Source organism: Oncorhynchus nerka, linkage group LG28 (genome assembly GCF_034236695.1).
Source record: "Oncorhynchus nerka isolate Pitt River linkage group LG28, Oner_Uvic_2.0, whole genome shotgun sequence".
In the NCBI taxonomy this organism is placed as follows: Eukaryota; Metazoa; Chordata; class Actinopteri; order Salmoniformes; family Salmonidae; genus Oncorhynchus; species Oncorhynchus nerka.
In genome coordinates, this window is record NC_088423.1 from 4,142,827 (window position 1) to 4,208,409 (window position 65,583).

General features: G+C 47.0%; 1 protein-coding gene across 3 annotated transcripts; it reads left to right on the forward strand.

Annotated features, from left to right (window-relative positions):
• Positions 1–21,338: 21,338 nt before the first annotated feature.
• On the forward strand, positions 21,339–60,442 carry LOC115121774 (fibulin-7-like). Of its 3 annotated transcripts, XM_065012600.1 has the most exons (9): positions 21,341–21,872; positions 23,812–23,970; positions 26,838–27,000; positions 41,016–41,192; positions 47,562–47,687; positions 53,255–53,392; positions 55,070–55,207; positions 57,644–57,782; positions 59,014–60,442. In XM_065012600.1, exons 1-9 carry the CDS (start codon positions 21,795–21,797, stop codon positions 59,384–59,386), a joined length of 1,491 nt encoding a protein of 496 aa, XP_064868672.1. In that variant the 5' UTR covers positions 21,341–21,794; the 3' UTR covers positions 59,387–60,442. The 3 variants fall into 3 exon arrangements, with proteins under 3 accessions (XP_064868673.1, XP_064868672.1, XP_064868674.1); XM_065012601.1 differs by lacking the exon at positions 55,070–55,207 and having other exon boundaries at positions 21,339–21,872; XM_065012602.1 differs by lacking the exon at positions 23,812–23,970 and having other exon boundaries at positions 21,342–21,872.
• The last annotated feature ends 5,141 nt before the right edge of the window (positions 60,443–65,583 follow it).

Consider the following 65,583-nt stretch of genomic DNA (forward strand, 5'->3'; position numbering starts at 1 on the left):
GATCTTCACTGGCACTAGGTCTTTACTTCCTAACATAGACACAAAACCTTCTGTAATGAAAGGTAAATAGTCTGGATCAATATGGACTTTCACATTCTCCTGGGCCTGAGGAAATGAGTTATGAATGAACTGATGTGGAACAGGTGCAGCTAATGCAGTAGGCTTAGATTTAGCGTAAGCACCCTTTGACCTGAGAAGTGGACATTCGTTTTTCCAATGCCCTGAACCGTGACAGTAGTGACACTCCTGCCCAAAGTCAGCTTTACCATGGGAGTCAGGTTCAACCTAGTTGAATAGAACTCTGCCCGAGAACCAAAGTATCTCGGTGAGCGAAGCCCAAATCTATCCGAACGCCCCCACTCTTTCCGAATACGGGGTTCTGCAAAGACACTTTTGTGAGTCAACACATACTCGTCTGCCAAAACTGCAGCTTCAGCAACATTCTTTACTTTCTGTTCATTAATATACGTGGCAATACGATCAGGAATTGTGTCCTTAAATTGCTCTAACATAATCAGATCACACAGCCCTTGGAAAGTCACAACTGCAGAGGCGGAACACCAGCGATTAAACTGTAAAGACAACTGTCGCGCAAACTCAACATGAGTCTGGTTATCATCCCTTTTTAAAGTTCTAAATCGTTGGCGGTAAGCCTCAGGGACCAATTCATAAATCTGTAACACAGCTGTTTTAACTTTATCATAACTGGCACTATCGTGTACACTAAGAGCTGAATATGCTTCCTGCGCTTTACCAGTCAGCACACACTGCAACATTAAAGTGCGGTCAGAATCAGGCCAACTCTAGCGTCAGCAACCCGCTCAAACAACGAAAAGAATGTCTCGGGGTCCCTTTCATTAAACCGAGGCAATAACCGTAAGTTCCCAACAATATCAAATGTCTCTGGGGCACGACCAAAAGCGGAACTACCCCTAGGTAAATCTGGGTCACCTTCCCAAAACAACCTCTCCCCTGAGATCTTTCCTTCCCTAACCAAATCTATACGTTCTTGTTGCAACTTGATTTTAGCACGCTCCATATCTTGTTTAAATGCCAATTCCTTTTCATATTTTACACGATCATGCTCTAGCTTCTCACGATCATGCTCCAGCTGTAACAAAAGCAGTTCTTTCTGCTGTTCAAAAAGAAGGCTACTAGGACTAACCGATGGAATGGCCATTGTAACGTTATGGGGAGACGACAAATCCTCAGCAGAGGCTGGCCCAGTGGTAACTTCTAGAATACCACTCTCCATCAGATTGGCCTTCAATATCAACCTAATAGAATTCTTTAGACGTTTATCACTAATCTCAACCTTAGTCTTCGTGCAGATTTGCGGTGGGAATTTACGCACTGTAGCCCGCTGGCAAGGAAATAGAACTCCCCAGCAAGCTGGAAAAATTCCACCAAGCCACGGATGTGCCCCCGAGACAACTGCTCAGTCCACAGACACCACACAAAAATAACAAACATTAACCATGCCCAACATATTCCAAAAAATGAAACACGTCGCTAAACCTATCAGGGGAAAAAGGCTATAGCTCCGGGTAGCAAGTTTCACTACCCTACCCAAATCTCCCACCGAGGTACACAGCAGACTACTCACCTCAGACTGATGTCCCAACAGAAAGTAGAACAAGAGTTCAGGCTAGGCAGGGCCTGGAAACTAACCATTATAGTCTCTCCAACACAGCACACAAACCAAACAACAAAAGGCAACCAATACTGGGCCTATCAAACTCAAACAAAATATGCAAACCAAACACGTACCTCCACGGTCTCCCAAACCAATAGTTCAAATATCCCGGATGAGCCCCCACTTGTCACGAACCGGCTCAAAGCCCGTAACAAAGGGAGACAACGTGGAGATAATGAGTAGAAAGAATAATATTTATTAACTAAAGCAAATAAATATAATATACAATGGTGTGTGTAATCAGTAATCAGTAGTGTAAGTGAGTGTTTTGCATGCGTGAATGTGATAATGCAGGGTGATGAAAGGTGCCAAAGCAAACAAACAAACAAACGGCCATCAAGAACCACAACACAATCTACAGAGGGTGTCTGCATGGAGAGAGTCTCCTCCATGAATGGGGAAGTGGTGTATTTATCCTGGGAGACACCGGGCCCAGGTGTTTCCCATGTAGCTGACGACCCTCCCAACTCCGCCCACCAGCATCCTAATAAGGAAATAACAGAGAGAATACGGCAGACAGAGTGGGAGGGTCGTCACAAGTGTAATAGTAATAGGGACCAGAACAGTTCACTCAGCTAGAGGCTGCCGGAGGGACCAGAACAGTTCAGTCAGCTAGAGGCGGCCGGAGGGACCAGAACAGTTCACTCAGCTAGAGGGAGCCAGAGACCCCAGAACAGTTCACTCAGCTAGAGGGGGCCGGAGGGACCAGAACCGTTCACTCAGCTAGAGGGGGCCGGAGGGCCCGGAACAATTCACTCAGCTAGAGGGAGCCAGAGACCCCAGAACAGTTCACTCAGCTAGAGGGGGCCGGAGGGACCAGAACAGTTCACTCAGCTAGAGGGGGCCGGAGGGCCCAGAGCAGTTCACTCAGCTAGAGGGGGCCGGAGAGACCAGAACAGTTCACTCAGCTAGAGGCGGCCGGAGGGACCAGAACAGTTCACTCAGCTAGAGGGGGCCGGAGGGACCAGAACAGTTCACTCAGCTAGAGGGGGCCGGAGACTCCAGAGCAATTCACTCAGCTAGAGGGGGCCGGAGGGACCGGAACAGTTCACTCAGCTAGAGGGGAACGGAGGGACCAGAACAGTTCACTCAGCTAGAGGGGGCCGGAGGGACCAGAACCGTTCACTCAGCTAGAGGGGGCCGGAGGGACCAGAACAGTTCACTCAGCTAGAGGGAGCCAGAGACCCCAGAACAGTTCACTCAGCTAGAGGGGGTCGGAGGGACCAGAACAGTTCACTCAGCTAGAGGGGGCCGGAGGGCCCAGAGCAGTTCACTCAGCTAGAGGGGGCCGGAGAGACCAGAACAGTTCACTCAGCTAGAGGGGGCCGGAGGGACCAGAGCAGTTCACTCAGCTAGAGGGGGCCGGAGGGACCAGAACAGTTCACTCAGCTAGAGGGGGCCGGAGACTCCAGAGCAATTCACTCAGCTAGAGGGGGCCGGAGGGACCGGAACAGTTCACTCAGCTAGAGGGGGCCGGAGGGACTGGAGCAGTTCACTCAGCTAGAGGGGGCCGGAGAGACCATTACAGTTCACTCAGCTAGAGGCGGCCGGAGGGACCATAACAGTTCACTCAGCTAGAGGTGGCCGGAGGGACCAGAACAGTTCACTCAGCTAGAGGGGGCCAGAGACCCCAGAACAGTTCACTTAGCTAGAGGGGGCCAGAGGGACCAGAACAGTTCACTCAGCTAGAGGGGGCCGGAGGGACCGGAACAATTCACTCAGCTAGAGGGGGCCGGAGGGACCAGAGCAGTTCACTCAGGTAGAGGGGGCCGGAGGGAACAGAACAGTTCCTTCAGCTAGAGGGGGCCGGAGACTCCAGAGAAATTCACTCAGCTAGAGGGGGCCGGAGGGACCAGAACAGTTCAATCAGCTAGAGGGACCAGAACAGTTCACTCAGTTAGAGGGGGCCGGAGACCCCAGAACAGTTCACTCAGCTAGAGGGGGCCAGAGGGACCGGAACAGTTCACTCAGCTAGAGGGGGCCAGAGGGACCGGAACAGTTCACTCAGCTAGAGGGGGCCGGAGGGACTGGAGCAGTTCACTCAGCTAGAGGGGGCCGGAGGGACTGGAGCAGTTCACTCAGCTAGAGGGGGCCGGAGGGACCATAACAGTTCACTCAGCTAGAGGCGGCCGGAGGGACCATAACAGTTCACTCAGCTAGAGGGGGCGAGAGGGACCGGAACAGTTCACTCAGCTAGAGGGGGCCGGAGGGACCAGAACAGTTCATTCAGCTAGAGGGGGCCGGAGGGACCAGAGCAGTTCACTCAGCTAGAGGGGGCCGGAAGGACCAGAACAGTTCACTCAGCTAGAGGGGGCCAGAGGGACCGGAACAATTCACTCAGGTAGAGGGGGCCGGAGGGAACAGAACAGTTCCTTCAGCTAGAGGGGGCCGGAGACTCCAAAGAAATTCACTCAGCTAGAGGGGGCCGGAGGGACCAGAACAGTTCAATCAGCTAGAGGGACCAGAACAGTTCACTCAGTTAGAGGGGGCCGGAGACCCCAGAACAGTTCACTCAGCTAGCAGTGTCTCCTACGTTAAGGACGACAAATAGCTGGCTAGCTAACCTCGGTAAATTAAGATAATCACTCTAAGACTACACACTCTAAACTACACAATTATCTTGGATACGAAGACAGCAAAGACAACTATGTAGCTAGCTAACACTACACTAATCAAGTCGTTCAGTTGAGTGTAATAGTAATAGGGACCAGAACAGTTCACTCAGCTAGAGGCTGCCGGAGGGACCAGAACAGTTCAGTCAGCTAGAGGCGGCCGGAGGGACCAGAACAGTTCACTCAGCTAGAGGGAGCCAGAGACCCCAGAACAGTTCACTCAGCTAGAGGGGGCCGGAGGGACCAGAACCGTTCACTCAGCTAGAGGGGGCCGGAGGGCCCGGAACAATTCACTCAGCTAGAGGGAGCCAGAGACCCCAGAACAGTTCACTCAGCTAGAGGGGGCCGGAGGGACCAGAACAGTTCACTCAGCTAGAGGGGGCCGGAGGGCCCAGAGCAGTTCACTCAGCTAGAGGGGGCCGGAGAGACCAGAACAGTTCACTCAGCTAGAGGCGGCCGGAGGGACCAGAACAGTTCACTCAGCTAGAGGGGGCCGGAGGGACCAGAACAGTTCACTCAGCTAGAGGGGGGGACCGGAGACTCCAGAGCAATTCACTCAGCTAGAGGGGGCCGGAGGGACCGGAACAGTTCACTCAGCTAGAGGGGGCCGGAGGGACCAGAACAGTTCACTCAGCTAGAGGGGCCGGAGGGACCAGAACCGTTCACTCAGCTAGAGGGGGCCGGAGGGACCAGAACAGTTCACTCAGCTAGAGGGGCCAGAGACCCCAGAACAGTTCACTCAGCTAGAGGGGGCCGGAGGGACCAGAACAGTTCACTCAGCTAGAGGGGCCGGAGGGCCCAGAGCAGTTCACTCAGCTAGAGGGGCCGGAGAGACCAGAACAGTTCACTCAGCTAGAGGGGGCCGGAGGGACCAGAGCAGTTCACTCAGCTAGAGGGGGCCGGAGGGACCAGAACAGTTCACTCAGCTAGAGGGGCCGGAGACTCCAGAGCAATTCACTCAGCTAGAGGGGGCCGGAGGGACCGGAACAGTTCACTCAGCTAGAGGGGGCCGGAGGGACTGGAGCAGTTCACTCAGCTAGAGGGGGCCGGAGGGACCATTACAGTTCACTCAGCTAGAGGCGGCCGGAGGGACCATAACAGTTCACTCAGCTAGAGGTGGCCGGAGGGACCAGAACAGTTCACTCAGCTAGAGGGGGCCAGAGACCCCAGAACAGTTCACTTAGCTAGAGGGGGCCAGAGGGACCAGAACAGTTCACTCAGCTAGAGGGGGCCGGAGGGACTGGAGCAGTTCACTCAGCTAGAGGTGGCCGGAGGGACCAGAACAGTTCACTCAGCTAGAGGGGGCCGGAGGGACTGGAGCAATTCACTCAGCTAGAGGGGGCAGGAGACCCCAGAACAGTTCACTCAGCTAGAGGAGGCCAGAGGGACCAGAACAGTTCACTCAGCTAGAGGGGGCCAGAGGGACCAGAACAGTTCACTCAGCTAGAGGGGGCCGGAGGGACTGGAGCAGTTCACTCAGCTAGAGGGGGCCGGAAGGACCATAACAGTTCACTCAGCTAGAGGCGGCCGGAGGGACCATAACAGTTCACTCAGCTAGAGGTGGCCGGAGGGACCAGAACAGTTCACTCAGCTAGAGGGGGCCGGAGGGACTGGAGCAGTTCACTCAGCTAGAGGGGGCCAGAGGGACCAGAACAGTTCACTCAGCTAGAGGGGGCCAGAGGGACCAGAACAGTTCACTCAGCTAGAGGGGGCCAGAGGGACCAGAACAGTTCACTCAGCTAGAGGGGGCCGGAGGGACTGGAGCAGTTCACTCAGCTAGAGGGGGCCAGAGGGACCAGAACAGTTCACTCAGCTAGAGGGGGCCGGAGGGACCAGAATAGTTCACTCAGCTAGAGGGGGCCGGAGGGACCAGAGCAGTTCACTCAGCTAGAGGGGGCCGGAGGGACCAGAAGAGTTCATTCAGCTAGAGGGCGCCGGAGACTCCAGAGCAATTCACTCAGCTAGAGGGGGCCGGAGGGACTGGAGCAATTCACTCAGCTAGAGGGGGCAGGAGACCCCAGAACAGTTCACTCAGCTAGAGGAGGCCAGAGGGACCAGAACAGTTCACTCAGCTAGAGGGGGCCAGAGGGACCAGAACAGTTCACTCAGCTAGAGGGGGCCGGAGGGACTGGAGCAGTTCACTCAGCTAGAGGGGGCCGGAAGGACCATAACAGTTCACTCAGCTAGAGGCGGCCGGAGGGACCATAACAGTTCACTCAGCTAGAGGTGGCCGGAGGGACCAGAACAGTTCACTCAGCTAGAGGGGGCCGGAGGGACTGGAGCAGTTCACTCAGCTAGAGGGGGCCAGAGGGACCAGAACAGTTCACTCAGCTAGAGGGGGCCAGAGGGACCAGAACAGTTCACTCAGCTAGAGGGGGCCAGAGGGACCAGAACAGTTCACTCAGCTAGAGGGGGCCGGAGGGACTGGAGCAGTTCACTCAGCTAGAGGGGGCCAGAGGGACCAGAACAGTTCACTCAGCTAGAGGGGGCCGGAGGGACTGGAGCAGTTCACTCAGCTAGAGGGGGCCGGAGGGACCATTACAGTTCACTCAGCTAGAGGCGGCCGGAGGGACCATAACAGTTCACTCAGCTAGAGGTGGCCGGAGGGACCAGAACAGTTCACTCAGCTAGAGGGGGCCAGAGACCCCAGAACAGTTCACTTAGCTAGAGGGGGCCAGAGGGACCAGAACAGTTCACTCAGCTAGAGGGGGCCGGAGGGACTGGAGCAGTTCACTCAGCTAGAGGGGGCCGGAGGGACCAGAACAGTTCACTCAGCTAGAGGGGGCCGGAGGGACTGGAGCAATTCACTCAGCTAGAGGGGGCAGGAGACCCCAGAACAGTTCACTCAGCTAGAGGGGGCCAGAGGGACCAGAACAATTCACTCAGCTAGAGGGGGCCGGAGGGACTGGAGCAGTTCACTCAGCTAGAGGGGGCCGGAAGGACCATAACAGTTCACTCAGCTAGAGGCGGCCGGAGGGACCATAACAGTTCACTCAGCTAGAGGGGGCCGGAGGGACCCGAACAGTTCACTCAGCTAGAGGGGGCCGGAGGGCCCAGAGCAGTTCACTCAGCTAGAGGGGGCCGGAGGGCCCAGAGCAGTTCACTCAGCTAGAGGGGGCCGGAGAGACCAGAACAGTTCCCTCAGCTAGAGGGGGCCGGAGGGACCAGAACAGTTCACTCAGCTAGAGGGGGCCGGAGGGACCGGAACAGTTCACTCAGCTAGAGGGGGCCGGAGACTCCAGAGCAATTCACTCAGCTAGAGGGGGCCGGAGGGACCGGAACAGTTCACTCAGCTAGAGGGGGCCAGAGGGACCAGAACAGTTCACTCAGCTAGAGGCGGCCGGAGGGACCAGAACAGTTCACTCAGCTAGAGGCGGCCGGAGGGACCTGAACTGTTCACTCAGCTAGAGGGGGCCGGAGACCCCAGAACAGTTCACTCAGCTAGAGGGGGCCAGAGGGACCAGAACAGTTCACTCAGCTAGAGGGGGCCAGAGGGACCGGAACAGTTCACTCAGCTAGAGGGGGCCGGAGGGACTGGAGCAGTTCACTCAGCTAGAGGGGGCCGGAGGGACTGGAGCAGTTCACTCAGCTAGAGGGGGCCGGAAGGACCATAACAGTTCACTCAGCTAGAGGCGGCCGGAGGGCCCATAACAGTTCACTCAGCTAGAGGTGGCCGGAGGGACCAGAACAGTTCACTCAGCTAGAGGGGGCCAGAGACCCCAGAACAGTTCACTCAGCTAGAGGGGGCCGGAGGGACTGGAGCAGTTCACTCAGCTAGAGGGGGCCAGAGGGACCAGAACAGTTCACTCAGCTAGAGGGGGCCAGAGGGACCAGAACAGTTCACTCAGCTAGAGGGGGCCAGAGGGACCAGAACAGTTCACTCAGCTAGAGGGGGCCAGAGGGACCAGAACAGTTCACTCAGCTAGAGGGGGCCGGAGGGACTGGAGCAGTTCACTCAGCTAGAGGGGGCCAGAGGGACTAGAACAGTTCACTCAGCTAGAGGGGGCCGGAGGGACCAGAATAGTTCACTCAGCTAGAGGGGGCCGGAGGGACCAGAGCAGTTCACTCAGCTAGAGGGGGCCGGAGGGACCAGAAGAGTTCATTCAGCTAGAGGGCGCCGGAGACTCCAGAGCAATTCACTCAGCTAGAGGGGGCCAGAGGGACCGGAACAGTTCACTCAGCTAGAGGGGGCCGGAAGTACTGGAGCAGTTCACTCAGCTAGAGGGGACCGGAGGGACTGGAGCAGTTCACTAAGCTATAGGGGGCCGGAAGGACTGGAGCAGTTCACTCAGCTAGAGGGGGCCAGAGGGACCAGAACAGTTCACTCAGCTAGAGGGGGCCGGAGGGACCAGAACAGTTCACTCAGCTGGAGGGGGCCGGAGGGACCAGAACAGTTCACTCAGCTGGAGGGGGCCGGAGACTCCAGAGCTATTCACTCAGCTAGAGGGGGCCGGAGGGACCGGAACAGTTCACTCAGCTAGAGGGGGCCAGAGGGACCAGAACAGTTCACTCAGCTAGAGGGGGCCAGAGGGACCAGAACAGTTCACTCAGCTAGAGGGGGCCAGAGGGACAAGAACAGTTCACTCAGCTAGAGGGGGCCGGAGGGACTGGAGCAGTTCACTCAGCTAGAGGGGGCCAGAGGGACTAGAACAGTTCACTCAGCTAGAGGGGGCCGGAGGGACCAGAATAGTTCACTCAGCTAGAGGGGGCCGGAGGGACCAGAGCAGTTCCCTCAGCTAGAGGGGGCCGGAGGGACCAGAAGAGTTCATTCAGCTAGAGGGCGCCGGAGACTCCAGAGCAATTCACTCAGCTAGAGGGGGCCGGAGGGACCGGAACAGTTCACTCAGCTAGAGGGGGCCGGAAGTACTGGAGCAGTTCACTCAGCTAGAGGGGACCGGAGGGACTGGAGCAGTTCACTAAGCTATAGGGGGCCGGAAGGACCATAACAGTTCACTCAGCTAGAGGGGGCCGGAGGGACCCGAACAGTTCACTCAGCTAGAGGGGGCCAGAGGGACCAGAACAGTTCACTCAGCTAGAGGGGGCCAGAGGGACCAGAACAGTTCACTCAGCTAGAGGCGGCCGGAGGGACCAGAACAGTTCACTCAGCTAGAGGCGGCCGGAGGGACCTGAACAGTTCACTCAGCTAGAGGGGGCCAGAGGGACCAGAACAGTTCACTCAGCTAGAGGGGGCCAGAGGGACCAGAACAGTTCACTCAGCTAGAGGGGGCCAGAGGGACCAGAACAGTTCACTCAGCTAGAGGGGGCCAGAGGGACAAGAACAGTTCACTCAGCTAGAGGGGGCCGGAGGGACTGGAGCAGTTCACTCAGCTAGAGGGGGCCAGAGGGACTAGAACAGTTCACTCAGCTAGAGGGGGCCGGAGGGACCAGAATAGTTCACTCAGCTAGAGGGGGCCGGAGGGACCAGAGCAGTTCACTCAGCTAGAGGGGGCCGGAGGGACCAGAAGAGTTCATTCAGCTAGAGGGCGCCGGAGACTCCAGAGCAATTCACTCAGCTAGAGGGGGCCGGAGGGACCGGAACAGTTCACTCAGCTAGAGGGGGCCGGAAGTACTGGAGCAGTTCACTCAGCTAGAGGGGACCGGAGGGACTGGAGCAGTTCACTAAGCTATAGGGGGCCGGAAGGACCATAACAGTTCACTCAGCTAGAGGGGGCCGGAGGGACCCGAACAGTTCACTCAGCTAGAGGGGGCCAGAGGGACCAGAACAGTTCACTCAGCTAGAGGGGGCCAGAGGGACCAGAACAGTTCACTCAGCTAGAGGCGGCCGGAGGGCCCATAACAGTTCACTCAGCTAGAGGTGGCCGGAGGGACCAGAACAGTTCACTCAGCTAGAGGGGGCCAGAGGGACCAGAACAGTTCACTCAGCTAGAGGGGGCCAGAGGGACCAGAACAGTTCACTCAGCTAGAGGGGGCCGGAGGGACTGGAGCAGTTCACTCAGCTAGAGGGGGCCAGAGGGACCAGAACAGTTCACTCAGCTAGAGGGGGCCGGAGGGACTGGAGCAGTTCACTCAGCTAGAGGGGGCCGGAGGGACTGGAGCAGTTCACTCAGCTAGAGGGGGCCGGAGGGACTGGAGCAGTTCACTCAGCTAGAGGGGGCCAGAGGGACCAGAACAGTTCACTCAGCTAGAGGGGGCCAGAGGGACCAGAACAGTTCACTCAGCTAGAGGGGGCCAGAGGGACCAGAACAGTTCACTCAGCTAGAGGGGGCCAGAGGGACCAGAACAGTTCACTCAGCTAGAGGGGGCCGGAGGGACTGGAGCAGTTCACTCAGCTAGAGGGGGCCAGAGGGACTAGAACAGTTCACTCAGCTAGAGGGGGCCGGAGGGACCAGAATAGTTCACTCAGCTAGAGGGGGCCGGAGGGACCAGAGCAGTTCACTCAGCTAGAGGGGGCCGGAGGGACCAGAAGAGTTCATTCAGCTAGAGGGCGCCGGAGACTCCAGAGCAATTCACTCAGCTAGAGGGGGCCAGAGGGACCGGAACAGTTCACTCAGCTAGAGGGGGCCGGAAGTACTGGAGCAGTTCACTCAGCTAGAGGGGACCGGAGGGACTGGAGCAGTTCACTAAGCTATAGGGGGCCGGAAGGACTGGAGCAGTTCACTCAGCTAGAGGGGGCCAGAGGGACCAGAACAGTTCACTCAGCTAGAGGGGGCCGGAGGGACCAGAACAGTTCACTCAGCTAGAGGGGGCCGGAGACTCCAGAGCAATTCACTCAGCTAGAGGGGGCCGGAGGGACCGGAACAGTTCACTCAGCTAGAGGGGGCCAGAGGGACCAGAACAGTTCACTCAGCTAGAGGGGGCCAGAGGGACCAGAACAGTTCACTCAGCTAGAGGGGGCCGGAAGTACTGGAGCAGTTCACTCAGCTAGAGGGGACCGGAGGGACTGGAGCAGTTCACTAAGCTACAGGGGGCCGGAAGGACCATAACAGTTCACTCAGCTAGAGGCGGCCGGAGGGACCATAACAGTTCACTCAGCTAGAGGGGGCCGGAGGGACCCGAACAGTTCACTCAGCTAGAGGGGGCCAGAGGGACCAGAACAGTTCACTCAGCTAGAGGGGGCCAGAGGGACCAGAACAGTTCACTCAGCTAGAGGCGGCCGGAGGGACCAGAACAGTTCACTCAGCTAGAGGCGGCCGGAGGGACCTGAACAGTTCACTCAGCTAGAGGGGGCCAGACCGACCAGAACAGTTCACTCAGCTAGAGGGGGCCAGAGGGACCAGAACAGTTCACTCAGCTAGAGGGGGCCGGAGGGACTGGAGCAGTTCACTCAGCTAGAGGGGGCCAGAGGGACCAGAACAGTTCACTCAGCTAGAGGGGGCCGGAGGGACTGGAGCAGTTCACTCAGCTAGAGGGGGCCGGAGACCCCAGAACAGTTCACTCAGCTAGAGGGGGCCAGAGGGACCAGAACAGTTCACTCAGCTAGAGGGGGCCAGAGGGACCGGAACAGTTCACTCAGCTAGAGGGGGCCGGAGGGACTGGAGCAGTTCACTCAGCTAGAGGGGGCCGGAGGGACTGGAGCAGTTCACTCAGCTAGAGGGGGCCGGAGGGACCATAACAGTTCACTCAGCTAGAGGCGGCCGGAGGGACTGGAGCAGTTCACTCAGCTAGAGGTGGCCGGAGGGACCAGAACAGTTCACTCAGCTAGAGGGAGCCAGAGACCCCAGAACAGTTCACTCAGCTAGAGGGGGCCGGAGGGACCATAACAGTTCACTCAGCTAGAGGCGGCCGGAGGGACCAGAACAGTTCACTCAGCTAGAGGCGTCCGGAGGGACCAGAACAGTTCACTCAGCTAGAGGCGGCCAGAGACCCCAGAACAGTTCACTCAGCTAGAGGGGGCCAGAGAGACCAGAGCAGTTAACTCAGCTAGAGGGGGCCAGAAGGACGTTACCTGGAGATGGTGGCATGGGGAACAAGCTAGTACTTACCTGGAGATGGTGGCATGGGGAACAAGGTAGTAGATACCTGGAGGTGGTGACATGGGGAACAAGGTAGTAGATACCTGGAGGTGGTGACATGGGGAACAAGCTAGTACTTTCCTGGAGATGGTGGCATGGGGAACAAGGTAGTAGATACCTGGAGGTGGTGACATGGGGAACAAGCTAGTACTTACCTGGAGATGGTGGCATGGGGAACAAGCTAGTAGATACCTGGAGGTGGTGACATGGGGAACAAGCTAGTATTTACCTGGAGATGGTGGCATGGGGAACAAGCTAGTACTTACCTGGAGATGGTGGCATGGGGAACAAGGTAGTAGATACCTGGAGGTGGTGACATGGGGAACAAGGTAGTAGATACCTGGAGGTGGTGACATGGGGAACAAGCTAGTACTTACCTGGAGATGGTGGCATGGGGAACAAGGTAGTAGATACCTGGAGGTGGTGACATGGGGAACAAGCTAGTACTTACCTGGAGATGGTGGCATGGGGAACAAGGTAGTATCAAATCAAATCAAATCAAATTTTATTTGTCACATACACATGGTTAGCAGATGTTAATGCGAGTGTAGCGAAATGCTTGTGCTTCTAGTTCCGACAATGCAGTGATAACCAACAAGTAATCTAACTAACCATTCCAAAACTACTGTCTTATACACAGTGTAAGGGGATAAGGAATATGTACATAAGGATATATGAATGAGTGATGGTACAGAGCAGCATACAGTAGATGGTATCGAGTACAGTATATACATATGAGATGAGTATGTAGACAAAGTAAACAAAGTGGCATAGTTAAAGTGGCTAGTGACATAAGAATGCAGTCGATGATCTAGAGTACAGTATATACATATGCATATGGGATGAATAATGTAGGGTAAGTAACATTATATAAGGTAGCATTGTTTAAAGTGGCTAGTGATATATTTACATCATTTCCCATCAATTCCCATGATTAAAGTGGCTGGAGTTGGGTCAGTGTCAATGACAGTGTGTTGGCAGCAGCCACTCAATGTTAGTGGTGGCTGTTTAACAGTCTGATGGCCTTGAGATAGAAGCTGTTTTTCAGTCTCTCGGTCCCAGCTTTGATGCACCTGTACTGACCTCGCCTTCTGGATGATAGCGGGGTGAACAGGCAGTGGTTCGGGTGGTTGATGTCCTTGATGATCTTTATGGCCTTCCTGTAACATCGGGTGGTGTAGGTGTCCTGGAGGGCAGGTAGTTTGCCCCCGGTGATGCGTTGTGCAGACCTCACTACCCTCTGGAGAGCCTTACGGTTGAGGGCGGAGCAGTTGCCGTACCAGGCGGTGATACAGCCCGCCAGGATGCTCTCGATTGTGCATCTGTAGAAGTTTGTGAGTGCTTTTGGTGACAAGCCGAATTTCTTCAGCCTCCTGAGGTTGAAGAGGCGCTGCTGCGCCTTCTTCACGACGCTGTCAGTGTGAGTGGACCAATTAAGTTTGTCTGTGATGTGTATGCCGAGGAACTTAAAACTTGCTACCCTCTCCACTACTGATCCATCGATGTGGATAGGGGGTGTTCCTCTGCTGTTTCCTGAAGTCCACAATCATCTCCTTAGTTTTGTTGACGTTGAGTGTGAGGTTATTTTCCTGACACCACACTCCGAGGGCCCTCACCTCCTCCCTGTAGGCCGTCTCGTCGTTGTTGGTAATCAAGCCTACCACTGTTGTGTCGTCCGCAAACTTGATGATTGAGTTGGAGCGTGCATGGCCACGCAGTCGTGGGTGAACAGGGAGTACAGGAGAGGGCTCAGAACGCACCCTTGTGGGGCCCCCCGTGTTGAGGATCAGCGGGGAGGAGATGTTGTTGCCTACCCTCACCACCTGGGGGCGGCCCGTCAGGAAGTCCAGTACCCAGTTGCACAGGGCGGGGTCGAGACCCAGGGTCTCGAGCTTGATGACGAGCTTGGAGGGTACTATGGTGTTGAATGCCGAGCTGTAGTCGATGAACAGCATTCTCACATAGGTATTCCTCTTGTCCAGGTGGGTTAGGGCAGTGTGCAGTGTGGTTGAGATTGCATCGTCTGTGGACCTATTTGGGCGGTAAGCAAATTGGAGTGGGTCTAGGGTGTCAGGTAGGGTGGAGGTGATATGGTCCTTGACTAGTCTCTCAAAGCACTTCATGATGACGGAAGTGAGTGCTACGGGTTAGTCGTTTAGCTCAGTTACCTTAGCTTTCTTGGGAACAGGAACAATGGTGGCCCTCTTGAAGCATGTGGGAACAGCAGACTGGTATAGGGATTGATTGAATATGTCCGTAAACACACCGGCCAGCTGGTCTGCGCATGCTCTGAGGGCGCGGCTGGGGATGCCGTCTGGGCCTGCAGCCTTGCGAGGGTTAACACGTTTAAATGTCTTACTCACCTCGGCTGCAGTGAAGGAGAGACCGCATGTTTTCGTTGCAGGCCAGTGTCAGTGGCACTGTATTGTCCTCAAAGCGGGCAAAAAAGTTATTTAGTCTGCCTGGGAGCAAGACATCCTGGTCCGTGACTGGGCTGGGTTTCTTCTTGTAGTCCGTGATTGACTGTAGACCCTGCCACATGCCTCTTGTGTCTGAGCCATTGAATTGAGATTCCACTTTGTCTCTGTACTGACGCTTAGCTTGTTTAATAGCCTTGCGGAGGGAATAGCTGCATTGTTTATATTCGGACATATTACCAGACACCTTGCCCTGATTAAAAGCAGTGGTTCGCGCTTTCAGTTTCACGCGAATGCTGCCATCAATCCACGGTTTCTGGTTTGGGAATGTTTTTATCGTTGCTATGGGAACGACATCTTCGACGCACGTTATAATGAACTCGCATACTGAATCAGCGTATTCGTCAATATTTCCATCTGACGCAATACGAAACATGTCCCAGTCCACGTGATGGAAGCAGTCTTGGAGTGTGGAGTCAGCTTGGTCTGACCAGCGTTGGACAGACCTCAGCGTGGGAGCCTCTTGTTTTAGTTTCTGCCTGTAGGCAGGGATCAGCAAAATGGAGTCGTGGTCAGCTTTTCCGAAAGGGGGGCGGGGCAGGGCCTTATATGCGTCGCGGAAGTTAGAGTAACAATGATCCAAGGTTTTACCACCCCTGGTTGCGCAATCGATATGCTGGTAAAATTTAGGGAGTCTTGTTTTCAGATTAGCTTTGTTAAAATCCCCAGCTACAATGAATGCAGCCTCCGGATAAATGGTTTCCAGTTTGCAAAGAGTTAAATAAAGTTTGTTCAGAGCCATCGATGTGTCTGCTTGGGGGGGGATATATACGGCTGTGATTATAATCGAGGAGAATTCTCTTGGAAGATAATGCGGTCTACATTTGATTGTGAGGAATTCTAAATCAGGTGAACAGAAGGATTTGAGTTCCTGTATGTTTCCTTCATCACACCATGTCTCGTTAGTCATGAGGCATACGCCCCGCCACTCTTCTTACCAGAAAGATGTTTGTTTCTGTCGGCGCGATGCGTGGAGAAACCCGTTGGCTGCACCGCATCGGATAGCGTCTTCCCAGTAAGCCATGTTTCTGTGAAGCAGAGAACGTTGCAGTCTCTGATGTCCCTCTGGAATGCTACCCTTGCTCGGATTTCGTCAACCTTGTTGTCAAGAGACTGGACATTGGCAAGAAGAATGCTGGGGAGTGGTGCGCGATGTGCCCTTTTTCGGAGTCTGACCAGAACACCGCCTCGTTTCCCTCTTTTTCGGAGTCGTTTCCTTGGGTCGCTGCATGCGATCCATTCCGTTGTCCTGTTTGTAAGGCAGAACACCGGATCCGCGTCGCGGAAAACATATTCTTGGTCGTACTGATGGTGAGTTAGCGCTGATCTTATATTCAGTAGTTCTTCTCGACTGTATGTAATGAAACCTAATATGACCTGGGGTACTAATGTAAGAAATAACACGTAAAAAAACAAAAAACTGCATAGTTTCCTAGGAACGCGAAGCGAGGCGGCCATCTCAGTCGGCGCCGGAAGTTGGAACCTGGAGGTGGTGACATGGGGAACAAGCTAGTACTTACCTGGAGATGGTGGCATGGGGAACAAGGTAGTAGATACCTGGAGGTGGTGACATGGGGAACAAGCTAGTACTTACCTGGAGATGGTGGCATGGGGAACAAGGTAGTACTTACCTGGAGATGGTGGCATGGGGAACAAGGTAGTAGATACCTGGAGGTGGTGACATGGGGAACAAGCTAGTACTTACCTGGAGGTGGAGGCATGGGGAGCAAGCTTGTACTTACCTGGAGGTGGTGACATGGGGAACAAGCTAGTACTTACCTGGATATGGTGACATGGGGAACAAGCTACCTGGAGGTGGTGACATGGGGAACAAGCTAGTACTTACCTGGAGATGGTGGCATGGGGAACAAGGTAGTAGATACCTGGAGGTGGTGACATGGGGAACAAGCTAGTACTTACCTGGAGGTGGAGGCATGGGGAGCAAGCTAGTACTTACCTGGAGATGGTGGCATTGGGAACAAGCTAGTACTTACCTGGAGATGGTGGCATGGGGAACAAGGTAGTAGATACCTGGAGGTGGAGGCATGGGGAACAAGCTAGTACTTACCTGGAGGTGGAGGCATGGGGAGCAAGCTAGTACTTACCTGGAGATGGTGGCATTGGGAACAAGCTAGTACTTACCTGGAGATGGTGGCATGGGGAACAAGGTAGTAGATACCTGGAGGTGGAGGCATGAGGAACAAGCTAGTACTTACCTGGAGATGGTGACATGGGGAACAAGCTAGTAGATACCTGGAGGTGGAGGCATGGGGAACAAGCTAGACTTACCTGGAGGTGGTGGCATGAGGAACAAGCTAGTACTTACCTGGAGGTGGTGGCATGGGGAACAAGCTAGTACTTACCTGGAGGTGGAGGCATGGGGAACAAGCTAGTACTTACCTGGAGGTGGTGGCATGGGGAACAAGCTAATACTTACCTGGAGGTGGAGGCATGAGGAACAAGCTAGTTGATACCTGGAGATGGTGACATGGGGAACAAGCTAGTAGATACCTGGAGGTGGAGGCATGGGGAACAAGCTAGTACTTACCTGGAGGTGGAGGCATGAGGAACAAGCTAGTACTTGCCTGGAGATGGTGGCATTGGGCACAAGCTAGTTGATAACTGGAGGTGGAGGCATTGGGAACAAGCTAGTTGATACCTGGAGATGGTGTCATGGGGAACAAGTTAATTGATACCTGGAGGTGGTGGCATTGGGAACAAGCTAGTTGATACCTGGAGGTGGTGGCATGGGAACCCATGGGGTGGTTGGTGTTACTGTCCAGGGGGGCTCTGCTGTTCCTGCATTGGTGGCTCAGTGTAGAATGGATAGGGAGGAGAGAGACCCCCCATGGAGCCAGTGGGAGACCCCGTAAGGAGGACAGGTGGTGTGCCGTTGGGTCCACTCTGCTGCATGTTGTCATTGGGACCCCCTCCACTGAACTCCTCACCTTGAAACTGTCCCCTGGACTGAGAATTGAAGTTGGACCCACTGCAATGCAAAAAATATGCATTATTAATTCCGGTGATTTAAAAAAAAATACATTTAAATGGGATAATGTAGAATGTAGCCAAAAATACAGTATACAGTGAGAGAAAAAGGTATTTGATCCCCTGCTGATTTTGTACGTTTGCCCACTGACAAAGAAATGATCAGTCCGAATAACAGAATAACAACAAAACAATCCAGAAAAACGTATGTCAAAAATGTTATAAATTGATTTGCATTTTAATGAGGGAAATAAGTATTTGACCCCCTCTCAATCAGAAAGATTTCTGGCTCCCAGGTGTCTTTTATGCAGGTAACGAGCTGAGATTAGGAGCACACTCTTAAAGGGAGTGCTCCTAATCTCAGTTTGTTACCTGTATAAAAGACACCTGTCCACAGAAGCAATCAATCAATCAGATTCCAAACTCTCCACCATGACCAAGACCAAAGAGCTCTCCAAGAATTTTCATCATAGCAACACTTAACAACACTATCAGCAAGGCAGGTCCTACAGGACCTACAGGACCTAGTCTTGTCGCACCTTTACTACTTTTCTGTCTTGTGGTTAGGTGTAACAAAAAAGGAAAATTGCAATTGGCTCAGAACAGGGCAGCATGGCTGTCCCTTGGATGTACACAGAGAGATAATATTAATTTTAGCATGTCAATCTCTCTTGGCTGAAAGTGGAGGAGGGATTGACTTCATCACTAATTTTATTTATGAGAGGTACATGTTGAGGGACTGTGAAGAGACCTCTTTGTGGCATGTCTTGTGGGGTATGCATGGATGTCCGAGCTGTGTTTCTAAACTATTGTCACACAGCTCGGACACCGATGCATACCCCACAAGACATGCCACAAAGAGGTCTCTTCACAGTCCCCAAGTCCAGAACAGACTATGGGAGCCACACAGTACTACATAGAGCCATGACTACATGGAACTCTATTCCACATCAAGTAACTGATGCAAGCAGTAAAATTAGATTTAAAAACAAATAAAAAAAACACCTCATGGAACAGCGGGGACTGTGAAGCAGCACAAACATTGGCACAGACACACACACAGTAACATACACACTCTACATACACATAGATTTAGTACTGTAGATATGTGGTAGTGGTGGAGTAGGGGCCTGAGGGCACACAGCGTGTTGTGAAATCTGTCAATCTATTGTGATGTTTTAAAAATTGTATAAACTGCATTCATTTTGATGGACCCCAGGAAGAGTAGCTGCTGCTTTTGAATTTATGTTGAATTAAGTATGTAACACCAAAAAATGTGGAATAAGTCAAGGGGTATGAATACTTTCTGAAGGTACTGCACATGCCTATAAATAGTTGTAATATAATATATGTAAATGATTATGAACTTTTAATCTCTGCCTGGGCGGTCCCTGCCTGGCCGGTTCCCCTCTCTCCACTGGGATTCTCTGCCTCTAACCCTATTACAGGGTCTGAGTCACTGGCTTACTGGTGCTCTTTCATGCCGTCCCTAGGAGGGGTGCGTCACTTGAGTGGGTTGAGTCACTGATGTGATCTTCCTGTCTGGGTTGGCACCCCCCCTTGGGTTGTGCCGTGGCGGAGATCTTTGTGGGCTGTACTCTGCCTTCTCTCAGGATGGTAAGTTGGTGGTTGAAGATATCCCTCTAGTGGTGTGGGGGCTGTGCTTTGGCAAAGTGGATGGAGTTATATCCTTCCTGTTTGGCCCTGTCCGGGGGTATCATCGGATGGGGCCACAGTGTTCCCTGACCCCTTCTGTCTCAGCCTCCAGTATTTATGCTGCAGTAGTTTATGTGTCGGGGTTAGTTTGTTATATCTGGAGTACTTCTCCTGTCTTATCTGGTGTCCTGTGTGAATTTAAGTATTCTCTCTCTAATTCTCTCTTTCTCTCTTTCTTTCTCTCTCTCGGAGGACCTGAGCCCTAGGACCATGCCTCAGGACTACCTGGCATGATGACTCCTTCCTGTCCACCTGGCCGTGCTACTGCACCAGTTTCAACTGTTCTGCCTGCGGCTGTGGAACCCTGACATGTTCATCGGACGTGCTACCTGTCCCAGACCTGCTGTTTTCAACTCTCTAGAGACAGCAGGAGTGGTAGAGATACTCTTAATGATCGGCTATGAAAAGCCAACTGACATTTACTCCTGAGGTGCTGACTTGCTGCACTCTCGACAACTACTGTGATTATTATTATTTGACCATGCTGGATATTTATGAACATTTGAACCTCTTGGCCATGTTCTGTTATAATCTCCCCCCGGCACAGCCAGAAGAGGACTGGCCACCCCTCATAGCCTGGTTCTTCTCTAGGTTTCTTCCTAGGTTTTGGCCTTTCTAGGGAGTTTTTCCTAGCCACCGTGCTTCTACACCTGCATTGCTTGCTGTTTGGGGTTTTAGGCTGGGTTTCTGTACAGCACTTTGAGATATCAGCTGATGTACGAAGGGCTATATAAATACATTTGATTTGATTTTGATTTGATTTGAATGCTCATACATGTTTTGTATTATAAATGTTCTAAATGCTTATGAATTGTAATGTGTATAAATGTTAGAAGATAATATTTACCTGAGAAATATTTACCTGAGCTGACTGGCCATTGTAGTCATCACGGTGTGGCCTATTTTGGTTCTTCTTGTCCTTGGGCCTGTCTCTCTCTGGTCTCTTCGGTCTCTCCAGGGAGGAGTCATAGCTGTCAGAACTGGAGCTACTGGAAGGGGAGTGGTGCTGGGAAAGAGAGAGGATATTTAATATGGTATTCTGGCTTGGGACTGCACGATTCATGCACATTTTGAGTCTCCCATTAGTAAACAACAATTGGAGTTGTAAGTGCATAGTCTCAACTGAAACAGGTGCATATCTCAACTGAAACATGTGCATATCTCAACTGAAACAGGTGCATATCTCAACTGAAACAGGTCTGTAGAGAATAACCAATGAAGAAGAAAATATAACGTCTAAGATAAATCGATATGTAGACTTAAAGGTCAATGAAATCAAATTCAATTCAATTCAATTTAATTTAATTGAGAGAGGTGAGAGGGGCTGGTGGGAGAAGGCGGTGCGTCAATGTAGGTATATTCGCGCACTAGAATGGTTGTTCTAGGTACCACCAGCGGGTGTCGCTTCAACCAAACTCAAAAGTGAACTTGACCATAAACAGATTCGAGTAGTTTCATGCAGCTTCTAGACTAAATATTATACTGTTCAACCAAACCAATTTGCTAGGTGTCTGGGGTATAACAAAACAATAATTTAGCTGAATGCATTATTAGGCTATGAATGCGTTATTGCGCAGTAATATGTTTGTTTGGCGTATACCTGCTCCACTCCCTTGATGTTTTCCTAGGAATTAATGTAACGAGACAAAGGCATTACAGCATATATTAATAATGGGGAGTTGGCCTAATGAAAATAATTCCATTCTAAGGCTAAATGGCAAAGCACCGCCTTTACGGCAAATAAAGTTTACAAACTCACTAATCAACTTCTGCAATGACTTGCTGTAAATTGATCGCTGTCACTGTATAATAATAGCTCCCCAGTCATAAGAACTCCCATAGCAATAGTTTTGTTCCACCCCATGAACTCAAAGATAGTTGCCTGCTCTATTCTGCCGTCTGAGTCTGGGGATCGCGTCACAGCCTATGAGAAGGACAGAACATTGGAGAGAGAGAGAGTGACGCAAATGTGTTGTCGAGCGGTGTGAGGGATTATTCCTACATTATCCATTTAATCGCTTTTCAAAGTCTAGGAGTCGTCAATTAGGGTTAGGTAGTAGATTTAGGTTCACTATCATCATAGCCCATCTAAAAGCGCACGGCACCACATCCCAACGGTCGCTCTGCACCACAACGCGCTTCTGATGAGCAGGGTCTTCCATTCCATCCTGAGTCCACCAACTGCCAGTTCAGTTGAGCAAACTCTGCAGAGGAGCGTCGGAAATCGGAGTGGATTTCGTTGGTTTTCTATTATTTAAACACCTGACTAAATTCCACTATTTGGAGAAAAACTCGGACATCATCCAACATCAATTCAGTTGGATTTAAAGTTATGGCACTATCAGTGCTGCGCAGCAGTTTGCTTTTGCTATGTGTGACAACTATCCATACTTGCCATGGTGGCGGACAGGTTAGTAGCCTACTTAACACATTATCATCTGTGGACAAGTGCATGGGAACATTAGGCTACATGCTTATAACATGTTTAGGGATTAATAATGTTGAAGAATATTTTGGTGGAAAAGTGTTGCACAAATTATACTGAACTAAATTAAAACGCAAAATGCAACAATTTCAAAGAGTTTACTGAGTTACAGTTCATAGAAGGAAATCAGTCAATTTAAATAAATACATGAAACCCTAATCTATGGATTTCACATGACTGGGCAGGGGTGCAGCCATGGGTGTGCTTGGGGGGGCATAGGCCCACCCCTTGGGAGCCAGGTCCAGACAATCAGAATACATTTTTCCCCACAAAAAATAAAAACACATTTTATTTGTCACATGCTCTGAATACAACAAGTGTAGACCTTACAGTGAAATGCTTACGTACAAGCCCTTAACCAACAATGCAGTTCAAGAAATAGAGTTAAGGAACTATTTACGTAATAAACTAAAGTAAAAAATCAAATACAAAGTAACACAATAAAATAACAATAACGAGGCTATATACAAGGGGTACTGGTGCTGAGTCAATGTACGGAGGTACAGTGACTATGCATAGATAAAAAGGCTTTATTACAGACAAATACTGCTCAGCACTGAACGATGCCTGACAGGCAGTCCTGTTTCCCAGGCGGTGCAACTCCCAAGACCACAGCCAATCACATGCAAGCAACAACGCAGCTAACTTGGTTAGTCTTGTGAGCGAACTAGCTAGCTAGTGAATTAGGCTCCCTGCAATGAGCCTTACCTATGAAACAGCCTACAAGGCAGCATCCTGACATTATCTCGACAACACAACTTTTGATTATGTCGTGATCAAGAGAGAAAAATAATTTGTGGTTCTTAACACAACAAGGGTCTTTTTTATTTGTATTCATATGTGCTCTCTGGACTTCCATACTCATCACAACTCTTTATGTTAGGGTCAGAAAAGTAGGCTATATTAACACACCTAGGCCTGTATAAATATGTGTTGCAAGTGTTTTGTTAACTGTGAACTTAGTTCTTCATGTTCTGCCTCAGACAAAACAACCCATAACTTGGGATTGCTATCCATGTGTAACCGATTTGAAATGGCTAGCTAGTTAGCGGTGGTGCGCGCTTATAGTGTTTCAATCGGTGGCGTCACTCACTCTGAGACCTTGAAGTAGTTGTTCCCCTTGCGCTGCAAGGGCTGCGGCTTTTGTGACTTGAGGGGTAACGATGCTTCGAGGGTGACTGTTGTCGATGGTTTGAGCCCAGGTAGGGGTGAGGAGAGGGACGGAAGCTAAACTGTTACACATGTTCTGTTTCCAGGTTCAGCCATGATTTGAGCATGTCGCCTACTATTATTATCAATGTCCTCATCAGAAATGAGGAAGGACTGTGCTTACAGGATGACATAAATGTCCCATTGAGTGTGGTAAATTACCCATTGAAAGTTTATAAGAGGGAAGCCATGAGCACTGACTCTTGGATTCATTTTGGTGTCTTTGGCCAGGAGTCTAAAACAATCCATTTGGATATGAGTCAAGTGAGTGTCATTTCAAGTATGTAAGGTATGCCTTCACCTGACATTATGCTTTTCTACAGACTTGTTATTATTATTGAAAAGGATTAGCAAACTGCCATTTCACTGTTCTCTGAGCCTTTGGAATGGGCTTATCTGTCAGTAAGTAGCCTGCTCTCAAATAGCTCACTGTTCATAGGCTCATTGCATCCAGGCTATGTGCTGAAACGGAATACAAAGCTGGTCCATTCAATCATTGTTATCCAAGGAGTCTGTGGCTGTGTCCCAAATGGCACCCAATTACCTATATAGTGCATAACTTTGTATGGATTCTGGTCAAAAGTAGCTCACTATATAGGGATAGGGTGTAATTTGGGAAGCAACCGGTGTTTCTCTTGCCATACAAAATATACAGAGGGCCAAGGTTCTGGACAGAGGTCTGACTGATAGACATCTGCCAAACAGCTTTGGTCCAGCTGCTGTATGGTCTGCCACTGGAGAAGAAGAAAAAAGTGGAGAAGGGATGAGAGAGGAGAGAGAGAGAGGCATGGCATCTACTAACATGTTCCTTCAGGTGAGTACCAGGGCTGGAGGGCTAGCGGAGACAGCGGAGGCTAGAAGGGTTAACATGGGTTACTGACCGTATGGGATGAATCCAGGGTGTGACTTCTGAATCTTAATAAAAAATATAATGACTTCTGAATCTTAATAAAAAATATAATGACTTCTGAATCTTAATAAAACATAACATGACTTCTGAATCTTAATAAAACATAACATGACTTCTGAATCTTAATAAAAAATATAATGGCTTCTGAATCTTAATAAACAATATCATGACTTCTGCATCTTCCATAACCTGATGGCATGCCACAGTATAACAATAAAACAGTAATTATTACGTTCATGTTTTTACATTAGTCTTGTTGGGAGTTCAGAACCTTGCAGCTGTGGATTTGCTTTTAACTCTGAATTCATAACCAGGTGGCCACATCATATAATAATAACAATACAATGATATTCAGAACATGTCACTGGCCTTGTTGGAAACGCAGACACCTGTGCAGCTGTGGAATTGGATTGTGATTTGTTTTGGTAACGGTTGATGAAAATGCTAGGGAACACTGGAGGAATGTCAACATTTGTAACTACAGCCACCACAGAACCCACCCACCACCAGACATTCTAAAGTTCAATTTGGAGTGTGTCCCAAATGGCAACCTATTCCCTATATAGTGCGCTACTTTAGACCAAGGCCCATAGTGCTCTGGTCAAAATTAGTGCTCTGGTCAAAATCCATTACATAGGGAATAGGGTGCCACTTGGGATGGAGACTTGGCGTTGATCGGGTGATGTCATTAAGTACCACAGCTGTCCTTTGCTTGTTAAATCATACCTGCCTCTACTCACATTTTATGATGATTACATGTACTGTGGATTTTATTGGAAGTTGTTATTTATTGATGTTTTCTCATTTTAATTATGTAGTAATACTGTCATATTGCAAATCATGGTTTATTTATATGCTTCCCATTAAATGGATATTAAACATGGCTGACTGTTATTTGACCAGTTATGTGTGACTTAGAAATAAGTTGTGGCTAGGTAAACTGAAAGCCAACATTCCCTAGTTTCTCATTTCCTGGTTACCGGTATGTACTACTGGTAAGTGCTTCTTGATTTACATATACACTTGAAGTTGGAAGTTTACGTACACTTAGGTTGGAGTCATTGAAACTCATTTTTCAACCACTCCACAAATTTCTTGTTAACAAACTATAGTTTTTGCATGTCGTTTAGGACATCTACTTTGTATATGTCACAAGTCATTTTTCCAACAATTGTTTACAGACAGATTATTTCAGTTATAATTCACTGTATCACAATTCTCGTGGGTCAGAATTTTACATACACTAAGTTGACTGTGCCTGTAAACAGCTTGGAAAGTTCCAGAAATGGCTTTAGAAGTTTCTGATGGGCTAATTGACATAATTTGAGTCAATTGGAGGTGCACCTGTGGATGTATTTCAAGGCCTACCTTCAAACTCAGAGACTCTTTGCTTGACATCATGGGAAAATCAAAAGAAATCAGCCAAGACCTCAGAAAAAAATTGTAGGCCTCCACAAGTCAGGTTCATCCTTGGGAGCAATTTCGAAATGCCTGAAGGTACCATGTTCATCTGTACAAACAATAGTACGGAGGTATAAACGCCAACGGACCACACAGTCGTCATACTGCTCAGGAAGGAGATGCATTCTGTCTCCTAGAAATGAACATAATTTGGTGCGAAAAGAGCAAATCAATCCCAGAACAACAGCAAAGGATCTTGTGAAGATGCTGGAGGAAACGGGTACAAATGTATCTATATCCACAGTAAAACGAGTCCTATATCGACATAACCTGAAAGGCCACTCAGCAAGGAAGAAGGCACTTCTCCAAAACCACCATAAAAAAGCCAGACTATGGTTTGCAACAGCACATGGGGGCAAAGATCGTACTTTTTGGAGAAATGTCCTCTGGTCTGATGAAACAAAATTAGAACTGTTTTGCCATAATGACCATCGTTATGCTTGGAAGAAAAGGGGGAGGCTTGCAAGCCGAAGAACACCATCCCAACCTTGAAGCACGGGGGTGGCAGCATCATGTTGCGGGGGTGCTTTGCTGCAGGAGGGACTGGTGCACTTCACAAAATAGATTGCATCATGAGGGGGGAAATTATGTGGATATATTGAAGCAACATCTCAAGACATCAGTCAGGAAGTTCAAGCTTGGTCACAAATGGGTCTTCCAAATGGACAATGACCCCAAGCATACTTCCAAAGTTGTGGCAAAACAGCTTAAGGACAACAAAGTCAAGGTATTGAAGTGGCCATCACAAAGCCTTGACCTCATTTCTATGTAAAAATTGTGGGCAGAACTGAAAAGTGTGTGCGGGCAAGGAGGCCTGCAAACCTGACTCAGTTGCACCAGTTCTGTCAGGAGGAATGGGCCAAAATTCACCCAACTTATTGTGGGAAACTTGTGGAAGGCTACCCGAAACGTTTGACCCAAGTAAACCATTTAAAGGCAATGCTACCAAATACTAATTAAGTGTATGTAAACTGCTGACCCACTGGGAATGTGATGAAAGAAATAAAAGCTGAAATAAATCATTCTCTCTACTATTATTCTGACATTTCACATTCTTTAAATAAAGTGGTGATCCTAACTGACCTAAGACAAGGAATTTTTACTAGGATTACATTTCAGGAATTGTGAAAAACTGAGGTTAAATGTATTTGGCTAAGGTGTATGTAAACGTACGACTTCAACTGTAAATGGTATGTTGTTTTCATGTTTGACCAGTAATATATTTCTTTATTTTACAGAACTGCATGGACAGTTTCTGTTCTTTTCTGTTCTGCTATATTAACATATGTACTGTACGTCTCTGTCTCCAGAACTGCATGGACAAACACCAGTTGGTTGGTGTTCTCCGTCAGATGGAGAAGTTTCTGAAGGGACAGGAGATGAGGTTCACAGAGGGACTACGCATCATGAAGTCCAAACTGGCAACCCTACAGAACTCTGTGTCCAAGCTACCGCAGGCCGATCAGTCGGCTGGTGAGTAGACAGAGAGAATGACCATTCTCCACCACTCTGCCGCACCTGACATGAAGGTCTTCTATAGCCATGTAGAGACCTGGGACCAGTCTAGGTGTTCTTGTCACTGTCTTAATCAATAGAGGAGAAAACTGGAGCTAAACTAATATTGAAACCCGAAATCTACTTCGATTGACCTTCAATTTTCTTCACTTTTTGTCTCTTTTGAAGCACCTGGTTAGAGAGAAAGGCCACCTAGTCTGCTCCTGGCCTGGTCCACTTCCATTGTCTTCAAGAGTGTCTGAATGTTCTCCTCTCTACTGTGGAGACATAACATTCTAACCAGAGGGGAAGGGGAGGAGTGTTAGAGCCTAGACAGTAGTGTATGGTCTACAATCATTGGGTTTTTGGGAAATTATGGTATTGTGTACTACACGATAATGTGCATTTATACAATCCAAATCTCCCCCTTCCTGGTGTTGTGATAAATAAATCAACAAGACTCTTTTCTTTGTATATACGCCCGACTAGCACGCCCGACTAGCATCACCACCCTGGATAGCCCACCCAATTTGACCTACCTCATCCCCATACTGTTTATATTTATTTACTTTTCTGCTCTTTTGCACACCAATATCTCTACCTGTACATGTCCATCTGATCATTTATCACTCCAGTGTTAATCTGCAAAATTGTAATTATTCGCCTACCTCCTCATGCCTTTTGCACACAATGTATATAGACTCTCTTTTTTTCTACTGTGTTATTGACTTGTTAATTGTTTACTCCATGTGTAACTCTGTGTTGTCTGTTGTTCACACTGCTATGCTTTATCTTGGCCAGGTTGCAGTTGCAAATAAGAACTTGTTCTCAACTAGCCTACCTGGTTAAATAAAGGTGAAATAAAATAAAATAAAATAAAAAAGGAGACACATTTTAAAGTTCAAGTTTACCACTGAAACCCAAGCTTCTACATACCACTAAAGGGCATGTGAACTCTCTTTGACCTGCTTTTGGCCCTTTAGCACATGAACCTCAGGAAGTGCATTGGTTCATTGTTCTATTTAAGTATATACTATGCTGTTCTATTCTGTTTTATTTAAGTATATACTATGCTGTTCTATTTAAGTATATACTATCCTGTTCTATTCTGTTTTATTTAAGTATATACTATCCTGTTCTATTTAAGTATATACTATGCTGTTCTATTCTGTTTTATTTAAGTATATACTATCCTGTTCTATTTAAGTATATACTATCCTGTTCTATTCTGTTTTATTTAAGTATATACTATCCTGTTCTATTTAAGTATATACTATGCTGTTCTATTCTGTTTTATTTAAGTATATACTATCCTGTTCTATTTAAGTATATACTATGCTGTTCTATCCTGTTCTATTTAAGTATATACTATCCTGTTCTATTTAAGTATATACTATGCTGTTCTATTCTGTTTTATTTAAGTATATACTATCCTGTTCTATTTAAGTATATACTATGCTGTTCTATTCTGTTTTATTTAAGTATATACTATCCTGTTCTATTTAAGTATATACTATGCTGTTCTATTCTGTTTTATTTAAGTATATACTATCCTGTTCTATTTAAGTATATACTATGCTGTTCTATACTGTTCTATTTAAGTATATACTATGCTGTTCTATCCTGTTCTATTTAAGTATATACTATGCTGTTCTATTCTGTTTTATTTAAGTATATACTATTCTGTTATATTTAAGTATATACTATGCTGTTATATTCTGTTCTATTTAAGTATATACTATGCTGTTCTATCCTGTTCTATTTAAGTATATACTATCCTGTTCTATTTAAGTATATACTATGCTGTTCTATTCTGTTTTATTTAAGTATATACTATGCTGTTCTATTCTGTTCTATTTAAGTATATACTATGCTATTCTGTTATATTTAAGTATATACTATACTGTTCTATTCTGTTATATTTATGTATATACTATGCTGTTCTATTCTGTTCTATTGTGAAAACTGGTGAAATTAGTTATTCATCAGCGCTAGACTGAGGAGACTGTCTGTCTGTATGTTTCTCTCGCTTAATAAAATGTAAATTTTTATTGGCATGGGAATATATGTTTACATTGTCAAAGCAAGTGAAATAGATAATAAACAAAAGTGAAAAACTATTATTTTAACATTTACTGTTATTTTTTTTATTGTTTATTTCACTTTCTCTCACTCTCTTCCTCTCTTGAAATTACTTTACTTTAAGCTCATAGGCTGTACTGTACTAGTCAAACATCTTTATCTTAATAACTTATCAAATTGTATTTGTCACATGTGCCGATAACAACAGGTTTAGACCTTACAGTGAAATGCTTACTTACAAGACCTTAACCAACAATGCTTTAAGAAGTTAAGAAAAACAAATAAAAATAACTATTTGGTTAAAAAAGGAAAAAAGTAACAACTAATTAAACAGCAGCAGTAAAATAACAATAGTGATGCTGTATACAGGGGGTACCGGTACAGAGTCAATGTGGAGACTATATACAGGGGGTACCGGTACAGAGTCAATGTGGAGACTATATACAGGGGGTACCGGTACAGAGTCAATGTGGAGGCTATATACAGGGGTACCGGTTGCAGAGTCAATGTGGAGACTATATACAGGGGGGACCGGTACAGAGTCAATGTGGAGGCTATATACAGGGGGTACCGGTACAGAGTCAATGTGGAGGCTATATACAGGGGGTACCGGTACAGAGTCAATGTGGAGACTATATACAGGGGGGACCGGTACAGAGTCAATGTGGAGACTATATACAGGGGGTACCGGTACAGAGTCAATGTGGAGGTTATATACAGGGGGTACCGGTACAGAGTCAATGTGGGGACTGTATACAGGGGGACCAGTACAGAGTCAATGTGGAGACTATATACTGGGGGGACCGTACCAATGGAGACTACAGAGTCAATGTGGAGACTATATACAGGGGAGTACCGGTACAGAGTCAATGTGGAGACTATATACAGGGGGAGACTATATACAGGGACTGGTATATACAGGGGGACCTGGAGTCAATGTGGAGGCTGTATACAGGGGTACTGGTACAGAGTCAATGTGGAGACTATATACAGGGGGTACCGGTACAGAGTCAGTGTGGAGACTATATACAGGGGGTACCGGTACAGAGTCAATGTGGAGACTATATACAGGGGGTACCGGTACAGAGTCAGTGTGGAGACTATATACAGGGGGGACCGGTACAGAGTCAATGTGGAGACTATATACAGGGGGTACCGGTACAGAGTCAATGTGGAGACTATATACAGGGGGTACTGGTACAGAGTCAATGTGGAGACTATATACAGGGGGTACCAGTACAGAGTCAATGTGGAGGCTATATACAGGGGGTACCAGTACAGAGTCAATGTGGAGGCTATATACAGGGGGTACCGGTACAGAGTCAATGTGGAGGCTGTATACAGGGGGTACCAGTACAGAGTCAATGTGGAGACTGTATACAGGGGGTACCAGTACAGAGTCAATGTGGAGGCTGTATACAGGGTGTACCGGTACAGAGTCAATGTGGAGACTATATACAGGGGGTACCAGTACAGAGTCAATGTGGAGGCTGTATACAGGGGTACCAGTACAGAGTCAATGTGGAGGCTGTATACAGGGGTACTGGTACAGAGTCAATGTGGAGACTATATACAGGGGGTACCAGTACAGAGTCAATGTGGAGACTGTATACAGGGGGTACTGGTACAGAGTCAATGTGGAGGCTGTATACAGGGGGTACTGGTACAGAGTCAATGTGGAGGCTGTATACAGGGTACTGGTACAGAGTCAATGTGGAGACTATATACAGGGGGTACCCAAGTACAGAGTCAATGTGGAGACTATATACAGGGGGTACCGGTACAGAGTCAATGTGGAGGCTATATACAGGGGTACTGGTACAGAGTCAATGTGGAGGCTATATACAGGGGGTACCGGTACAGAGTCAATGTGGAGGCTATATACAGGGGGTACCGGTACAGAGTCAATGTGGAGGCTATATACAGGGGTACCGGTACAGAGTCAATGTGGAGGCTGTATACAGGGGGACCGGTACAGAGTCAATGTGGAGGCTATATACAGGGGGGACCGGTACAGAGTCAATGTGGAGGCTATATACAGGGGTACTGGTACAGAGTCAATGTGGAGACTATATACAGGGGGTACCGGTACAGAGTCAATGTGGAGACTATATACAGGGGTACCGGTACAGAGTCAATGTGGAGGTTATATACAGGGGGACCGGTACAGAGTCAATGTGGAGACTGTATACAGGGGGGACCAGTACAGAGTCAATGTGGAGACTATATACTGGGGGACCGGTACAGAGTCAATGTGGAGACTATATACAGGGGGTACCGGTACAGAGTCAATGTGGAGACTATATACAGGGGGTACCGGTACAGAGTCAATGTGGAGGCTATATACAGGGGGACCGGTACAGAGTCAATGTGGAGGCTATATACAGGGGGACTGGTACAGAGTCAATGTGGAGACTATATACAGGGGGACCGGTACAGAGTCAATGTGGAGACTATATACAGGGGGGACCGGTACAGAGTCAATGTGGAGACTATATACAGGGGTACTGGTACAGAGTCAATGTGGAGGCTATATACAGGGGGAACGGTACAGAGTCAATGTGGAGGCTTTATACAGGGGGAACGGTACAGAGTCAATGTGGAGGCTATATACAGGGGGAACGGTACAGAGTCAATGTGGAGGCTATATACAGGGGGTACCGGTACAGAGTCAATGTGGAGACTATATACAGGGGGTACCGGTACAGAGTCAATGTGGAGGCTATATACAGGGGGAACGGTACAGAGTCAATGTGGAGGTTATATACAGGGGGTACCGGTACAGAGTCAATGTGGAGACTTTATACAGGGGGTACCGGTACAGAGTCAATGTGGAGACTATATACTGGGGGACCGTACAGAGTCAATGTGGAGACTATATACAGGGGTACCGGTACAGAGTCAATGTGGAGACTATATACAGGGGGTACTGGTACAGAGTCAATGTGGAGGCTGTATACAGGGGGTACTGGTACAGAGTCAATGTGGAGACTATATACAGGGGGTACCGGTACAGAGTCAGTGTGGAGACTATATACAGGGGGTACCGGTACAGAGTCAATGTGGAGACTATATACAGGGGGGACCGGTACAGAGTCAGTGTGGAGACTATATACAGGGGGACCGGTACAGAGTCAATGTGGAGACTATATACAGGGGGACCGGTACAGAGTCAATGTGGAGACTATATACAGGGGGTACTGGTACAGAGTCAATGTGGAGACTATATACAGGGGGTACCAGTACAGAGTCAATGTGGAGGCTATATACAGGGGGACCAGTACAGAGTCAATGTGGAGGCTATATACAGGGGTACCGGTACAGAGTCAATGTGGAGGCTGTATACAGGGGTACCAGTACAGAGTCAATGTGGAGACTGTATACAGGGGGACCAGTACAGAGTCAATGTGGAGGCTGTATACAGGGTGTGCCGGTACAGAGTCAATGTGGAGACTATATACAGGGGGTACCAGTACAGAGTCAATGTGGAGGCTGTATACAGGGGTACCAGTACAGAGTCAATGTGGAGGCTGTATACAGGGGTACTGGTACAGAGTCAATGTGGAGACTATATACAGGGGTACCAGTACAGAGTCAATGTGGAGACTGTATACAGGGGGTACTGGTACAGAGTCAATGTGGAGGCTGTATACAGGGGGTACTGGTACAGAGTCAATGTGGAGGCTGTATACAGGGGGTACTGGTACAGAGTCAATGTGGAGACTATATACAGGGGAGTACCAGGGGGACCGGTACAGAGTCAATGTGGAGACTATATACAGGGGGTACCGGTACAGAGTCAATGTGGAGGCTATATACAGGGGGTACCGGTACAGAGTCAATGTGGAGGCTATATACAGGGGGTACCGGTACAGAGTCAATGTGGAGGCTATATACAGGGGTACCGGTACAGAGTCAATGTGGAGGCTATATACAGGGGGTACCGGTACAGAGTCAATGTGGAGGCTGTATACAGGGGGTACCGGTACAGAGTCAATGTGGAGGCTATATACAGGGGGTACCGGTACAGAGTCAATGTGGAGGCTATATACAGGGGGTACTGGTACAGAGTCAATGTGGAGACTATATACAGGGGGTACCGGTACAGAGTCAATGTGGAGACTATATACAGGGGGTACCGGTACAGAGTCAATGTGGAGGTTATATACAGGGGGTACCGGTACAGAGTCAATGTGGAGACTGTATACAGGGGGTACCAGTACAGAGTCAATGTGGAGACTATATACTGGGGGTACCGGTACAGAGTCAATGTGGAGACTATATACAGGGGGTACCGGTACAGAGTCAATGTGGAGACTATATACAGGGGGTACTGGTACAGAGTCAATGTGGAGGCTGTATACAGGGGGTACTGGTACAGAGTCAATGTGGAGACTATATACAGGGGGTACCGGTACAGAGTCAGTGTGGAGACTATATACAGGGGGTACCGGTACAGAGTCAATGTGGAGACTATATACAGGGGGTACCGGTACAGAGTCAGTGTGGAGACTATATACAGGGGGGACCGGTACAGAGTCAATGTGGAGACTATATACAGGGGTACCGGTACAGAGTCAATGTGGAGACTATATACAGGGGTACTGGTACAGAGTCAATGTGGAGACTATATACAGGGTACCAGTACAGAGTCAATGTGGAGACTATATACAGGGGGTACCAGTACAGAGTCAATGTGGAGGCTATATACAGGGGTACCGGTACAGAGTCAATGTGGAGGCTGTATACAGGGGTACCAATGTACAGAGTCAATGTGGAGACTGTATACAGGGGTACCAGTACAGAGTCAATGTGGAGGCTGTATACAGGGTGTACCGGTACAGAGTCAATGTGGAGACTATATACAGGGGGTACCAGTACAGAGTCAATGTGGAGGCTGTATACAGGGGGTACCAGTACAGAGTCAATGTGGAGGCTGTATACAGGGGGTACTGGTACAGAGTCAATGTGGAGACTATATACAGGGGGTACCAGTACAGAGTCAATGTGGAGACTGTATACAGGGGGTACTGGTACAGAGTCAATGTGGAGGCTGTATACAGGGGGTACCGGTACAGAGTCAATGTGGAGACTATATACAGGGGTACCGGTACAGAGTCAATGTGGAGACTATATACAGGGGACCGGTACAGAGTCAATGTGGAGGCTTTATACAGGGGGGACCCGGTACAGAGTCAATGTGGAGACTATATACAGGGGTACCGGTACAGAGTCAATGTGGAGGCTATATACAGGGGGACCGGTACAGAGTCAATGTGGAGACTATATACAGGGGACCGGTACAGAGTCAATGTGGAGGCTGTATACAGGGGGTACCGGTACAGAGTCAATGTGGAGGCTATATACAGGGGTACCGGTACAGAGTCAATGTGGAGACTATATACAGGGGGTACCGGTACAGAGTCAATGTGGAGGCTATATACAGGGGTACCGGTACAGAGTCAATGTGGAGGCTGTATACAGGGGGACCGGTACAGAGTCAATGTGGAGACTATATACAGGGGGACCGGTACAGAGTCAATGTGGAGACTATATACAGGGGGACCGGTACAGAGTCAATGTGGAGACTATATACAGGGGTACCGGTACAGAGTCAATGTGGAGACTATATACAGGGGGACCGGTACAGAGTCAATGTGGAGACTATATACAGGGGGACCGGTACAGAGTCAATGTGGAGACTATATACAGGGGTACCGGTACAGAGTCAATGTGGAGACTATATACAGGGGTACCGGTACAGAGTCAATGTGGAGACTATATACAGGGGACCGGTACAGAGTCAATGTGGAGACTATATACAGGGGGACCGGTACAGAGTCAATGTGGAGACTATATACAGGGGGGACCGGTACAGAGTCAATGTGGAGACTATATACAGGGGGTACCGGTACAGAGTCAATGTGGAGACTATATACAGGGGTACTGGTACAGAGTCAATGTGGAGACTATATACAGGGGGACCGGTACAGAGTCAATGTGGAGACTATATACAGGGGGTACCGGTACAGAGTCAATGTGGAGACTATATACAGGGGGGTACTGGTACAGAGTCAATGTGGAGACTATATACAGGGGGACCGGTACAGAGTCAATGTGGAGGCTATATACAGGGGGTACCGGTACAGAGTCAATGTGGAGACTATATACAGGGGGACCGGTACAGAGTCAATGTGGAGACTATATACAGGGGGGACTGGTACAGAGTCAATGTGGAGACTATATACAGGGGGACCGGTACAGAGTCAATGTGGAGACTATATACAGGGGGACCGGTACAGAGTCAATGTGGAGACTATATACAGGGGGGTACGGTACAGAGTCAATGTGGAGACTATATACAGGGGGTACGGTACAGAGTCAATGTGGAGACTATATACAGGGGGACCGGTACAGAGTCAATGTGGAGGCTTTATACAGGGGGCACCGGTACAGAGTCAATGTGGAGACTATATACAGGGGGTACCGGTACAGAGTCAATGTGGAGACTATATACAGGGGTACCGGTACAGAGTCAATGTGGAGACTATATACAGGGGGACCGGTACAGAGTCAATGTGGAGACTATATACAGGGGGACCGGTACAGAGTCAATGTGGAGACTATATACAGGGGTACCGGTACAGAGTCAATGTGGAGACTATATACAGGGGTACCGGTACAGAGTCAATGTGGAGGCTATATACAGGGGTACCGGTACAGAGTCAATGTGGAGACTATATACAGGGGGACCGGTACAGAGTCAATGTGGAGACTATATACAGGGGTACCGGTACAGAGTCAATGTGGAGACTATATACAGGGGGTACCGGTACAGAGTCAATGTGGAGGCTATATACAGGGGGACCGGTACAGAGTCAATGTGGAGACTATATACAGGGGGACCGGTACAGAGTCAATGTGGAGACTATATACAGGGGTACTGGTACAGAGTCAATGTGGAGACTATATACAGGGGTACCGGTACAGAGTCAATGTGGAGACTATATACAGGGGGACCGGTACAGAGTCAATGTGGAGGCTATATACAGGGGGACCGGTACAGAGTCAATGTGGAGACTATATACAGGGGGACCGGTACAGAGTCAATGTGGAGACTATATACAGGGGTACTGGTACAGAGTCAATGTGGAGACTATATACAGGGGTACCGGTACAGAGTCAATGTGGAGGCTATATACAGGGGGACCGGTACAGAGTCAATGTGGAGACTATATACAGGGGGTACTGGTACAGAGTCAATGTGGAGACTATATACAGGGGGTACTGGTACAGAGTCAATGTGGAGACTATATACAGGGGTACCGGTACAGAGTCAATGTGGAGACTATATACAGGGGGACCGGTACAGAGTCAATGTGGAGACTATATACAGGGGGACCGGTGCAGAGTCAATGTGGAGGCTGTATACAGGGGTACCGGTACAGAGTCAATGTGGAGACTATATACAGGGGTACCGGTACAGAGTCAATGTGGAGGCTATATACAGGGGGGACCGGTACAGAGTCAATGTGGAGACTATATACAGGGGTACTGGTACAGAGTCAATGTGGAGACTATATACAGGGGTACCGGTACAGAGTCAATGTGGAGACTATATACAGGGGGACCGGTACAGAGTCAATGTGGAGACTATATACAGGGGGTACTGGTACAGAGTCAATGTGGAGACTATATACAGGGGGTACCGGTACAGAGTCAATGTGGAGACTATATACAGGGGTACTGGTACAGAGTCAATGTGGAGGCTATATACAGGGGGTACCGGTACAGAGTCAATGTGGAGACTATATACAGGGTACCGGTACAGAGTCAATGTGGAGGCTATATACAGGGGGACCGGTACAGAGTCAATGTGGAGACTATATACAGGGGGTACTGGTACAGAGTCAATATGGAGACTATATACAGGGGTACCGGTACAGAGTCAATGTGGAGACTATATACAGGGGTACTGGTACAGAGTCAATGTGGAGGCTATATACAGGGGTACTGTACAGAGTCAATGTGGAGACTATATACAGGGGGTACCGGTACAGAGTCAATGTGGAGACTATATACAGGGGGACCGGTACAGAGTCAATGTGGAGGCTGTATACAGGGGTACTGGTACAGAGTCAATGTGGAGGCTATATACAGGGGGTACCGGTACAGAGTCAATGTGGAGACTATATACAGGGGGTACTGGTACAGAGTCAATGTGGAGGCTATATACAGGGGTACCGGTACAGAGTCAATGTGGAGGCTGTATACAGGGGTACTGGTACAGAGTCAATGTGGAGACTATATACAGGGGGTACCGGTACAGAGTCAATGTGGAGACTATATACAGGGGGTACCGGTACAGAGTCAATGTGGAGACTATATACAGGGGGTACCGGTACAGAGTCAATGTGGAGACTATATACAGGGGGTACCGGTACAGAGTCAATGTGGAGACTATATACAGCGGGGACCGGTACAGAGTCAATGTGGAGACTATATACAGGGGTACCGGTACAGAGTCAATGTGGAGACTATATACAGGGGGGACCGGTACAGAGTCAATGTGGAGACTATATACAGGGGGTACCGGTACAGAGTCAATGTGGAGACTATATACAGCGGGGACCGGTACAGAGTCAATGTGGAGACTATATACAGGGGTACCGGTACAGAGTCAATGTGGAGACTATATACAGGGGGTACCGGTACAGAGTCAATGTGGAGACTATATACAGGGGGTACCGGTACAGAGTCAATGTGGAGACTATATACAGGGGGTACGGTACAGAGTCAATGTGGAGGCTATATACAGGGGGTACCGGTACAGAGTCAATGTGGAGGCTGTATACAGGGGGGTACTGGTACAGAGTCAATGTGGAGACTATATACAGGGGTACCGGTACAGAGTCAATGTGGAGACTATATACAGGGGGTACCGGTACAGAGTCAATGTGGAGACTATATACAGGGGGTACCGGTACAGAGTCAATGTGGAGACTATATACAGGGGGGACCGGTACAGAGTCAATGTGGAGACTATATACAGGGGGTACCGGTACAGAGTCAATGTGGAGACTATATACAGGGGTACTGGTACGTAGTCAATTTGTGGGGGCACCGGTTAGTTGATGTAATCGAGGTAATATGTACATGTACAGTGGCTTGCGAAAGTTTTCACCCCCTTTGGCATTTTTCCAATTTCGTTGCCTTACAACCTGGAATGAAAATCGATTTTTGGGGAGATTTTATCATTTGATTTACACAACATGCCTACCACTTTGAAGATGCAAAATAGTTTTTCTTGTGAAACAAACAAGGAACTACGCAAAAAAACTGAAAACTATTCACCTCCCCAAAGTCAATACTTTGTAGACACATTTTGCACCAAATACAGCTGCAAGTCTCTTGGGGTATGTCTCTATAAGCTTGGTACATCTTGCCACTGGGATTTTTTTTCCCATCTTCAAGACAAAACTGCTCCAGCTCCTTCAAGTTGGATGGGTCGCTGGTGTACAGCAATCTTTATGTCATACCACAGATTCTCAATTGGATTGAGGTCTGGGCTTTGACTAGGCCATTCCAAGATATCTAAATGTTTCCCCTTAAACCACTCCAGTGTTGCTTTAGCAGTATGCTTAAGGTCATTGTCCTGCTGGAAGGTGAATCTCCGTCCCAGTCTCAAATCTCTGGAAGACAGAAACAGGTTTCCCTCAAGAATTTCTGGGTATTTAGCGCCATTCATCATTCCTTCGATTCTGACCAGTTTCCCCAGTCCCTGCCGATGAAACACATCCCTACAGCATGATGCTGCCACCACCATGCTTCACTGTGGTGTTCTCGGGGTGATGAGAGGTTTTGTGTTTGCTCCAGACATAGTGTTTTCTTTGATGGCCAAAAAGCTCAATTTTAGTCTCATCTGACCAGAGTACCGTCTTCCATATGTTTGGGGAGTCTCCCATATGCCTTTTGGCGAACACCAAACGTGTTTGCTTATTTCTTCCTTTAAGCAATGGCTTTTTTCTGGCCACTCTTCCGTAAAGCCAAGCTTTGTGGAGTGTATGGCTTAAAGTGGTCATATGGACAGATACTCCAATCTCCACTGTGGAGCTTTGCAGCTCCCTCAGGGTTATCTTTGATCTCTTTGTTGCCTCTGATTAATGCCCTCCTTGCCTGGTCCATGAGTTTTGGTGGGCGGCCCTCTCTTGGCAGGTTTGTTGTGGTGCCATATTCTTTCCATTTTTTAATAATGGATTTAATGGTACTCTGTGGGATGTTCAAAGTTTCAGTATCTTTTTATAACCCAACCCTTATATGTACTTCTCCACAACTTTGTCCCTGACCTGTTTGGAGAGCTTCTTGGTTATCACGGTACCACTTGCTTGGTGGTGCCCCTTGCTTAGTGGTGTTGCAGACTCTGGGGCCTTTCAGAACAGGTGTATATATACTGAGATCATGTGACACTTAGATTGCACAAAGGTGGACTTTATTGAACTAATTATGTGACTTCTGAAGGTAATTGTTTGCACCAGATCTTAGCAGAGGGGGTGAATACATACGGTATGCACACACCACTTTTCTGTTTTTATTTTTACAATTTCTTGAAACAAGTTATTTTTTTCATTTCAATTCACCAATTTGGACTATTTTGTGTATGTCCAATTCAGGAAATCCAAATAAAAATGTATTTCAATTACAGGTTATAATGCAACGAAATAAGCAGAAACGCCAAGGGGATGAATACTTTTGCAAGGCACTGTAAGCAGAGTTAAAGTGATATGCATAGATTATAAACAGAGAGTAGCAGCAGCGTAAAAGAGGGGTCTGGGTAGCCGGTTGATGAGCTGTTCAGGAGTCTTATGGCTTGGGGGTAGAATCTGTTAAGAAGCCTTTTGGACCTAGACTTGGCACTCCGGTACCGCTTGCCATGCGGTAGCAGAGAAACAGTCTATGACTAGGGTGGCTGGAGTCTATGACTATTTTTAGGGCCTTGCTATGACACCGCCTGATATAGAGGTCCTGGATGGCAGGAAGCTTGGCCGTACGGGCCATACGCACTACCCTCTGTAGTGCCTTGAGGTTGGTGGCCGATTAGTTGCCATACCAGTGATGGCTGTACTGTACTAGAAGGCAGAGCTCTTTATTTTAATAACTCGTAGGCTATACTGTACTAGAAGTCAGAGCTCTTTATTTTAATAACTCGTAGGCTGTACTGTACTAGAAGACAGAGCTCTTTATTTTAATAACTCGTAGGCTATACTGTACTAGAAGGCAGAGCTCTTTATTTTAATAACTCGTAGGCTATACTGTACTAGAAGGCAGAGCTCTTTATTTTAATAACTCGTAGGCTGTACTGTACTAGAAGACAGAGCTCTTTATTTTAATAACTCGTAGGCTATACTGTACTAGAAGGCAGAGCTCTTTATTTTAATAACTCGTAGGCTGTACTGTACTAGAAGGCAGAGCTCTTTATTTTAATAACTCATAGGCTATACTGTACTAGAAGTCAGAGCTCTTTATTTTAATAACTCGTAGGCTATACTGTACTAGAAGTCAAACATCTTTATTTGAATAGATTTAGAAAAGCAGCACATACTGATGTTATTACATTAACACCTTGGCTGTCAATTCTGGACAATTGTGTGCTGCCTTTGTATTATTGATGCCATTATTTGTAGTAGCTTGTCTCAATAAAATGCACATTTTTTCATAACTATTTGAAGTTTTATTTGTTATAGAGCTGGTATTGTTGGATGAAATGAGGCATTTAGTGTCTGTGTATGTCCACAGACACTAAATACCACAGTATGCTGGGTGCACGACTCCGTATGCATACATGTGACAATCCTCTCTCTCCTTCTCTCTCTTCCTGCCCCTCCCTCCCTCCGTCCCTCCCCTCTCTCTCTCAGCTCCGTCCGTTTGCCCCTCCCTGGACGCCCCTGTCCACGGGAGGAAGTTTGGCTCCAAGTATTTCATCAGTCATGAGGTCCATTTTACCTGTTCCCATGGTTACCACCTGGTGGGCCCCGAGACACGTGTGTGTCAGGAGAACGGGAGTTGGAGCGGTGTCAACACCATCTGTAAAGGTAAAGGTACAGTACTGTTTGTCTGTCTGTCCAAACAGATAATATAGACAAACACACATCACTTTAGGTAATGCTGGGCTGAGGAAATCATGAAGAGATGGACCGGCACACACTGCTCCACCATACCTCTATTTGGCCAGTAACTTAATAAATGTTTCAATGTGTCTGTCCACCTGACACCAGAGCCCATCTCACTCTTTAGATTGTAGTTTCCACCAACACAACCTTTTGTCAGTGTGTTGTTTTGCTGTCTCCTACACACACGTTTCTCTTTAAAAGGACTTTAGTTATACAGCAGCCAGTCACTGTAAAGGTCTCACACGGTTGTTATTTCACTGCTGCTGCTGCCATGGCCTCTGTCCTCACAATGCACAGGAATGTACTGGTATTACAGGGCGACAGAGAGCAGAGAGGGGGACAGAGTGGGAGAGAGGGAGTTGGGGAGAGAGAGATGGTGAGGGAGAGATGGAGAAAGGGTGTTCGTAAAGTGTAAGGAGGGAAGGTAACTGGGAAAAATGTTAACTACATGCTGACGTTATATCAGAGTGCTTTTATGTATTGGGGCTGTGTTTTCACAGTATGTGTTTGCACAGTAGAGATCCATCCATTCACCTGTAAATTCTTAGCTTTTACTACAGACATCACTATGACTGTAAACTCCCATCCTGTTCTTCACAATTTGGCCTGTGAAGATTTTAAAACTGTGGTCAGAGCGGCTGCAGCGGCTACACAAACACTCACTGTTGGGTAAATGCAATGTGACTATGCACACTTAACCTGGGTCGTGTTCATTAGGGCATGTTTAGTTTGTTACTCTGTAGAAAGAACACTACTGGACAGAAAGCTGCCATCTGCAACACCAACCCATTGTTATTCTAGAATCTACAGTAGTCTCTTCAGACGGAGGGTCCTGTAGACATGTAAAGATTGATGATGGCGGAAGAGAGAGGGAAGGAGAGGAAGAATGAAGAAGAGGAGAGAGCGGGTGAGAGAAAGAGAGGGAGAGGCAGAGGGGTAGAGAGAGAGAGAGGGGTAGCGAGTGGGTTAGAGAAAGAGAGAGAAAGGAAGGAGAGAGAGAGGAGGAGTGAAAGAGAGGGTGAGAGTGAGAGGGTGAGAGCGAGAGAGGGTGAGTGAGAGAGAGAGAGAAAGAAAGAGAGGGTGAGAAAGAAGTATAGGAGGGCAGAGTCTCTGGATCTTTAGCTCTGTGGACTAACTGTATTTTGGACTAGAGGGAGAGAGGGATGTCTTTAGCTCTGTGGACTAACTGTATTTTGGACTAGGGAGGGAGAGAGGGAGGTCTTTAGCTCTGTGGACTAACTGTGTTTTGGACTAGAGGGAGAGAGGGAGGTCTTTAGCTCTGTGGTCTAACTGTATTTTGGACTAGGGAGGGAGAGTGGGAGGTCTTTGCTTCTGAGAGCTTACTGTATTTTGGACTAGGGAGGTAGAGTGGGAGGTCTTTGCTTCTGAGGGCTTACTGTATTTTGGACTAGGGAGGGAGAGTGGGAGGTCTTTGCTTCTGAGAGCTTACTGTATTTTGGACTAGGGAGGTAGAGTGGGAGGTCTTTGCTTCTGAGGGCTTACTGTATTTTGGACGAGGGAGGGAGAGTGGGAGGTCTTTGCTTCTGAGAGCTTACTGTATTTTGGACTCCTCCATGGTGCTAATTTGCCTTCCCCAGGGGCCACCAGACCACAGGACAGGTAGCGATGTATAGACCAACTACATAGAGACCTGAGAACACTCTGACTGAACTGACTGAACCACTTTACGTAGAGACCTGAGAACACTCTGACTGAACCCCTTTACATAGAGACCTGAGAACACTCTGACTGAACTGACTGAACCCCTTTACATAGAGACCTGAGAACACTCTGATTGAACTGACTGAACCACTTTACATAGAGACCTGAGAACACTCTGACTGAACTGACTGAACCCCTTTACATAGAGACCTGAGAACACTCTGACTGAACTGACTGAACCCCTTTACATAGAGACCTGAGAACACTCTGACTGAACTGACTGAACCCATTTACATAGAGACCTGAGAACACTCTGACTGAACTGACTGAACCACTTGGGATATGTTTCAAATGACACCCTATTTAGTGCACTACTTTTGACCAGAGCCCTATACCCTGGTCAAAAGCAGTGCACAGTGAAAAGGATGCCATTTGTTACACAGCCTTGGAATGTCTGGGCTTCTGCCTGTAGCGATGGCCGGACAGAGATGTGAGCCATCAATAGCATGCTTAACATAGCTGCATGCTATCAGACCATGGGCCGTGGTGCTGTAATGACAGCATGCATGGCCTTAGCCTCTGCTTCCTGGAACCCCAAAACAAAGAGACTGTAGAGAGAAACAGAAACACAACACAAGAAGGGGTTATTTTACAGTAGCCCTGCTGCCAGTCCTGGGGTTTGTCCCAAATTACATCATAGTCCCTATGTAGTGCACAAATTATGGGCCCTAGTCTAAAGTATTGCACTACTTAGGGAATATGGTGCTATTTAGGATGTAGTGGTTATTATGGTGGAATAGCAGCAGCATGTAGAGGGGAAGGAGAATGTGCCCTGCTCTGGAATGTGGTCTAGTACTGTACAGGTGTTTTCTGAGTCCACTGAGGCATTTAATGGTTTCATTCAGGGAGGGATCTGAGCTCCAGACTGAAGAATGGAACTTTTCTTCTGCTCCCCTTGTCTGTTTGTGTGAGGACTAGGAACCCTTCTTAGCTGGCCAACCGGCCACCTTCTCCCTCTTAGCTGGCCAAACGGCGGCCTTCTCCCTCTTAGCTGTCCGGTCGGCTGCCTTCTCCCTCTTAGCTGGCCAAACGGCGGCCTTCTCCCTCTTAGTTGGCCAAACGGCAGCCTTCTCCCTCTTAGCTGGCCAAACGGCCGCCTTCTCCCTCTTAGCTGGCCAAACGGCGCCTTCTCCCTCTTAGCTGGCCAAACGGCCGCCTTCTCCCTCTTAGCTGGCCAAACGGCCGCCTTCTCCCTCTTAGCTGGCCAAACGGCGGCCTTCTCCCTCTTAGTTGGCCAAACGGCAGCCTTCTCCCTCTTAGCTGGCCAAACGGCCGCCTTCTCCCTCTTAGCTGGCCAAACGGCCGCCTTCTCCCTCTTAGCTGGCCAAACGGTGGCCTTCTCCTCTTAGCTGGCCAAACGGCCGCCTTCTCCTCTTAGCTGGCCAAACGGCCGCCTTCTCCCTCTTAGCTGGCCAAAGGGCGGCCTTCTCCCTCTTAGCTGGCCAAACGGCCGGCTTCTCCCTTTTAGCTGGCCAAACGGCCGCCTTCTCCCTCTTAGCTGGCCAAACGGCGGCCTTCTCGCTTTTAGCTGGCTGCCTTCTCCCTCTTAGCTGGCCAAACGGCTGCCTTCTCCCTTTTAGCTGTCCGGTCGGCTGTTTTCTCCCTTTTAGATGTCCGGTCGGCTGTTTTCTCCTTTAGATGTCCGGTCGGCTGTTTCTCCCTTTTAGATGTCCGGTCGGCTGCCTTCTCCCTTTTAGATGTCCGGTCGGCTGCCTTCTCCCTTTTAGATGTCCGGTCGGCTGTCTTCTCCCTTTTAGATGTCCGGTCGGCTGCCTTCTCCCTTTTAGATGTCCGGTCGGCTGCCTTCTCCCTTTTAGATGTCCGGTCGGCTGCCTTCTCCCTTTTAGATGTCCGGTCGGCTGTCTTCTCCCTTTTAGATGTCCGGTCGGCTGCCTTCTCCTTTTAGATGTCCGGTCGGCTGTCTTCTCCTTTTAGATGTCCGGTCGGCTGCCTTCTCCCTTTTAGATGTCCGGTCGGCTGCCTTCTCCCTTTTAGATGTCCGGTCGGCTGCCTTCTCCCTTTTAGATGTCCGGTCGGCTGCCTTCTCCCTTTTAGATGTCCGGTCGGCTGTCTTCTCCCTTTTAGATGTCCGGTCGGCTGCCTTCTCCCTTTTAGATGTCTGGTCGGCTGCCTTCTCTCTTTTATTTGGCAGACCTCAGTAGTCCTGCTCCAGGTATTCCACCAATCCAGAGCGAGGTGGCACTGGATACAGGCTGGGGGGTAGAGTAGGGTGTGTGTGTTATTCCTAATCCCCTGATAGAGCCACTACTCTCAAGAGAAAGACAGCTTTCTTCTAACTTTGTCCACTTTGCACTTGAAGAGACATTCTTTTTGTAATGGATTAAGTTTCCAAGCTAGAGGAGTAACCTTTTCTTTATGTTTATAAAACAGTACACATCTCTTCTAGATCGTTTTTCACTTGTTATAAGCAATGACATGAACCGAGTCAGTGGAAGGCACGTGTCTCTTAAAATTATAGAGTTAAAACCATTAAAACCATAATGCAAAAAAAGCCATTCCAACCATCTCTGGAGAACTTTATTCACCATGCTCACACAATCACCATCCATCCCTGCAAGTCCATTTAGCTCAAACTATACCACCTCTTTATACAGTATGAATCAGGAGGGAAGCATTTCATCTCTTATTTAAAGCACTTTAAACCGAGAGGCTGGAGACTTGAAGGGAAGTATTGACGGGGAAAGGAATGAATTGTCCTCCGTCCGTGAAGGATGGTGCCAGGTTAGTCTGGTCTGATTCTGCTGTATAACGTATCACCCCTCCCCTGGACAGAGAACAGATATACAGTTAAAGTCGTACGTTTACATACACCTTAGCCAAATACATTTAAACTCAGTTTTTCACAATTCCTGAAATTTAATCCTAGTCAAAATTCCCTGTTTCAGGTCAGTTAGGATCAACACTTTATTTAAAGAATGTGAAATGTCAGAATAATAGTAGAGAGAATTATTTATTTCAGCTTTTATTTATTTCATCACATTCTCAGTGGGTCAGCAGTTTACATACACTCAATTAGTATTTGGTAGCATTGCCTTTAAATGGTTTAACTTGGGTCAAACGTGTCAGGTAGCCTTCCACAAGCTTCCCACAATAAGTTGAGTGAATTTTGGCCCATTCCTCCTGACAGAGCTGGTGTAACTGAGTCAGGTTTGTAGGCCTCCTTGCTTGCAAGGTCAGGGCTTTGTGATGGCCACTCCAATATCTTGACTTTGTTGTCCTTAAGCCATTTTGCCACAACTTTGGAAGTACGCTTGGGGTCATTGTCCATTTGGAAGACTCATTTGGGACCAAGCTTTAACTTCTTGACTGATGTCTTGAGATGTTGCTTCAATATATCCACATCATTTTCCTCCTCATCATGCCATCTATTTTGTGAAGTGCACCAGTCCATCCAGCAGCAAAGCACCCCCACAACATGATGCTGCCACCCCCATGCTTAACGGTTGGGATGGTGTTCTTCGGCTTGCAAGCTTCCCCCTTTTTCCTCCAAACATAACTATGGTCATTATGGCCAAACAGCTCTATTTTTGTTTCATCAGACCAGAGGACATTTCTCCAAAAAGTATGATCTTTGTCCCCATGTGCAGTTGCAAACCGTAATCTGTCTTTATTATGGCGGTTTTGGAGCAGTGGCTTCTTCCTTGCTGAGCGGCCTTTCAAGTTATGTTGATATAGGACTCGTTTTACTGTGGATATAGATACTTTTGTACCTGTTTTCTCCAGCATCTTCACAAGGTCCTTTGCTGTTGTTCTGGGATTGATTTGCACTTTTCGCACCAAAGTACGTTCATCTCTAGTAGACAGAATGCGTCTCCTTCCAGAGCTCTATGATGGCTGCGTGGTCCCATGGTATATTTATAGTTGTGTACTATTGTTTCTACAGATGAATGTGGTACCTTCAGGCATTTGGAAATTGCTTCCAGGATGAACCAGACTTGTGGTGGTCTACAATTTGTCTTCTGAGGTCTTGGCTGATTTCTTTTGATCTTTCCATGATTTCAAGCAGAGGCACTGAGTTTGGCCTTGAAGTACATCCACAGGTACATCTCCAATTGATTCAAATGATGTCAATTAGCCTATAAGAAGCTTCTAAAGCCATGACATCATTCTATGGAATTTCCAAGCTGTTTAAAGGCACAGTCAAGTTAGTGTATGTAAACTTCCGACCCACTGGAGTTGTGATACAGTGAAATAATGTCTGTAAATAATAGTTGGAAAAATGACTTGTGTCATGCATAAAGTAGATGTCCTAACCGACTTGCCAAAACTATAGTTTGTTAACAGGGAATTTGTGGAATGGTTGAAAAACTAGTTTTAATGACTCCAACCTAAGTGTATGTTAGCTTCCAACTTCAACTGTACAGCTCCTAGATGGGTCTAAGACAAGCAGAGAACTGACACTGGGACAAAGTATGTATTTTCAGCAGTTTCAACCACAGAGTTAAATAGAACACTAGAATGGTTATTGGGATTCCACATGCCAGGAAATGCTACTGCATCTTGTTCAGGGACATCTTTCATTCTTTCAGCTCTCCCTTTTGTCCATAGATGTGAGTGAGTGCTCCAGTAACCCATGCCAGAACGGAGGGACCTGTGTAGAGGGAGTAAACCAGTACAGGTGCACCTGTTCACAGAGCTGGAATGGATCCAACTGTCAGCACCAGACACAGACGGGTCAGCAGTACCAGACATCACACCTGATACCCTACCAGAACACATAGGAACTAGCGACAACTGCATGACATTGCTATTCGTTACTATCTCACTTATTATGTTTTGTATTAGTGGATATCTGTTGGTAGTCTGTTTTGTGTTAGTCTGTGTTGTGTTGATAGTCTGTGTTGCGTTGATTGTCTGTGTTGCGTTGTTAGTCTGTGTTGCGTTGTTAGTCTGTGTTGTGTTGGTAGTCTATGTTTACGCAAGATGGCGCCAAGAGACATGGCATCTTCGCTTCTAGTCCTTAGAAAACTGCAGTATTTATTTTTTGATGTATTATTTCTTACATTGTTAGATCAGAAAACCTTAAGTGTTATTACATACAGCTGGGAAGAACTATTGGATATCAGAGAGATGTCAACTTACCAGCACAACGACCAGGAATACGACTTTCCCAAAGCAGATCCTTTGTCTGCACCTCCCAGGGCATTTGAATTGATTCCAGACGCCAACCCAAACAACGGAGTCGGAGGAGAGGTTGCCGGAACGGTCTTCTAGTGAGGCTTCGGATGCGTGCACACCACCTACCTCTTCCGAATATATTACTCGCTAATGTCCAGTCCCTAGTTAACAAAGTCGACAAAATCAGGGCTAGAGTTGCTTTCCAAAGAGGTATCCGGGATTGTAACATACTCTGTTTCACCGAGACATGGCTAGCTGGGGACATGCTGTCGGAGTCCGTACAGCCAACGGAATTTTCAGTGCATCGCACCAACAGGAACAAACATCTCTCCAGTAAGAAAAGGGCGGGATTGTATGTTTCATGATTAACGACTCATGGTGTAATTGTAACAACATACAAGAACTCAAGTCCTTTTGTTCACCTTGACCTAGAATTCCTCACAATCAAATTTCAACCGTATTATCTCCCAAGAGAACTCTCCTCTGTTATCGTCACAGCCGTGTATATCCCCCCCGCAAGCGGATACCTAGACGACCATCAAGAAACTTCACTGGACTTTATCCAAACTGGAAACCATATATCCTGAGGCTGTATGTATTGTAGCTGGGGATTTTAACAATGCTAATTTGAGAACAAGGCTACCTAAATTCTATCAACATATCGATTGCAGTACATGAGCGAGTAACACACTCAACCATTGCTACTCTAACTTACGCGTTGCATACAATGCCCTCCCCCACCCTCCCTTTGGCAAATCTGACTATGACTCCATCTTGTTGCTCCCCTCCTATAGGCAGAAAGTAGGAATCGCCCGTGCTTAGGTTATCTGGTCTGACCAATCGGATTCCACACTTCAAGATTGCTTCGATCCCGTGGACTGGGAAATGTTCCGGGTAGCCTCAGAGAATAACATTGACGTTTATGCTGAGTTTATAAGGAAGTGTATAGGAAATGTTGTACCCACTGTGACTGGTAAAACTTTCCCTAAACAGAAACCATGGATTGATGGCAGCATTTGTGCAAAACTGAAAACACGTACCACCGCATTTAATCATGTCAAGATGACTGTAAATGTGGCTGAATACAAAACAGTGTAGTTATTCCCTCCGTAAGCAATCAAACAAGCAAAGCATCAGTATAGAGACAAAGTGGAGTTGCAATGTAACAACTCAAACACAAGACGTCTGTGGCAGGGTCTACAGAAAATCACGGATTACAAAAAGAAAACCAGCCTCGTTGCGGACATCGACGTCTTGCTTCCAGACAAATTAAACAATTTATTTGATGACAATACAGTGCCACCGATGTGGCCCGCTACCAAAGTCTGTGGGCTCGCCTTCTCCGTGGCCGACGTGAGTAAAGCATTTAAACGTGTTCACCCTCATAAGGCTACCGGCCTAGACGACATCCCTAGCTGCGTCCACAGAGCATATTCAATCAATTCCAATCCCAGTCTGCTCTCCCCACATGCTTCAAGATTGCCACCATTGTTCCTGTTCCCAAGAAAGCTAAGGTCACTGAACTAAATGACTATCGCCCTGAGCACTCACTTCTGTCATCATGAAGTGCTTTGAGAGACTAGTCAAGGATCATATCACCTCCACCCTACCTGTCACCCTAGACCACTCCAATTTGCTTACCACCCCAAAAGGTCCACAGACGATGCAATCGCCATCACACTGCACACTGCCCTATCCCATCTGAACAAGAGGAATACCTATGTAAGAATGCTGTTCATTGACTAGAGCTCAGCATTCAACACCATAGTACCCTCCAAACTCATCATTAAGCTTGAGACCCTGGGTCTTGACCCCGCCCTGTGCAACTGGGTCCTGGACTTCCTGACGGGCCGCCCCCAGGGGTGAAGGTAGGAAACAACATCTCCATTCCGCTGACCCTTAACACTGGGGCCCCACAAGGGTGCGTTCTCAGCCCCCTCCTGTACTCCCAGTCTGGTTTAGCAACTTTAATAAATGGAACACTAGTCAATTTAATAACGTCACTTTAAGAATGTTTACATATCTCGCATTACTCATCTTATATTGATATCATTGGCCTCTTTAATAAATGGAACACTAGTCAATTTAATAACGCCACTTTAAGAATGTTTACATATCTCGCATTACTCATCTTATATGTATATACTGTATACTGTATACTTCACTATCTATTACATCTAGCCACTCTGCCACTGTCACTGTCATTTCCCTACACTCACAATAACATCTGCTAACCATGTGTATGTGACCAATAACATCTGCTAATCATGTGTATGTGACCAATAACATCTGCTAACCATGTGTATGTGACCAATAACATCTGCTAACCATGTGTATGTGACCAATAACATCTGCTAACCATGTGTATGTGACCAATAGCATCTGCTAACCATGTGTATGTGACCAATAACATCTGCTAACCATGTGTATGTGACCAATAACATCTGCTAACCATGCGTATGTGACCAATAACATCTGCTAAATATGCGTATGTGACCAATAACATCTACTAACCATGCGTATGTGACCAATAACATCTGCTAACCATGCGTATGTGACCAATAACATCTGCTAACCATGCGTATGTGACCAATAACATCTGCTAACCATGCGTATGTGACCAATAACATCTGCTAACCATGTGTATGTGACCAATAACATCTGCTAACCATGTGTATGTGACCAATAACATCTGCTAACCATGTGTATGTGACCAATAACATCTGCTAACCATGTGTATGTGAACAATAACATCTGCTAACCATGTGTATGTGACCAATAACATCTGCTAACCATGTGTATGTGACCGATAACATCTGCTAACCATGTGTATGTGACCAATAACATCTGCTAACCATGTGTATGTGACTAATAACATCTGCTAACCATGTGTATGTGACCAATAACATCTGCTAACCATGTGTATGTGACTAATAACATCTGCTAACCATGTGTATGTGACCAATAACATCTGCTAACCATGTGTATGTGACCAATAACATCTGCTAACCATGTGTATGTGAACAATAACATCTGCTAACCATGTGTATGTGACCGATAACATCTGCTAACCATGTGTATGTGACCGATAACATCTGCTAACCATGTGTATGTGACCAATAACATCTGCTAACCATGTGTATGTGACCAATAACATCTGCTAACCATGCATATGTGACCAATAACATCTGCTAACCATGCGTATGTGACCATTAACATCTGCTAACCATGTGTATGTGACCAATAACATCTGCTAACCATCCGTATGTGACCAATAACATCTGCTAACCATGCGTATGTGACCAATAACATCTGCTAACCATGCGTATGTGACCAATAACATCTGCTAAATATGCGTATGTGACCAATAACATCTGCTAACCATGCGTATGTGACCAATAACATATGCTAAATATGTGTATGTGACCAATAACATCTGTTAAATATGTGTATGTGACCAATAACATCTGCTAACCATGTGTATGTGACCAATAACATCTGCTAACCATGTGTATGTGACCAATAACATATGCTAAATATGTGTATGTGACCAATAACATCTGTTAAATATGTGTATGTGACCAATAACATCTGCTAACCATGTGTATGTGACCAATAACATCTGCTAACCATGTGTATGTGACCAATAACATCTGTTAAATATATATATGTGACCAATAACATCTGCTAACCATGTGTATGTGACCAATAACATCTGCTAACCATGTGTATGTGACCAATAACATCTGTTAACCATGTGTATGTGAACAATAACATCTGCTAACCATGTGTATGTGACCAATAACATCTGTTAACCATGTGTATGTGACCAATAACATCTGCTAACTATGTGTATGTGACCAATAGCATCTGCTAACCATGCGTCTGCTAACCATGCGTATGTGACCAATAACATCTGCTAACCATGTGTATGTGACCAATAACATCTGCTAAATATGTGTATGTGACCAATAACATCTGTTAAATATGTGTATGTGACCAATAACATCTGCTAACCATGTGTATGTGACCAATAACATCTGCTAACCATGTATATGTGACCAATAACATCTGCTAACCATGTGTATGTGACCAATAACATTTGTTAAATATATGTATGTGACCAATAACATCTGCTAACCATGTGTATGTGACCAATAACATCTGCTAACCATGTGTATGTGACCAATAACATCTGCTTACCATGTGTATGTGAACAATAACATCTGTTAACCATGTGTATGTGACCAATAACATCTGCTAACTATGTGTATGTGACCAATAGCATCTGCTAACCATGTGTATGTGACCAATAACATCTGCTAACCATGTGTATGTGACCAATAACATCTGCTAACCATGTGTATGTGACCAATAACATCTGCTAACCATGTGTATGTGACCAATAACATCTGCTAACCATGTGTATGTGACCAATAACATCTGCTAATCATGTGTATGTGACCAATAACATCTGCTAACCATGTGTATGTGACCAATAATATTTGATTTGATGTTGTGTTGATAGTCTGTTGATAGTCTGTGTTGTGTTGTTAGTCTGTGTTGTGTTGTCTGATTTGTGTTGTGTTAGTCTGTATTGCGTTGTTAGTCTGTGTTACGTTGTATTGTCTGTGTTGTAAGTCTGTGGTGTGTTGGTCTGTGTTTTGTTGTTGGTCTGTGTTGTGTTGTTGGTCTGTGTTGTGCTGTTGGTCTGTGTTGTGTTGTTGGTCTGTGTTGTGTTGTTGGTCTGTGTTGTGATGTTGGTCTGTGTTGTGTTGTTGGTCTGTGTTGTGCTGTTGGTCTGTGTTGTGCTGTTGGTCTGTGTTGTGTTGTTGGTCTGTGTTGTGCTGTTGGTCTGTGTTGTGTTGTTGGTCTGTGTTGTGCTGTTGGTCTGTGTTGTGCTGTTGGTCTGTGTTGTGCTGTTGGTCTGTGTTGTGTTTATACGTCTATGTCCTCGTCTGTGTTGTTTGTCCATGTATTGTCATGTACAGTACGTCTGCATGGTGGTGTTGTTTGTGCTTTATGTGCGTGTTTATGCTGTCCAGTGGTGCAAGGGCCCTCGAGGCCCTCTCCGGGCCACCGGGTGAAGTTTAAGCTCTTCCCTCTCCCTCTCTCGTGTTCAGCCCCGCCCGAGTGGAGCGTCATGAATGACCCGGCGTTCAGCAGACGTCCCCGCTGTGCCAAAGTGGACCGCGCCCAACACTGCAGCTGCGATGCTGGCTTTCACATGAGTGGGACATCTGACAACAGTATCTGCCAGGGTGAGATATGAGATGCTTTAGTGTTGGATGAAGTGAGTTCCCACCTTACCCAGGATACTTTGTGAGCCTGGTTGGTTATAGTGTGTGTAGCGTTCTGTCTGGTTTAGCCAAGCTAAGCGTTCAGTCTGGTTTAACTATGCTAAGCGTTCAGTCTGGTTTAACTATGCTAAGCGTTCAGTCTGGTTTAACCAAGCTAAGGGTTCAGTCTGGTTTAACCAAGCTACGGGTTCAGTCTGGTTTAACCAAGCTAAGGGTTCAGTCTGGTTTAACCAAGCTAAGGGTTCAGTCTGGTTTAACCAAGCTAAGGGTTCAGTCTGGTTTAACCAAGCTAAGGGTTCAGTCTGGTTTAACCAAGCTAAGCGTTCAGTCTGGTTTAACCAAGCTAAGGGTTCAGTCTGGTTTAACCAAGCTAAGGGTTCAGTCTGGTTTAACCAAGCTAAGGGTTCAGTCTGGTTTAACCAAGCTAAGGGTTCAGTCTGGTTTAACCAAGCTAAGGGTTCAGTCTGGTTTAACCACGCTAAGCCAAGATGGAAAGGGCCTGTGGGGCTCCGATAACAAAACTGACTGTATAAAATGAATAATATAAATACTGATCTATATTGTATGCTCAAAAAAATTGGGAAATTATATTATTTTACACATACAATTGCGCAGAGAAATATATTGTATTTATTTATTTACTTTTTTTCTCCTTAAAAAAGCTGGGTCAAAATGATTTGACACCCCTCTTTTCAATACCTTTCAAAAAGCTGGAGATTTTTCAGCAAGACAATAACCCCAAGCACACATCAAAATCGACAAAGAAATTGTTAATTGGCCACGGAATCTACATTTTGCAGTGGCCATGTCAGTCTCCGGAATTGAGACCTATTGAAAACATGTGGTTTGAATTGAAGAGGGCAGTCCATAAACACAGGCGAAGGATATCAAGGATCTGGAAGGATTCTGTATGAGGAATGGGCTAAGATCCCTCCCAATGTGTTCTCCAACTTACAAAATATATTAGAAAAAGGTGAGGTATTGAAAGGTAAAAAATAGATAAAAAGGGAAATAAATGTGTACTTTTCTTCCCGGAGCAATTGTATTAGTATAAAATAATAGAATTAAAAAGAAAAATTTGAGCATACAATATAGCCCAGTATTTGAATGATTTATTTTATAGTCATGTTTGTTCATCTTTATCAAGGGTGTCAATCATTTCCTGCTCCACTTTGGTGTCCACTTGCCAAAATGTGTCCATATCGATTAGCTGTGTATCTAGGGTCTTTGATAGAACTTGCCAAAATCTAACCGTCCTACATAACGATGCAAAGCATCTGTTTCATATGAGTGGTACCTCAGAAAACTCTGCCAGGGTAAGACTGGCCTTATACAGAAACAACCCGTAGCACCTACCCACTAAACACTAGTTGAGATTGGATAGATTAGATGACTCTCAATTAGGCTTTCAACAACTCCTACCATCCCTCCTTACCCCCCTCCCGGACAGCCAGACAGAACAGATGCCCTTTACCCCAAATCCTTCTAGCTACTGTATCTCTCTATAGTGCTCTAACATTTTAATTATATGACTCTCTTTTCTCTCTCTTTCTCCTCCTTTCCACCCTGTTGTTTGTACCCCCACATGTCTGATCATGTGACTGACGCGCATGTCCCCCCCCCCCTCTCTCCTCCCAGATGTAAATGAGTGTGAGGTGTACCGGCTGGACCAGGGGGGCAAGCTGTGTGTGTACGAGTGTGTCAACATACCAGGCTCCTACCACTGCTCCTGCCCCAGCCACTATAAGCTGCTGCCTGATGGTAGGAGCTGTGAGGGTGAGTGACAGGAGGGTAGGAGGAGATGGAGGGTAGGAGGAAGGGTAGGAGGGATTGGGGTAGGGTAGGAGGGATGGTAGGAGGAAGGGTCGGAGGGATTGATGGAGGGTAGGAGGGATGGATGGAGGGTAGGTGGGAGGGATGGAGGGTAGGAGAGATGGAGGATAAGAGTGATGTAGGGAGGGTAGGAGTGATGGAGGGAGGGTAAGAGGGATGGAGGGAGGGAGGAATGGAGAGAGGGTAGGAGAGATGGAGGGGTTAGGAGGGATGGAAGGAGGGATGGAAGAAGGAAGTGATGGATGTTGGGAGGGTAGGAGAGATGGATGGAGGGTAGGAGAGAAGGGGGTAGGAGAGAGGGGTAGAGGGCGATAGGAGAGATGGAGGGTAGAAGGGGATAGAGGGCGGTAGGGAGGGTAGGGGTGATGGAGGGTAGGAGGGAGGGTGGAGGGCGATTGGAGAGATGGAGGGTAGAAGGGGATAGAGGGCGGTAGGGAGGGTAGGGGTGATGGAGGGTAGGAGGGAGGGGTGGAGGGCGATTGGAGAGATGGAGGGTAGAAGGGGATAGAGGGTGGTAGGGAGGGTAGGGGTGATGGAGGGTAGGGGTGATGGAGGGTAGGAGGGAGGGGTGGAGGGCGATTGGAGAGATGGAGGGTAGAAGGGGATAGAGGGTGGTAGGGAGGGTAGGGGTGATGGATGGCATGGAGGGGGGATGGAGGGTAGAAGGGGATGGAGGGATAGAGGGCAGTAGGGAGGGTATGGGGTGATGGAAGGAGGGTAGGAAGGGATAGAGGACAATGGCCCATTCATTTCCATGGTCTTGATCTTGGAGCTATGCAAGGGACTTTAGAGCTGGGCTTAGAACTACAACGCTACAGGCAGGGAGCGCCACACTGGGGTTGGCTGAAAAGATTTCTAGCTGTCAAATCCGTGTGTCTGGAGGACGGAGGAAGCAAGGATTTGACAGCCAGTAATGCTTTCAGACACAGCCTGGGTCCTGGCTAAGGCGCTGTATAATGGGTCTGATAGGGTTGTGGGGCTTACCCTTCTGGAGCTACGGGGATAGCAGTGATTTATATGACTAAACCCATCAGAATGGAGCTTCCAGAACATAAATAAAGGTGTAATGAGAGAAGGGAGAATGGAGATGAGGGAATGGAGAATGGAGATGAGAGAATGGAGATGAGGGAATGGAGAATGGAGATGAGGGAATGGAGAATGGAGATGAGAGAATGGAGATGAGGGAATGGAGAATGGAGATGAGGGAATGGAGAATGGAGATGAGAGAATGGAGATGAGAGAATGGAGATGAGAGAATGGAGATGAGGGAATGGAGAATGGAGATGAGGGAATGGAGAATGGAGATGAGAGAATGGAGATGAGGGAATGGAGAATGGAGATGAGGGAATGGAGAATGGAGATGAGGGAATGGAGATGAGAGAATGGAGATGAGAGAATGGAGATGAGAGAATGGAGATGAGAGAATGGAGATGAGAGAATGGAGATGAGGGAATGGAGAATGGAGATGAGGGAATGGAGAATGGAGATGAGGGAATGGAGAATGGAGATGAGGGAATGGAGAATGGAGATGAATGGAGAATGGAGATGAGGGAATGGAGATGAGGGAATGGAGAATGGAGATGAGGGAATGGAGAATGGAGATGAGGGAATGGAGATGAGAGAATGGAGATGAGGGAATGGAGAATGGAGATGAGGGAATGGAGAATGGAGATGAGGGAATGGAGAATGGAGATGAGGGAATGGAGGGATGAAGGGATAAACAAACATCATGGTTGGTTTAGCTATGTAGTTCTTTGGAAAGGAAGGCCGATCATGGTAGAGGAAGATATTTCTGTAGAGGTGTCCGTCCTCCAGCCTCTGCCCTGACCGTAGTCCTCAATCCATTTTTTTCTGCCTAACCCCCCCTGTCGTTTCTTACCCTGCTCTACTTCTGGCCAGTGGAACAAATTAGAGAAGGGTAGAGGAGGGAGGGAATGAAGGGTGGAAAGAATAGAGGGATAAACAAACATCATGGTTCAGCTTAGCTATGGGTGAAGGTGTTTGGAAAGAAGGGGAGAAAAAGATAGAGAGCAAGAGCGAAAGACAAGGCAGATGGCTGTATGTATTTATATGGAGGTGTCCCATGTCCCTCTCTCTGGCCTGGCCATAGGCTTTACTCCCCAGGCCTGTTTCATCTGCCCTATAAGCTTAAGAAGTTTTACTTTCTCTGCTGGCCAGTGGAACAGATGACCTCACCACTTCGCAGCAGAAGGAATGTCTTGGTCCAGGATGCGAGACAAGCCGTTTGAGAGACTAAACTGAACTACTAATGTTTCACTCTTTATTTTTTCATTTATTCTCTCTCTCTTCTCTCCCCTACCTCCCATCCACCCTCTGTTTCCCTCTCTGTCTTTCCCTCCCCCTGATGTTGCCCTCCAGATGTGGATGAGTGTCTGACCCAGCAGCACAACTGCAGTAGAGGAACAACATGTATCAACACTGGAGGAGGGTTCCAGTGTGTGAGCCCGGAGTGTCCCCGATCACACGGCAACATCAGCTACGTCAAGACGTCTCCCTTGTAAGTAGTTCAGATAGACACCGCCTGGTGCGTGTGTGTGCGTGTATATCTTCAAATATATAAAACGAAACAAGCCTCTCCTACAGAGTTATTGCTATACGTCTTAGGAAAACAAACATACCAACTCTTGGAGTCATTGACGGGCAAGTCCCTTAAAATGATACAAGAACTCATAGAAATGCTCATAAAACCATACCAGCAGGACAAACAAAGTATGCAAGTAAAAAACTCTCTCAAACAATATTGTTTCTTCATCAGGATGAATCATGACTGAAACATCTCATCTTTCATTTCAAACATTTTGACCAGGGACGCTGGAGGGGAAAGGGGGAAAGGAATGAATTGTCCTCTGTCTGGAAACGATGGTACCAGATTTTGTGTGTGTGTGTGTGTGTGTGTGTGTGATCATGTGATTGATCTGTCTGCTGTACGCATTTGTCTGTTCATATCACTAGAGTCCAAAATAAGTGAAAATGACATCTTCATGTTTCCACCTTATTTGAAGCAGTCTCAAACTCTCCAGAATAAATGTAGAATCTCTAGCGTTGTCTTCTAGAATCCCACTAGCAGCTGTTCTAGTTCAGGCCTCCTGGCTATATGACCACAACCACCATCCTTTCCAAGATGCCTTGGCCTCAGTCTTAGATAGTGTTTGCCAACTCCTCACAAATTGCCTCATTTAAAGGCAATAAAGGTATGAAATGTAGCTCTGTCCACTCCTACTGAACCATCACTGTGCTGAAAGACTGCAGGACTGCCAGTGGAGGAGAGAGAGAAAGAGAGGGAGAGGCAGGGTGAATAAGTACACGGAGACAGAGAAATACTGTTGTCAGGGTTTCTCCATTTCACTCTAATTCACAAGCCTACAGTCTTCGAACAAAAGGTGCTATCTGGAACATAAAAGGGTTCTCTGTCCCCATAGGATCATCCTTTGAAGAACACTTTTGGGTTCCATGTAGGGTTCTATATATATGGAACCCAAAAGTGTTCTACCTGGAACCAAAAGGGTTCTCCTATGGGGACAGCTGAAGAACCCTTTTGGAAGTCTTTGATCTAAGAGTGTAGGGAGGGAGGGAAAATGATGTACACTTTCCTCCTTGTTTATTTTCCCAAGGAGACTGACTTGTGTAACAATACTTGAATCACAATGTTATAATGTGTATGGATCTTTCCACAGTAAGCGTCAAGAGGTTAAACTTGGTCTCAACATCTCCTCTCTTCTCCCTCACAGTCAGTGTGAGAGGAACCCCTGCCCTATGGAGAGTCGTTCCTGTCACCTGGCTCCTAAGACGGTCTCCTTCCACTACATCTCCCTCCCCTCCAACCTCCAGACCCCGGCAACCCTGTTCCGTATGGCAACCGCAGCCGCCCCCGGCCGCCCCGGCCCCGATAGCCTGAGATTCGGCATTGTCGGGGGCAACAGCCGCGGGATGTTCGTGATGCAAAGGTCGGACCGCCAGACGGGTGAATTGATCCTAGTTCAGAGGTTAAGAGGACCACAGGATATCAGTGTTGATGTGGACATGTCAGAGTATAGTGATCGCACCTTCCAGGCTAAGCATGTGGCGAAGGTGCATATTCTGGTATCAGCGTATAACTTCTGAGGAGGATGGACGGACAGAGGAACGAGTGAAAGGGACAGAGAGAGGAAGGGAGAAGAGGAACGAAGAAGGAGGAGAGAGGGAGAAGAATGGAGAAAAGGAGGAGGAGAGAGGGAGAAGGACGGAGAGAGGGAGGATGGCAGAGAGAGAGGGAGGAGGGCGGAGGGAGGAGAGAGGGAGAAGGACGGAGAGTGAAGGAGAGAGGGAGAAGGACGGAGAGAGGGAGGAGGATGGAGAGAGGAGAGAGGGATGAGGACAGAGAGAGGGAGAAGTTGGAAGGAAACGACAGAGCGGGAGGACAGAATGGTTTGGACTGACGTCGATTATGAAGTATATGAGTGAGGATGGTACTGAAATTAATGAATGGTGTATTGAGTGAGTTAATTACTGAATGAGTGAGTGGGTGAGTGAGTAAACATTTGTAAAGCAAACTAACAGAGTGGTAATGGAATGGTAATGAGGTTGCCATGGTGACCGAAGGCTTTGTATATATGCAATGACATTGTGTAGATCAGTTTAAAGGCCCACTCTGTTCCTTTAAAGCTGTTTATCAAAACGGCTGAAAATATCACAGAATGGGCCTTTAAGAGTCATGAACCCCAGAATGCGTCCAAAGTGGCACCCTATTCACTATTAAATAAACTACTTTTTCGTGCACTATGTAGAGAATGGGGTGCCATTTGGGACGTAGACCCTTTAAAACATGAAGCACTCACATGGACCTGATTTATCAGAATATTGTTGTTGTTGTTTTTATTTTGACACAGTCGGTGATTCAATGCAGTGTGATGTTACCTTATATCAGGTACAGCTGTTTTTACTGGCTTGCTTTGTGATTATAGGACCAAAACTCTAAGAACAACTTAAGGCGGTTTGGAGTTAGTTTTTAACAATAGCATTGTACTTGGACGTATTTCTAGTATCATATTGGGCTATTACAGGGTAACTACAGTGATTTGGCAGCCTTGCCAATGCAGTGTACAATACCATCTGATGTTTTAAGGAGTCTTTATTATCGCACATAACTATTTCTCCTGAAATAAAGACCGTCCTTCACTACTACTTTGACCTAATTTACATACAACAAATCAGTTAGTTTGTCCTGATTTACACCCTGTGTCCCTATCCAAAACACATCAGTTAGTTTGACCTGATTTACACCCTGTGTCCCTATCCAAAACACATCAGTTAGTTTGACCTGATTTACACCCTGTGTCCCTATCCAAAACAAATCAGTTAGTTTGACCTGATATACACCCTGTGTCCCTATCCAAAACACATCAGTTAGTTTGACCTGATTTACACCCTGTGTCCCTATCCAAAACACATCAGTTAGTTTGACCTGATTTACACCCTGTGTCCCTATCCAAAACACATCAGTTAGTTTGACCTGATTTACACCCTGTGTCCCTATCCAAAACACATCAGTTAGTTTGACCTGATTTACACCCTGTGTCCCTATCCAAAACACATCAGTTAGTTTGACCTGATTTACACCCTGTGTCCCTATCCAAAACACATCAGTTAGTTTGACCTGATTTACACCCATGTCCCTATCCAAAACACATCAGTTAGTTTGACCTGATTTACACCCTGTGTCCCTATCCAAAACACATCAGTTAGTTTGACCTGATTTACACCCTGTGTCCCTATCCAAAACACATCAGTTAGTTTGACCTGATTTACACCTGTGTCCCTATCCAAAGCACATCAGTTAGTTTGACCTGATTTACACCCATGTCCCTATCCAAAACACATCAGTTAGTTTGACCTGATTTACACCCTGTGTCCCTATCCAAAACACATCAGTTAGTTTGACTTGATTTACACCCTGTGTCCCTATCCAAAACACATCAGTTAGTTTGACCTGATTTACACCCATGCCCCTATCCAAAACACATCAGTTAGTTAGACCTGATTTACACCCTGTGTCCCTATCCAAAACACATCAGTTAGTTTGATCTGATTTACACCCTGTGTCCCTATCCAAAACACATCAGTTAGTTTGACCTGATTTACACCCATGTCCCTATCCAAAACACATCAGTTAGTTTGACCTGATTTACACCCTGTGTCCCTATCCAAAACACATCAGTTAGTTTGACCTGATTTACACCCATGTCCCTATCCAAAACACATCAGTTAGTTTGACCTGATATACACAATGTGTCCCTATCCAAAACACATCAGTTAGTTTGACCTGATTTACACCCTGTGTCCCTATCCAAAACACATCAGTTAGTTTGACCTGATTTACACCCTGTGTCCCTATCCAAAACACATCAGTTAGTTTGACCTGATTTACACCCTGTGTCCCTATCCAAAACACATCAGTTAGTTTGACCTGATTTACACCCTGTGTCCCTATCCAAAACACATCAGTTAGTTTGACCTGATTTACACCCTGTGTCCCTATCCAAAACACATCAGTTAGTTTGACCTGATTTACACCCATGTCCCTATCCAAAACACATCAGTTAGTTTGACCTGATTTACACCCATGTCCCTATCCAAAACACATCAGTTAGTTTGACCTGATTTACACCCTGTGTCCCTATCCAAAACACATCAGTTAGTTTGACCTGATTTACACCCATGCCCCTATCCAAAACACATCAGTTAGTTAGACCTGATTTACACCCTGTGCCCCTATCCAAAACACATCAGTTAGTTTGACCTGATTTACACCCTGTGTCCCTATCCAAAACACATCAGTTAGTTTGACCTGATTTACACCCTGTGTCCCTATCCAAAACACATCAGTTAGTTTGAACTGATTTACACCCTGTGTCCCTATCCAAAACACATCAGTTAGTTTGACCTGATTTACACCCATGTCCCTATCCAAAACACATCAGTTAGTTTGACCTGATTTACACCTGTGTCCCTATCCAAAACACATCAGTTAGTTTGACCTGATTTACACCCATGTCCCTATCCAAAACACATCAGTTAGTTTGACCTGATTTACACCCTGTCCCTCTATCCAAAACACATCAGTTAGTTTGACCTGATTTACACCCTGTGTCCCTATCCAAAACACATCAGTTAGTTTGACCTGATTTACACCCTGTGTCCCTATCCAAAACACATCAGTTAGTTTGACCTGATTTACACCCATGTCCCTATCCAAAACACAACAGTTAGTTTGACCTGATTTACACCCTGTGTCCCTATCCAAAGCACATCAGTTTGACCTGATTTACACCCATGTCCCTATCCAAAACACATCAGTTAGTTTGACCTGATTTACACCCTGTGTCCCTATCCAAAACACATCAGTTAGTTTGACCTGATTTACACCCATGTCCCTATCCAAAACACATCAGTTAGTTTGACCTGATTTACACCCTGTGTCCCTATCCAAAACACATCAGTTAGTTTGACCTGATTTACACCCATGGCCCTATCCAAAACACATCAGTTAGTTAGACCTGATTTACACCTGTGCCCCTATCCAAAACACATCAGTTAGTTTGACCTGATTTACACCCTGTGTCCCTATCCAAAACACATCAGTTAGTTTGACCTGATTTACACCCATGTCCCTATCCAAAACACATCAGTTAGTTTGACCTGATTTACACCCTGTGTCCCTATCCAAAACACATCAGTTAGTTTGACCTGATTTACACCCTGTGTCCCTATCCAAAACACATCAGTTAGTTTGACCTGATTTACACCCTGTGTCCCTATCCAAAACACATCAGTTAGTTTGACCTGATTTACACCCTGTGTCCCTATCCAAAACACATCAGTTAGTTTGACCTGATTTACACCCATGTCCCTATCCAAAACACGTCAGTTAGTTTGACCTGATTTACACCCTGTCCCTCTATCCAAAACACATCAGTTAGTTTGACCTGATTTACACCCATGTCCCTATCCAAAACACATCAGTTAGTTTGACCTGATTTACACCCTGTGTCCCTATCCAAAACACATCAGTTAGTTTGACCTGATTTACACCCATGCCCCTATCCAAAACACATCAGTTAGTTAGACCTGATTTACACCCTGTGCCCCTATCCAAAACACATCAGTTAGTTTGACCTGATTTACACCCTGTGTCCCTATCCAAAACACATCAGTTAGTTTGACCTGATTTACACCCTGTGTCCCTATCCAAAACACATCAGTTAGTTTGACCTGATTTACACCCTGTGTCCCTATCCAAAACACATCAGTTAGTTTGACCTGATTTACACCCATGTCCCTATCCAAAACACATCAGTTAGTTTGACCTGATTTACACCCTGTGTCCCTATCCAAAACACATCAGTTAGTTTGATCTGATTTACACCCATGTCCCTATCCAAAACACATCAGTTAGTTTGACCTGATTTACACCCTGTCCCTATCCAAAACACATCAGTTAGTTTGACCTGATTTACACCCTGTGTCCCTATCCAAAACACATCAGTTAGTTTGACCTGATTTACACCCATGTCCCTATCCAAAACACATCAGTTAGTTTGACCTGATTTACACCCTGTGTCCCTATCCAAAACACATCAGTTAGTTTGACCTGATTTACACCCTGTGTCCCTATCCAAAACACATCAGTTAGTTTGACCTGATTTACACCCATGTCCCTATCCAAAACACATCAGTTAGTTTGACCTGATTTACACCCTGTGTCCCTATCCAAAACACATCAGTTAGTTTGACCTGATTTACACCCATGTCCCTATCCAAAACACATCAGTTAGTTTGACCTGATTTACACCCTGTGTCCCTATCCAAAACACATCAGTTAGTTTGACCTGATTTACACCCTGTCCCTCTATCCAAAACACATCAGTTAGTTTGACCTGATTTACACCCTGTGTCCCTATCCAAAACACATCAGTTAGTTTGACCTGATTTACACCCTGTGTCCCTATCCAAAACACATCAGTTAGTTTGACCTGATTTACACCCTGTGTCCCTATCCAAAACACATCAGTTAGTTTGACCTGATTTACACCCATGTCCCTATCCAAAACACATCAGTTAGTTTGACCTGATTTACACCCTGTGTCCCTATCCAAAACACATCAGTTAGTTTGACCTGATTTACACCCTGTGTCCCTATCCAAAACACATCAGTTAGTTTGACCTGATTTACACCCTGTGTCCCTATCCAAAACACATCAGTTAGTTTGACCTGATTTACACCCTGTGTCCCTATCCAAAACACATCAGTTAGTTTGACCTGATTTACAGTTAAAACACATCAGTTAGTTTGACCTGACCCTGATCCCTATCCAAAACACATCAGTTAGTTTGACACCCTGTGTCCCTATCCAAAACACATCAGTTAGTTTGACCTGATTTACACCCTGTCCAAAACACATCAGTTAGTTTGACCTGATTTACACCCTGATTTAAACACATCAGTTAGTTTGACCTGATTTACACCTGTGTCCCTATCCAAAACACATCAGTTAGTTTGACCTGATTTACACCCTGTGTCCCTATCCAAAACACATCAGTTAGTTTGACCTGATTTACACCCTGTCCCTATCCAAAACACATCAGTTAGTTTGACCTGATTTACACCCTGTGTCCCTATCCAAAACACATCAGTTAGTTTGACCTGATTTACACCCTGTGTCCCTATCCAAAACACATCAGTTAGTTTGACCTGATTTACACCCATGTCCTCTATCCAAAACACATCAGTTAGTTTGACCTGATTTACACCCTGTGCCCTATCCAAAACACATCAGTTAGTTTGACCTGATTTACACCCTGTGTCCCTATCCAAAACACATCAGTTAGTTTGACCTGATTTACACCCTGTGTCCTATCCAAAACACATCAGTTAGTTTGACCTGATTTACACCCTGTGTCCCTATCCAAAACACATCAGTTAGTTTGACCTGATTTACACCCATGTCCCTATCCAAAACACATCAGTTAGTTTGACCTGATTTACACCCTGTGTCCCTATCCAAAACACATCAGTTAGTTTGACCTGATTTACACCCTGTCCCTATCCAAAACACATCAGTTAGTTTGACCTGATTTACACCCTGTCCCCTATCCAAAACACATCAGTTAGTTTGACCTGATTTACACCCTGTGTCCCTATCCAAAACACATCAGTTAGTTTGACCTGATTTACACCCTGTCCCCTATCCAAAACACATCAGTTAGTTTGACCTGATTTACACCCTGTGTCCCTATCCAAAACACATCAGTTAGTTTGACCT

Bases quoted from the DNA above. Each gene is read 5' to 3' on its own strand.
- LOC115121774 (XM_065012600.1), top strand. From the start codon at position 21,795: ATGGCACTATCAGTGCTGCGCAGCAGTTTGCTTTTGCTATGTGTGACA. The intron at 21,873-23,811 runs GTTAGTAGCCTA...CAAAATATACAG, and splicing joins CTTGCCATGGTGGCGGACAG to AGGGCCAAGGTTCTGGACAG. The intron at 41,193-47,561 runs GTAAAGGTACAG...TTTTGTCCATAG, and splicing joins TGTCAACACCATCTGTAAAG to ATGTGAGTGAGTGCTCCAGT.